General features: G+C 41.6%; 1 protein-coding gene across 1 annotated transcript; it reads left to right on the forward strand.

Moving 5' to 3' along the window:
* The first annotated feature begins 9,824 nt into the window (after window positions 1–9,824).
* On the forward strand, window positions 9,825–45,417 carry TESPA1 (thymocyte expressed, positive selection associated 1). Its single transcript, XM_025926854.2, is given in 14 exon segments — window positions 9,825–10,004; window positions 20,982–21,198; window positions 22,138–22,180; window positions 27,986–28,035; window positions 28,671–28,724; window positions 29,489–29,525; window positions 29,800–29,898; window positions 31,412–31,620; window positions 33,563–34,364; window positions 35,487–35,549; window positions 35,551–35,570; window positions 44,650–44,736; window positions 44,739–44,842; window positions 44,844–45,417. Coding segments are annotated over 13 exon segments (1,830 nt in total). The 5' UTR covers window positions 9,825–10,004; window positions 20,982–21,035; the 3' UTR covers window positions 44,943–45,417.
* Window positions 45,418–72,089: the final 26,672 nt, after the last annotated feature.

Consider the following 72,089-nt stretch of genomic DNA (forward strand, 5'->3'; position numbering starts at 1 on the left):
ACAACCTTAGCTTGACAACTGCAAGGCCTCAGGTATCTTAAGAGTCCTCTTTAGCATATCACAGTCCCTCGAGAGATCTCCTGTTTGACTTCAGTTCCCCCACCTCCAAAGTATATAACCAGCCTTTCTTCACAACCCCAGTGCCGCTCTTTCTGCCCACGGGTTCTGTCCCAGTACTTTAATAAAATCACCTTTTTGCACCAAAGACGTCTTCAAGAATTCCTTCTTGGCCGTCAGGTCCGAACCCCACCCCCATCACCCAAAAAACCTCATCACCATCCTTCCCTCTGTGTCCATGATGGAGCTGTGAGGCCTATCCACCCCAAGAAGTGACCTGAAACTTCAAAGATCCATAGAAATCTTCCTTAATTTCAAGCCTCAGCCCGTACAAATGACATTTCAGCCTGTTGTTTGAGGGAATAGGGAGAACTACAGCTGTAGCAGGGATCTCAGAGTTAACTTTTCCTGTGGCTTTTAGCCTTTTCCACTACCCTGTGAGGACCTGCAAAACTGTTCTGTCGTGTCCTAGGGTCCTCTGGTCTTATAAAGAAAATGCGGAGGGGGCACAGAGAGGCCTGGTTCTTCCTTTTCTTTTGGTTCCATTACTCTTTCAGCTCTCTTTTTTCCTAGGCAAAGACCTCCCTCCAGGGCCTTGAAAGCCACTGGGAGTAAGAAGGGAGAGCAGCCAGCTTCCTCCTCCCAAAGGAGGAAGGGAGGGAGGCTCTGCTCCCAGGGTGTCTGGACAACAGGGTTAGCCAGAGGAGATGGCCCTCCCTGCCTGCCTGTCCTGCTTGCTCAGCTGCTCAGCATCTGCCCTGCACCCAGGAGTGGGGCTTCTCTAGGGCCCCTGCCAATCTCCTGGGCTCTGGCAGAAGGAGCCGGAAAGGGCGCAGATGGGTCCTGTATCCTGAAGCCTGCGGGCGCCGTGGGGCGGCTCCATGGTCCATGTCCAAGAAGCCAGAAAAGACGTCTTGATTTCACAGATCTCCCTACCCCTGACATCCTCCACTTGTATAGCTTTTATTCCCTATGTCCCCTCTTTTACTCTCCAAAATCCTCCCCTCCCGGCCTCCTCAAAAGAGGGCACATGCTATCATTAGAAAGAGCTTTGGGCCCAAGGTCAAAAAAGCTTGGTTTTGCCCTTCGTCGTGTGGACAAATCTGCATCTATAAAATGAGACAAATGGTATCTGCTCTGTGTTTCTCCCAAAGTTGGGAGCAGGGGAGGAAAGGCCTGTGAAGACGCGGTTATGTCAGCTACTGAGACGATGACAAGGGTTGCCCTTAGTATTGCCACCACAGCGAGGGGAGTTACAGAGCAGCAGAAGTCTCTGAATGAGACCCACCAGGCATGAAATCCGGGCCTCCTACTGACACCGCTAGAGCTCATTTTCTTCATCTGTCTATTGGGGATAAGATTCTCTGCCTTGAAGGGTTGCCATGAGGTTCAGCAAGGGGATGATAGGACGGTTAGTGAGAGCTTGATACGTGGCTGTCCTCTCCCAGATTCCAATGTTTCCCACATCCAAGCCAAGGCTATAGGGCCCTGCACTAGGGCTGTGTGGGCTGGACCTTGCATAAAAGTGCCTCCCCAAGGGACCAAATACAACCAAGGTGCATGCTCTGAGACCTGGCTGTACTGGCCTGGAGGAAAGGTGTCTTTTTTTGCCTGTCCCCCAAATCTACCAAGATTGTGATGTGCTAGGTTTCCTGAAGCGGGTTAGGACTCCAGTACCAGAGTTTCAGGCAGAAGGAGTATGATGCACAGGAGTTACAGTAAAATCACACACACACACACACACACACACACACACGCGCACGCACGCATAAACACAGCTTCCAGAATGAGATTTCTAAGCATGCTTCTGCTTACATCTTGCCACACTCAATATAGTTTTGATATCTTTCTGACACTCCCCTGTTAAGAAATGAAATACTAAAGCTAGGAGGTGAGAGCTTTGATTACGAATAGGGTGTTTACGTAGTCCTCAAATAGTTAGAAGGAGTTCATAATTTTAAAACATTATAATTTTACAATTAAAAAAAACAGAAAGTAGCATCTTATGTTACCAATAATGGGAAAACTGATACCGTGTGCTTCCCGATGTGATGTGCTGAGGATACAAGGCACATACAGACTCCTGACGAAATCGTCTCACCCGAATTTAGTTGCATGAAACTGCAAGCAAACCAAATTGAGAGATGCTCTACAAAAGAGAAGGACTATCCTGTTTAAATGTCAGTGTCGTGAAAGAGAAAGGAAAGCCGAGGAACAGTTCCCAATTAAAGGAGACAAGAGACATGGAAATTAAGTGCACTTTGTGATTCTACACATTATTAGGAGAATAATGAAATCTGAACTAAGTCTGTAGATTAGATAATAATATTGTATCCATCTTAAATTTCCTGACTTTGATCATTGTGCCATGGTTGTGAGAAATCATTGTTTTCAGGTCAGGGTAAGGGGGCATAACATCTGCCAATTACTCGCAAAATGTTCAGAAAACTAGGCAGTGTGATAAAGCAAAAATATTAACCCTTGTAAATCAAAGGGACAGGTGCACCAGAGTTCTCTTTACTCTTCTTCCATAATTTTGAATTATTCCAAAAGAGTAGTTCACAAAATAAAACAAAATTCAAACCCAGAAACGTGACATTCAAGGATTTCTTACATGTCACCTAAAACTAACTGAACAGTCTTCTGTTCCATTCATTCTTTGTCATACAACTCACATGTAGCCACCTTGAGCCGCTTGATTTTTTCCAAACAAACCCTGTATTTTCTACCTTGCTATTCATGCTCGCTCAGATCTCTCTGCCAGCACAGGCTTCTTTTTACTCCATGAACGTTTGAAATCCTATCCAACCCTGGACAGCCTTAATAAAAATTACCCAGTATTAAGGAAGAAACCCTCAATAGCCCCTAAATTCATCCAGTCTGCTGGGTTAATTCCTAAGTCTGGGTTAAGTCAACCTTCCCAGCAATGGGCTAGTCTCAGATACCACGGGGGGAACCACAGGAGGAATTCAGAGACTGGGTGTAGGCTGCCACCTGGTGGTCATTAGGAATACATTCGCTTGAAGAATTCCGTCAGCCAGTTTGTAGGGAAGTCAGGACACATTCTCCATGGAGTCTCATTCAGTTCATCTGAGGGTTATAAAATCCACTTTACGGTTTGAGACTAGAGTTAAGATCTGTTTATTGTTTTTCACAGAATACTCACTCAATAAATGATAGCTATTATAATTAGAAACAAAATAGTATACTGTAGAAACCATTTATTTTCACGTTTTCATTTTGTGGTTAAGGAGCATGAAATCCAGGAAAGATGCAGAGCAAAGCCTACAAGACAGATTTGTTGACTCCTGACTTCTTTACCAAATGTAGGTCAAGAAGAAACAAGTTCATTACGAGCATGGCAAAAACTATAACAGGGAATCAAAGAACACTTTGAGTGGTCTAAATCTTTCATGCTCATCCTCTCATGTACTTCTTTTTTTTTTTAAGTTTATTTTTTATTTTTGAGAGAGAGAGAGAGCACGCAAGCAGGGGAGGGGCAGAGAGAGAGAGAGAGAGGGAGAATCCCAAGCAGGATCTGCACTGTCAGTACAGAGCCCAAGGCTGGGACTCAAACTCAAGAACCATGAGATCATGACCTGAGCCGAAACCAAGAGTTGAACAGTAGGATGCTCAACTGACTGAGCCATCCAGGTGAGGACTGAGGCCCCACCTCATGTACTTCTACCTTCTAAGGTCAGCCTGGCAAGCTGCTAGCTCCACGTGGGTAAGAGCAGGAGAGGACTCCAGAGGTGGGAGGGAAGAGAAGGACGGTCCTGTTAGGAGTTGCTGCCCCAGGGAAGGAGGCCATGTTTCCTCCTGTGAGGTAGACCACAGCATTTGGGGTGGTTATACTTCACTTTCACTTTCTCTTCAGTGTGAACCTGTTCCTTTCAGATTCTCTTCCCTCTAGTTCAGTGTCCCTTTCTTCTCCACCTCTTCCTTCTTTTCTCTAAACCTAACAAAGGGTTCTTTCCTTGGTGCCAAGACTCCTACACAGACCAGGGGCTGGCGTTAACATACATGCCATTTCCCCCTCCTGTAGCTCTCCCTCTGATCAGCAGATGACGGTTATCCCACTTCCTGTGATCAACTGACAAAACACTGATGCAAGGGTACAATGTCTTTCCAGAAATTCTGGGTTGTTCTTCCCCAGTCCATCACTGGGTTCTACTCCACACCCTCTCCTGCCCCTATGTCTGCTCCACTCTCTAGTCCACTGTGGCTGGGGAACAGTTAGACTTTGGTGGGATGGCCTCAGAGCCTCAGGGCTTCCCTTTTATAGAGATGAGAGAAGGACGCAGGCTTAAGAAAGAGCCACCCTCCCTCCGATCTATTAACCTCCTACCCCATCTCACTATAACCCAAGTGCTCATGCTCTACTTCTGCCCCTGACCCCACACTCACCCTACATTTTTTCCCCTTACACCAAATCTCCAGCAACCCCCAAATTCTACCTGCTGTTGTGGCTTTTAATGCCTATCCCTTTAAAGATTTTAGAGTGCTGGACACAAAGACCCCAGTTTTAAGTTCCTCAAATCCATGAGGTCACTAACCTCCTGGCACTTATCCCATAATTTCTTCAGGGTTCAGCCCACCTTAAATGCTATTTGACTCAAAAAACATTATATTGCTTTTCTGTCATCCCCTCTTTATTTTCCCACCACCAATGATATCATCGTCATGAGTGTCTGCTTTGTACCAGGTACCTGGTATAGACAGGAACCCTACTAGAAGCCCTCTTTTCTTCTAGAAAGGGAGACCAAGATGAAAATTATTCCACATTTTTTTCCCCTCAAGTGCATGGGTCTGACCTAGCCCCAAAAGAACCCTGACTCTCATCCTAGTACATCCCCAGATCCTTCCCCCTCCACTGCTCTTACACTCTATATTATGGGTCCCAGGATCTGTCCTTCTCAACAGGCTTGTAAAACACTGAGTATTCACTATGTGAGTCACACTTGAAACCCAGTGAGGCCCTGTGCTTCTAAATTAAACAGGCTTGATCAGAAGAAAGATAGAACGTAGCTCACCAGAGAGTCAAACAATCTTGAGCTCAAACCATCTGAGTATGATGAAACACGTGAGTGTCACTATTTAATCTAGAGAAGACAGAACTGTAGTGGCTGTAGTGGACAACTTTCCCCAAAGTAATTTCCTTGGGGTGCTCCTCAAAAAATAAACATGTATGTAATATATATATATATATATATATATATATATATATATAATATTTGGGAACTACAAACTCTCTCTCCTTCTAGGAAAGTCACATTTCCATCACTTATTAAAAACTTCAAGGAGGTGTGCCTTACAGTCAAGTTTGTCTTTTGTTAACCACGTGTTTCCCCAAATTATTAGATTAGCCTGGAAGTAAGCCCTCTAATGGATAGCATTTTATATTGTCTATTTTCATATCCTCCTGGATCTAGCTTATTTCTGGCACTACCCAGTATGAGTAGAGTTATAATTTCAGATCTCTGAAGGAATATACTCTACAGAGGCCTGTAACAGATGTGTTCTCCCATTCTGCAGGACTTATAAACAAGGAAGATAGAGCAAGACAGAAGGAAGGACTTTCCTGCAATTGAGTTGAGTGATTCAGGAGGATGGGTGTGTTAGAAAAGTTAGCAAATCCCATTTCTTGGAACCCTTAACTCCCAGAACATAGAAGCAAAGAGAAGGAGACGATGACCCTGGCCTGGTGGACCCTTTTGTGTCTGAAGAAAGTTTAGAAAACCCTTGATTAGTTGAACCATCGCTTTCTCCCCTAAGATTCCATCCACTGTCCCTACTTTTGAACCTTTGCTATGGCAAGGAGACAAACTCACTCTAACTCCCCCATCAGCAATTTGAAGGAATGGGACTCAGTGAAGAAAGGGCATTTGACTCAGTGAAGAATGGGCATTTGCAAAGCCACACATCTGAGAAAGGAGAAAGCTGAGGACTGAAATGGAAGCAGGTCACTTGCATCAGGGCCTGGGAGGAGGGGCTGTGAGCCACAGCTTCTCTGTCATGGGACAACCTCTCTGAGCAGCCTTCCTGGCTCTGTCCTGGGTCTGGCTGGGCACCCTGCCAGCTGAGCTCTCAATTCGGCAGCTTCAGAACTCACTCCCAGCTCCAGTTTGGCTGTTTGAGGGGTGCATTGGTGTTCAGAAACTGTTCTGGCTTATCACTGCTATCAGGCTACCTATCTGGAGGATAATATCATTCATGAGCAATTTTTACTTGGCTTTTGAACGGACAAGAGTTGTTTTCTAATGTATTCTCTATTACTTTTACAATAACTTCTGTTTTTTAATTTTAAAGAATTTTTTTTAACTTTTTTTTCTTTTTTGAGAGAGAGAGAGAGAGAGAGAGACAGAGCACGAGTGGGGGAGGGGCAGAGAGCGTGGGAGACACAGAATCCCAAGCAGGCTCCAGGCTCTGAGCTGTCAGCACAGAGCCTGATGCGGGGCTTGAACCCACTGACCTAGGGATCATGACCTCAGCCGAAGTCAGATGCTCAACTGACTGAGCCACCCAGACACCCCCCTTTTTTTAATTTCAGAGAGAGAGGGTATTCAAGTTGGGGAGAGGGGCAGAGGAGGAGAGAAAGAGAGAGAGAAAAGGAATTTTAAGCAGGTTCCATGCTCAGTGTAGAGCCTGACACGGGCTTGGATCATGGGCAGGGATGGTGACCTGAGCCGAAATCAAAAGTCAGACTCTCAACCAACTGAGCCACCCAGGTGCCCCTATAATGATTTCTTACCAAAAGTCTGTCATTTAATATTTTCATTTTCCACAATTAACCTCATGTGATCATATGAGAGAAAAGAACACTTGTGTGGATAGATATCGTAGATTTCTAGAGGCAAGAGAATCTTTGACATATTTCCATATTTTTCACAAGAGGAAAATTGATGTCAGTGAAACTAAGTAACAATCATACAGCTAGTGTTAAAGTTGAGGGTCCCTTCTATTCCCAGTCTCAGTGTTTATATACTGAATCCCTTAACGCAGGAGGGAGAGCATCCAGAGTGACAAACTGGCCATGCAATGAGGCGCTAATCTGCTGAATTGCATAGGCATTACGTGGTTGCTTCATTTAGTATAAGGGTTTTTATTTTTAATCAAGGGCGGAACGAGCAAAACGTCATTTAAAAAGACCCTGAAGTCCCAGACTGCATGTAGCACCCAAAGGGCAATTGGTTTTCAGGATGCACGTGTGATACATGATCAGAGCATGTTACAGTGTCAGAGATATCCGGGCACTTCATGTTTGCAAAGGACAGAGGAAGAGTAGATGAGAGAGAGAGAGAGAGAGAGAGAGAGAGAGAGAGAGAGAGGAAAGGGAATTAGCCAACAACTGAGAAAGAAGGCCATCACGTCCGCACTTCCTTCTCTTCCTAGGAATCCCGTGGCTTCCAGCCACCGCTGATGAAAAAGAAAATGTTCTTTAAAAAATCACACAAAATAGCAATTTTCTTTTTTTAATTAACAAAAAAAAAATCTCTAGAAATTGGCTTGAGAAATGGTTTATTTAAGAAATGAAGCGATGTTGATGTATACAGACATACGGCTTGCTGAATATAGTGAAAACGGTATTAAAGAGCTAGGAAAACATAGCTGGAACTTGAGCATTTGTGCTGGGTCAATACCCTATGTTCCTTTATTCCTATGGCTTTGCAACCCCTCCTTTAAGGAACTTTGTCTGCATTTTGCAGACAAGGAAGTTGAGGCCTTCATTAATGTGTGCGGGAGTGCAAAGACCCCTAGTGCCGGAGTCTGATACCAAAGCCTGCTCTCCTAACTGTGACACGACCAGTGTGTATCAGAATGCAAACATTTTTGCCGGGACAATCAATTGTTCCTTATGCGGGAAAGTCCTGTACCTTCAAAGACATTTAGCATCTTTGGCCCTCAGGCACTGAAAACCAGGAGCAGCTTGATGGTCACTCTGAAAATTAAAATGCCCTTCCATATTTATGAACTGCCTGTGGAAGTACCCCAACTGTTAAGGAAAAAATTGCATTTCAGAAACAGGGTTAAAAAGAATTTTTTTTTTAATATGAAATTTATTGTCAAATTGGTTTCCATACAACACCCAGTGCTCATCCCAACAGGTGCCCTCCTCAATACCCATCACTCACCTCCCTGAACTTCCACTGGTTTATGGGGCACCTGGGTGGCTCAGTCAGTTAAGCTTCCGACTTCGGCTCACGTCATGATCTCACAGCTCATGAGTTCGAGCCCGGCTTCGAGCTTTGTGCTGACAGCTCGGAGCCTGGAGCCTGCTTCGGATTCTGTGTCTCCCTCTCTCCCTGCCCCTCCCCTGCTCACATTCTGTCTCTCTCTCTCTCAAAAATAAATAAACATTAAAAAAATTTTTTTAAAGCTTCCACTGGTTTAGTTTTTGTAGTTAATAGTGTAGAATAGTGATAAAGAGACCAAGGGAATGCTGAGTTTGGGTTTGTTTTTTTTTTTTACTTGTTGACCTTGAAGGAATTCTCAGAAAGCACCCTACTATCATACTGGAAAATGTATTTGACATTTTCATCCCTACATGTAAAAAAAAAATGTGTTTGTGTATGTGTGTGTTTGTGTATGTGTGTATTTGAAAGAGAAACAGAGAGAATTATTATTTTACTCATATTACCCTTGAAGAAAATAATGTTTAGAGAACTTAATTTGATGATCAAGAATTTTATTTCGGCTTCTTCCCACCACACTATAGCTATACTGTGGATAGCCAAAGAGTTGTCCTCTTCGCAATTGGAAATGGAGTTTAGGAACACGGTAAAAAGAGATGAACCTGTGGTGACAGCCATAAAATTTGAAAGAAGAGAATGGGGAAATGAAAGAAAGAAAAGAACAGATATGTGAAAATCAGTCACACTTAGTACATTCAAGATATGCCTCGTACAAGGGTATTGTGATAAATATTTGTAAATAAATGCTACAACGAAGGAAACAGTTGGGTAAGAGGGATGGGAGATGGCTGGAACGGTAGACATCAAGTGAAGAGAGAGGAAGCAGTCTTGGCAGATGTTGGAGAAGTGGAGCGAGGGCTGGTCCACGATGCTGAATGCTAGTCCAGGGTGGCAGCGATTGGGGATGGAGGCAAACTTCTCAGAGTTTAAGAAAGCTTCTTGGAACTGAAAGCCAATGAACTGGAGACATCTCTAGGATGTGACAGAGTTTTAAAACTTCACCTTTAAAAATTCCTTGGGAAAGCAATCATTTCTTTATAAAAGAAAAGTAAGAAAGAAAAGAAAGAAAAACTTTAAAGGGATTTGAACATAAAAGCAAAAGGCTAAGAAGCCAACCCCAAAAGAAGTTGCCTACGATGGCATGCAGTATTTGAAAACTAGCTTCTAGAGAATTTACCAGAGTGTGAAAGAGTTATGCAAACCGATCGATTTTGGCTTAGAGCGGTCTCAAGTGTGTTATAGGGCTGTGAGCATTTTCTCTGAGATACGTATGAGCGAACTTTCAGACACTCCTCCTCCTGGGGACAGCAAGCTTTATCACAGTCATGAGATTCCAGTTACGTGGTAGGAAGACTCCCATGCACATGTTATTAAATAGGCTGTGCCTTTCCCTTAACAGGAAAAGATCTCTTGTTTTGGAAAGAGCAAGGCAGCACTCAGACAGGAAGGGCTCCTTAGTGGTGAGCTCAGTGACTTCAGATCTTTTGTTCTTCAGTCTCCAGAGCTAGAGCAAAGGATGTGGCTGGGGTAGGAGGCGGGGACTGTGTGTGTGTGTGTGTGTGTGTGTGTGTGTTTTCTCATTTCCGCTTCCCCTTTCTGAGCTGGCAACAGCAATTTCATGAGGACAGAGAGAAAGGTACAACATGCAATATGATACTTTGTCACTGTCCTCACTCAGGTCCCCATACCTGGGAAGGGCTTGGCCAGGCTTTGATAACCGCTTCGCCTCACACGCTGCTCTCTACCAGCAGACAGGTGAGTATAATTTCCACCTCAATTTTAAGATGTTACTGATTTGGGATGGTGCTGGGAGATAGGAAGCAGGTAGGAGAGAAATCACGTTGCCAAGAAAAGGGAAAAGTCAGGAGCAAATTTCCCACATTCTCAACTTCAACCTTAAAAAATTCATCACTACCTCACGGAACAAAACGGTCCCTTTTTTTTTTTTTTTTTTCCTTCCTCCTATTTCCAGAAAGGTACTCTGTGTCGGGTCACAAAACATGGGTTCTTCTGATGGCCTGAAGTAATATTTAAGAATTTTTTTACCTTTCTCACCTGGGAAGTCCCTCTCTGTGTCTTGCTGTACTCCCTTGTGCTGTAATTCCAATCTGATCCTAACTTTGAAAGGTTCTCAAGGGGAAGAGTTTCTCAACTTCCTTGTAGGTTCCATTCCAGCTCCCATAACGGTGAACAAGTGGGACTCTCTAGCTGAAATCAACGTTGCTTTTGCAGATGTGACTACTTTCCTCAGAAGCTGCAGAAGAAAGCTGGTGAAGAGATAAACTGTAGCAAGATACACGGGGATTAGATACGAGGGAGAATTCACACCATCGGACAATGCCAGGCCAATTCAATGGGAAGGTTCTAGAAAGATAACCACCTGTGAGGGTTGTTTTCCAGACTGTCCATCTCAGAGATGGATCTGTGGATATGTTGACCACTTAATGACTTACCTCATCTGGGATGGGGGGTCTGTGCTCCATGACTTGCCTCATCTGGGATGGGGGGTGGTCTGTGATCCTCCAGCACCCTTCGTCTTATAGGCAGCCAGGCTGAGCATGTCACTCCCTACATGAGTTTGGGGGAAGGTAGAGGAGTGGAAAGATCCTTGCACTGGGGTTTTCCCAGGCCCCCGCTGTGCTCCTGCACTTTCCAGTGGGTGGAGAAGAGGCAGGTCCCCAACACAGAACAAGGACAAGAGAAAAGAGCCCCACAGAAATGGTTTGATAAGATCATGAGGATTTATGAGTACTGGTGACTCTGTCTATCACAAATGACTGCCTGTCTAGGCAAGGGGACTTTTTAGACAGTAATGTGGGAGGCCGAGGATAGGAGGTTGGAGGTTGGAGGTTGGAGGCTTTCAACTTGTGTGTCCAAGCTTACAGACTTAAGGGTTGTTAGGCTTGAGTGATTGGAGCCAAAGATCTGGCATGATTATCCTGCAACAGGATGCATTATTAGGAGGAAGGTAGGCCAGGTTTATTCTCTCTCTCTCTCTCTCTACTAGAATACTATCGGGGTTAAACAGAAGGTGTAACAAGAAGGATAGAAAGAGATCTAACAAATGATTTCTTACTCATGGACACCCCAGGGAGTTTAAAGCCATCTTAATAACCTTTCATCAGAATTCCCTGGCCCCTGAAAGGGGGATGGAGCCTTGGGATTAAACATTACATAGTGGCCACAGGAATCAGAACAGTCATTTTTAGCTCAGGGTTTATGACTCGCATTCTAATGGAGAATGGAGAGGAGGTTTGGTCTCAGCTTAGATCATGACTCGTGGGCCCACTCTAGGCTACAGTAAGGAGAAAAGATCAGACATTTATTGCCACTTGATAATTGACAACTGTTTTCCACCTGCAGGGCAAAATTGAAGTGGGTATTCTGGTACCCACTGTGCTTTGTGCCCTGCCCACACCCAAGCCTAACACAGAATTGCTTAAACACAGATTTTGAGAAGAGAGGGTGTAGATATGTGAAAAATAAGAGGGGAGAATAAAAATGAGCCCATGAGGGAAAGAGCTGCATTACCATGGAAACAGGGATGAAGAATTAAAGACGTGCCAAGAAAGCTGCTCGCCCTCACTTCTGTCTCTAGACTGAGCTATCTACACACCAGGACAGATGAACAGATGTTTCTTAGTCCTGCTAGCTTTAGAGCCCATCCAGGTGAAAAAAAAATTAGTATCTCCCAACACTGAGAGCACCGAATGACTCTTTTCCAAACGTATAACTTTAATGTTTCCTGTGGTACTTGACAAGCCTTCCATGGAACTCATTCACACTGTGGAAGTGGACGTAGGGAAGAAAGGGAAGGAGAGAGAAAGTAGTCTCTGGTGGTCTTCTTTCAGTATTTATTCAGCTGAAATTATTTGGGGGAGAAAGGTGGTGAAAGAGGAGGGTAAAATAGTTATATTGATTAATTGGAATTTTTCTTGGAACTGTCAAACAACATTCCCCCTTTTCCCTGAAATAGATTGAACTGCTGCTTTAGACCACAGACGTCTCCAAATGCTCAAAGGCTATACTCAGGGTAATGTTTGCTCTGAAGATCTTCCCAACTGCGGTGGCATGGAAGAGAACTAGAAATTAGGAATGTATTTCCTATCTGTGAAGGAATGTGAGAGCATAGGGCAGGTTGGGGACGTGTTGAATGGGGTGCAGTCAACCTGGTTTGAGGTGCAGATTGTCCTATCTACAAACAGAGAAATGGCTGTCCTGGGATTTCCCACAGGCCTTTGCAATGGGGGTGATATGTGTGTATCTTGGCTGTAAATGCGAATGAGATGCAGAAGGTCTTGTGGGCCTCATCATGGAAACTCTGTTTCCTCCTTCTCTCTTCCCACGCTTGTTTTCACTCTTAGTCCCAGTTTATAGGCCCTGGTTGGGTGTAGGCACGATACAGACAGAAGAGAAGAGAGGTCTGTCTGATACATGTCCCTGGGAGGAGTCCCAGAGTGGAAACCAGAGTGGCATGAGGAAGGCTGTGTGATGTAAAGGAAAAAGCGTACACTTGGGGCTCCGAACTTGGGAACTTTGAGTCCCACTTATAACCATCATATTTTATGTGAGTTCAGATAAGCCTCTCTCTCTCTCTCTCTCCCTGTCTCATTGTCTCCTTCCATCTCCCTATCTTTCTCCCTCTCTCCCTCTCTCCCCACTCCTCTTTTTCAAAATGACTGCCTGGGATTAAATGGTCTCTCTCGTCCCTTTGGACATTAAGTAAGAAGGAAGGACCTACTTAGTGTTTATGTTTCATCTCTGCTTAACAGCAACACCCCTCTTTCACCATATGGATTTTACACACACTACTGTATCATGTTGCTCACTCTTTCTTCCTTCTTATTCCTGGAAATGTCCCAACTTTAGTGAATGGTTTAGACTGAGGGAAGATTAATAATGATAACTGCTATCCTTTATGAAGCACCTCCCTTATACATCACCTCCCTTAACATACATCACCTGATATTAGCTCCCTAGAGCTCAACTAGTTGTATGTTACCTGTTTTACTTATGAAGAAACTTAGGTTTAGAGGGGACAGGTAAGTTACCATTTACATATGCAGTAGGGAGACAGAACTGTGATTCCAAACAAGGTTTATTCTGATTCCAAGGCTCTTGCTCTTTCTACAGTTTTCCTTCTCAAAAGTTGGCCATCCTTACTGGGTCCCTTAAAAATACCCCCCTGAGATACCTGCAAACAGCTGATATTTAACAGGTACAAAATGTTAGATCCATAATGATTGTTAAAATATTCAATAGTTCCAGGGTGCCTGGATGGCTCAGTCGGTTGAGCGTTCCACTTCGGCTCAGGTCATGATTTCACAGCTGGTGAGTTCGAGCCCTGCATCAAGCTTGCTGGTATCAGCACAGAGCCCACTTCAGATATTCTGTCCCCTTCTCTCTCCGCCCCTTCCCCACTTGTGCTCTCTCTCAAAACAAAATTAAAAAAAAAATTTAAATAGGGGCACCTGTGTGGCTCAGTTGGTTGAGTGTCCGACTTCAGCTCAGGTCATGATCTCCTTGCTCGTGGGTTCGAGCCCTGTGTCGGGCTCCGTGCTGACAGCTCGGAGCCTGGAGCCTACTTCGGATTTTGTGTCTCCCCCTCTCTCTCTGCCCCTCCCGTGCTCGTGCTCTGTCTCTCTCTGTCTCTCAATAATGAATAAATGTTAAAAAATTTTTTTTAATATTTAAATAGTTCCATACCAAGTTATGATAAATATCAATTGCTTCAAGCCACTGAGCGCCCATAGCCAACCCAACTATCTCACAAGTTTCTCCAGACTGGCTCTGATTGGCCTGTGATGCTCTATAACCATCGTTAAATGTTCTGAGTGGCACAACAATCTGAAAGTAATGTGCAATTCTAGGCAGCCTTTTTCCCCTCAACTAGAACCTAGTTGGACCCTTGTTGCTAAAACACTCTGTAAGCCTGACAAAAGCAAAACTGCATCATAATCTAGTTGGAGTTCAGAAGGAAAACTATGCTAATAACCAAATGAAGCAACACTTCCTTCACGAAGACTGTCACAAAGCCAAGGATGAATTTATTTTGGTTTACACTGTCTCTTCTATACCAGGCTATAAAGTAGAGAGTTTATATAGCATGTGAAATGGATAATTTACAAAAATAGTTTCTCCTTTATTTTATCCCAAATTACATGTACCACTGATACTTGGGTGGTGATATTAGGTTATTTTCCTGTTCTGTAATTAATGGAAAGACCACACAACTAGAGTCAGACCAACCTGAGTTTAAATCTCAGCATTACAAGATCCTAAATATATGACCCTGGGTAAGTCACATATCTCCCTGAGTTTCACATAACAGTAATTAGCTCAAAGGTGATTGTCTTGATTAAGTGATAGTGTTTACAGGAAGATCTTATGGATAAATATAAGGTACTCTACACATCCCAGTTATTATTAGCACCTATCACTTTGACTTACCCATGTAGCGAATCTGACTACATCCCTTAGAAAAACATACTTGAGGTATATGATGTTCTCAGTGTAGTAATAATGACAGAACTACAAAGGTTTTCTCCTGATACTAAACTTTCTGCTTCTGCTGATGATTTTCATTAGAAGATATTCATTTCAAAGCTCTTATTCCCTGAATCTTCTTTTGTCTAATTTCCATCCTATCAGCTGAAATTTCTACTTTTAACTATAACATCCTCAGAACAAAGAGAATTCCCTCCTACTCTATTTGTTGTAGTCAGATTCCAGAACATTGGACAGGTTGTGGAGAAATATTTGGGGAGTGAACCTTTAGAGAATTGGAGAAAAGAGGAAAGGGCAAAGGGCTGGAAATGAGAGCAGAAGGGAGAAATAAGGCTTTTAAGGAGTAATTCAGGTAAATAGCAACAGAAGTAGTGTGGAATTTTTTGGGTTGAGGGGGCGGGCAGTTCGTAGGAACATCAGGGAAAAGTACCAGCAAGCTAGGACTTCCTTCCTCATAGAAGTTAGATTAAGTACAATTTTGTAATATAAACCAGCATCAAGAAAGATAACAATCAGATTCCAAAAGGAACCTCTGACCAAGGAATGGAAACTTAGAATGGAACACTCTGGAAAAATAATTTTTTAAATATAGAAGAATTTGGTAATTCAAGTGTTACAAAATTTTGGTCAAACCCATGTGACCCCTACGTTCCATCAACAAAGGATCAGCATGACTATGCCCCAAGCCTCTTTCCTCTTCTCTACAAGGTATAAAAAATATATATACATTAGGATTTGGGACCTTGTGGAAAGTCAGGAGCACCTGTCCCGTAACACCTACTAAACGAGGGTAGTTTCTCAGCACCAGTCTGATTCTCACGTCTCTGCAGGTACAGCATTTGCTGAGCTCTTCCTGTTGCAAAGGTACGATGCTGTGTCTGAGTTGGGGCTTGGGGGAGGGTTGATGAGGAGTGACACATAACGACCGATGGGTGACCATGTATCTCTTGCTGGGCGTGATAGAGGCACATGTGGCAGTTGCTAGAGGCAGGTAAGAGAAGCAATGACTTGAATCAGCCTTCAAAGTGTAGACAGAATTTGTCTGGATAGAATATGCTGTGGATGACACAGCATAAGCCAAAGAAAAAGAAGTGGAAAAGTTGAAAAAAGGGCAGTAACACCTGATGGAATCACGCTCATTTGGGTTCCTTCACAGCCTCCCTCGTTCAAAGACTCAAGACTCACCGCTTTCCTGGGTCAATGAAAGTTGGAAGTGTAGGAACCTCATAAGCCAGGGCCACCTTAAAAAGGAATCTGCCAAGTGGGAAGTAACACCAGAGGCCACTGGGCCATTTCCTAATGCGTATGGGGAAAATGATACAAAGGCATTTGCTTTTACAGATAGTAGCCATACAGGTATTTGAAACCCAACTCAAATAAATTCATATACATTGGTCTCGAAGGTAAATGTACACAACATCGAATCCCACCAATTCATTTTCAAGAGGATGAAACTGCTCCCCAAGGAAAGAATGTAATTGGCTTGCCAGAAGTCAATGGTTTGGACAAAAAGTTTGAAAGAATGTCCACGTCTCCCGATTCCTCTCAGTCAGCACTCTTTACTCTGCACCACACTCTCTGGCACATGCGGGTGTATGTGTTTGTGTAACTTGTCTGAAGGAAATAGCTCCACACCCTTCCCTCTCTTACATGAGGTCCCAAGGCCTTCAAAGGTGCCATTTCGACCTCTGCGTGCACCCATCCATCCTTCAATTCTTTCTAACGCTTGTCACTGCTGATGTGCTTCTCTGATATCATGTGCCACTTCCTCCAGATTCCCACGAAGAATACTCAGTTTCCTACCTCTCAGCAGCACAGCTTCCTCCCTGCAACTGCTAACCAGACAGTTTTATCCCTCCCTCCCTCATAACATCGCTGAGCTTCTCGCTCCCACATAACACCCGTGAACAGGTCTCTGTGGCAGAGATTGGGAAAATTGCTCAATTCTCTGAGCCCATGACCCGTTTGCCAAGGTTGAGATTAGCTTAGATACGGCTCGCATCCTTTCTTTCAGACTTGAAACCGTGTCGCTTCCCCAAGTGAAGAAAGTATTCAATTCTCGCACAAATTGTTCCAAAAATGGCTGTCGTTCTCAGTGGGTGGTAGAGACCTTAACTTGTCTAGCCTTTCTGTTGCCGTAATCATAATGGTCATTTATTTATAAGCCCTTCTTTGGAACACTTATTCATTGCAGATTGTTTCCATGGGCTTTCTCCCGTAGGTATTTACACTGAGTAAAACCTTTGTGCATAGGACAGAAGAGCAAATAGGAATAGTTAAGAAGGGGTGCCTGGCTGGCTCAGTCGGAAGAGCATGGGACCCTTAATCTCATGGTCAGGAGTTCGAGACCCACATTAGGTGTAGAGATTACTAAAAAAAAAAAAATAAATAAATAATAATAATAATAATAATAAAACAGAAAGGAATAGTTAAGAAATTACAACTTCTTTTCATAATTATTGGAGCTCCTAGAACAGAAACAAGTCTTAGACTCTCAAATTCATCTCTTTTCTCCCAACTTGAAGATGGAAACATTGTTACATGCTTAGTAGCACACAGTTATAAGTTCACTGTTAACCTTTTGGAAGCTGATCTCCCTACATAGGTCTCTTAGGTTATGATGAATCTGTAAAGCAATGGGCTCCTTTGGGGAATAGTCACCTACTGAACATTCATTCGTTTAGAGAATAAGTATTTCCTAAGCAACTACAATGAATTCCTCTCGGTTTTATGCATTAGGGATACAGCAGTGAACAACCCAGACAAAATCTCTGTCCTTGTGGAGTTTATATTCCAGTCAGAAGAGCAAACAATAAATAGGATTAACAAATAAAATATCAACTATGTTAGTGATAAGGACTAAGAAGAAAACATGGGCAGGGAAGGAAATCCGTGAAAGTGACTATTGTAGGCTATAGAAGCCGGGTCTGACTTCATGAAGAAGGTTGGTTAAGAGTGGGTTTTGCAAGTGAAGTATGTCAAAGGTTGAGGAAGAGGAAGATGGAGAGGGGAAAGAACATGAGAAAAGTGTAGGGTTTAAAAGGAGATAAGCATTTTCAGGAGACAAAGAGGAACTTAGCCTCTATGCGTGTAATATATTTTCCAAGATGTGGAGGAATGTAGAATAGAATTCCTATCACAGAAGATGTTGAAACCCAAGTAGAGGCATCTATCTACCATCTCCATTGGTGAGATTCGGACACTCTGCTGGCCTTATAGGGGTTTAACTGTAAAATGACACATCACAAATTTATGGTATGAGAAGCATCAAATTTTAGAGCATAATGTCCCAGTTGAGCAACTGAGAACAGAGAAATGGACTGAAATTTCCAAGGTCATACCACTAGCAAGTGGCAGAGTAAAGTGTGGGAGTCATATATTCTTTCTTTCCTTCTTTCCTTCCCTCCTTTTTCTCCTCCTTCCCTCTTTCCTCTCCTCCCTCCTTCTTCTCCTTCCCTCCCTCCCTCTTTCCCTCTTCCCTTCCCTCCCTCCTTCCTTCCCTCCTTCCTTTCTTTCTTCCTTTCTTCACTTCTTCCTCCCCTCCTTTTTTCCTGCCCTGCTGCTTTCCTTTTAAATCCCCCTCATCGCCAAAAAAACCTCTCTTTTGTGAGCTGAAGAATTCTTGTGTTTGAGATGAGGTCCATTTACTCTGGGAATTAAAGACAGTAGGCAAGTCAGCCTTTGATGTTTTCTTCTTTGGACCAACTAACACCAACCTATTCAATATTTTGAAGGTGAAGAACTTGGTAAATAAACCCCAGTCAAAGCTTTTTAGACTCTTTTCCTCAGTTCTTCCTAGTGGTAATTTCATCCTCCTTTTTATCACCTCACAGCATCTCTGTCTAAAGGACAAGTTTTTTTCTGCACCGCCTCTTTGTGGCTTCTCTGCGTCACAAGCTTAATTTATTCATTTAATTTGCCTTAAAAGGCACAAACAGTGGATGAAGAGCCGGGTGCTCTGGGTTAACAACTTCTCAAAGTGCCGGCTGCTGTCTCTCCTTGGAGGATATTTTTGCTGTTGGGCTGGACACGAAGTGAAAGAATTTAGCTCAGACAACAGTAACTATGTATTCTTTGTCTCTGGTTATGTTTTGTCTGTAGCAAGCAGAGGCATCCAAAACAATTTCATTGACCTAGGAAGGCATCTTATGTTCCGGATGTTCTTCTCAAAAATAGCTGTTTTAGGGCCTAAATTGTTGAATACCTCCCTAATGATCTTGTTTTTAAGTCCTTGAAGAATAAGAAGTCTAAGGAAACTGGCATTCTTCTTATTCTTTTTCTGTTGTTTTCCTTTGCTCCAACAATTAAAAAAATTTTTTTTAATGTGTATTTATTTTTTGAAAGAGAGAGAGACAGGCGGAGCATGAGCAGGGAAGGGGCAGAGAGAGAGGGAGACACAGAATCCCAAGCAGGCTCCAGGCTCTGAGCTGTCAGCACAGAGACTGACATGGGGCTGGAACTCACGGACTATGAGGTCATGACCTGAGCCAAAGTTGGACACTCAATGGACTGAACCACCCAGGCACCCCTCCCTTGCTCTAACAATTAAAAGCACAGCGATGAAGATGAAGCTGTTGATGGCAGCTCTGGGGAGTAGACGGATGAGACCCCGAAGAGCTCTGGTCCCACTTCTACTTGTTCACTGTACAGGCTGAGTGAGAGTAGCAGGAGGGAAGAGGCAGGACGGAGTATAAGCCAGTGAATGTACCTCTAGGTACATCAGCCTCAAGGCTTTGTAAGCTCTATTTGGACAGCTGAGTGATTTTTTCCCCTCCTTCTTCCTCTTTGAATAAGTGGCTAGTGCCATCAGAATGCATCTTTGGGAGGAACACAAGAGAGGTTGAGTGGGCAGTGTTAAATGACATATAAATGCATTGGGGCACCTGGATGGCTCAGTCGGTTGAGCCTCTGATTCGATTTTGGCTCAGGTCATGGTCTCAACAGTTGTGGGGCTGAGCCCCACATCAGCGTGGAGCCTGCTTAGTATTCTCTCTCCCTCTCCCTCCCCCACCCCGCCTCTCTAAAATAAAAACTAAAAACAAAGAAAAAAGAAAAAAATATATAAATGCATTGATACACCAAGGCAATAACTCATAGCTATGGAGAAACCCCGGTTGACAAATCAGAAAGTAATGATCCTGGAGGTTGTGACTGCTAATTGCATAAGGCCACATCTCCTTGTTGTTTGTATTATGGGAATTCTTTTCCAAGAGAAATCTTATGCAGATCCCTAATACATAAAACAGGAAATGAAACAAAACAAACAACAAACTCAGAATGACTGTAGTTGGAGTGACATCTTGGCTGTGGCACCTTAGAAAAAGTTGTTTAACCTTTCAGACCTGGAAATTCTTCACGCATCTCTATGAAGATCAAATAAAGTGAATTGTATACATTGCAAATGTAAAGCTATTCTAATTTTTTTAACATTTATCTATTTTTGAGAGACAGAGAGAGACAGAGTGCAAGTGGGGGAGGGGCAGAGAGAGGAGGAGACACAGAACGTGAAGCAAGCTCCAGGCTCTGAGCTGTCAGCACAGAGCCCGACGCGGGGCTCGAACTCACAAACCGTGAGATCATGACTTAAGCCAAAGTCAGATGCCCAACCGACTGAGCCACCCAGGCACCCCTAAAGATATTCTAATTTTAATGGAAGCTTCTGAGAGGCAACATCATTAAGGATTAGAGAAAGTTTATTTTGTTCTGTTTTGTTTTGTTTTGTTTTGTTTTGTTTTATACAGAGAGCATGCACTCCAGCAGGGGAGAGGGGCAGAGGGAGAGAGAGAGAGAGAGAGAGAGAGAATCTTAACCAAGCTCCTCACTCAGCACAGATCCCACAACCCTGGGATTATGACGTGAGCCAAAGTTAAGAGTCAGACACTCAACTGACTGAGCCACCTACATGCCCCCAAAAGTTGTTTTTTAATATAGTATGTCAACTTTCATGAGAAGTAGCAGTTCTTTTAAGTTAGAAGAACTTTCTCAATGTCCTTTACATCATAAGATGTTCGAAATTGCCAGATTTGCTGATTTGAAAGACTTGCCCTGGTATATTTCAGAACATTTTTTTTTTTTCTTTTGGAAGACAGAGGAAGGGCTGGATATCTCCTCCCTCTTCCTGGATGGGCACAGAGGTCATGCTCCTTGATGCAGAGCTGGGGAGTTGTGGGGCAACCCTGGGGTGGCTTCTGAACGGACGATGAGGGTGCTATCACTGTGTTTCAGCTCTCAGAAGAACAGCATTACGTGGCGGGAGGCCCTGAAGTCTGAGCCAGGGCCATGGAGGGCTCTGTGCTGAGCCCCACGTCCTGGGAGAAGCGGCGGGCCTGGCTCCGGCAGAGCCGCCACTGGCAGACCCAGGTCTTGGAAGAGGAGGCCGGGGCTGTCCTGCAAGATGTCTCAGATCCTGAGCCTTCCAGCCTGGATGACGTTTTCCAGGAAGGTAAGAGGCAGTTAGACCACAAATAGACTTCCACATCGCCTGGTGCTGGGGAAAATGTGCCCACGGGCACAGGTCTGCAGAGTGTGGGCAGTGGTTTCCTGGGTGAGGCTAGGCCTTCAGAGAGGCTCATTTTGATGGGTTTAATGAGTTTAAAGGAAGAAGAGTGAAATGATACAAGATATAGATTGTGGGAGAGAGAGAGAGATAGGCATAAGATGAGGAACAAGAAAGCACATTGTTGCATCATCCCGGGCTATAAGGGCCTGAGGTCAGGGTTCTCTTGAATGCTTTGGGGCATTTTTATTTTGTCTGTGCAACAAGGTTACACTCAAGTGGATGCTGGGACTCTGACTTCAACTCCGCTGCTAGGGAGCTGTGTGACCTTTGGCTAGTCACTTACCTCTCAAAAGCGTGTTTGTCTGATTGAAGTGGTCATACCTCAAGTCGTGGCAGTACGTTTTCTACGTGCCTGTCACAGCTTCTTAGAGGTTCAAATGAGACTGTAGACCTAAGGGTTAAAAAAAAAAAAAAAACTTTTATATAAATAAATCCATCCTTGCTTATTTGGCAGAAAACAAAAGTGTAAGCACAAAATTCTGATTTTGTGTTGTCTTTTTCTATTTATTATCATTATTTTTAAATTTTGTTAGAGAAGAATCCACCCCTGTTCCCAAACCTTGAGGAAAAGGGAGCCGTGGGCCTGCCATCCTGGGCATTTTCCACAATCCAGGCAGAAGGGGGCGGGAAGCAGAGAGAGAAGAAACACCCACTATTTTTATACATGGGAGAATTCTCTCATCTCTTACAGAAAAGCTTTGTGGGGGGAAAGGGGTCATGGTACGGCTTACATAAGGACAAACTTGCAGAACAGGCTGAGTTACAGGGAGGAAGCCTGGCCTCCTTTAGCTCTCACGGCGATCTGCTCTCTGCTATTTCCAGGGAATCCGATCAGTAAGATTGAAGACTGGCTACAGGACTGCGGGTAAGTGCCAGACGGGCGGTGACAGTGAGTGGGGTTGATGGCTAAATCTGCGAACAGGCCCTGACTCTTGGGAGCTCAGAGACAGGGAAACGGGTTTGACTGGGCTTCATGGTTAGATGTGAGGTGGAAATGGTGGGGGTGGGGGTGTGGATTGCAAGGGTTTGGGGCGAATGTGAGGAGTGGGCCATGAATGAAGCACAGCTCTGGGCTGAGACTAAGTTAGGAGCGGAGGCTTGGAAATCCAGACTGGATGCGGTCTAGAGTCCAGAATGATGGACATCTGCAGTTATGGGCACTGTCCGGGCTTTTCAGATCCCTTCTCCATTGCTTCTTCTTCAGACTGAAGTCTGACACTGTATAACAAAATAGGAGTTAGAAACCCAATTGTCCTTTTTTTTTTTTTTTTTTAACTTATTTAAAATCAAGTTAGTTCGCATGCAGTGCAGTATTGGTTTCTGGAGTAGAACCCAGTGATTCATCACTTACATATCACAGCCAGTGCTCATCACAACAAATGCCCTCCTTAATGCCCATCACCCATCTAGCCCATACCCCCACCCACCAGCCCTCCAGCAACCCTCAGTTTGTTCTCTGTATTTAAGAGTCTCATATGGTTTGACTCCCTCTCTTTTTATCTTATTTTTCCTTCCCTTCCCCTAGGTTCATCTGTTTTGTTTCCTAAATTCCACATATGAGTGAAATCGTATGATATTTCTCAGAAACCTCATTGTTCTTATCATCATAGGAATTCATCACTGTGTTAATTTCTACTACAAAACGCAGGAAGATAGGCTGTGGGTTTACCCCAGTCATTGAAACCAGAACTGGAGAAGGTACTTCAGGGCAAAATACAGTATCTCTCTCCTCAGAAACAGTAAAATACGAGACCCCACACTTCATCAGTACCTAACCCTAACCCTAACCCTACTTTTAAGTAGGCTCAGTCTACCCAGAGGGAAAGCTTCTATGCCCTACTTAATCCTGATCCTCTGTGTGATGATGCTGAGAATGCGGCTCCTTAGTTCCCCTTCAGGAATGTTTCAAACTTTATACGGCCTTCAATCTATAAAGTCTGGGGACCTGTTAACATATCAATAAACCCATCCTTGCTTATTTGGTAGGAAATGAATCATCTAAGGTTATTTATTTCAATTCTGCCCCGGAAGGTAATGCCAGGAGGGATTTATTTTGTGTTTTCGTGGTTTACAAAACATATTGTCCTTCTTGTCCTAATCTGGTTCACAATTCATTGACTTCAAAGTCAGTAAAGGGTCCTCAAAGTTCAGAAAGTTGAAGGGGTGGTGGTAATAGGAGTGCTGGCACTTTTTGGTGCATCACAACTGTCCTAGGATTTAGAACGCCTCACCTGGTACCTACCGGAGAACCAGTCAGCTCCTGGTCTTTCTATCATGAACTATTCTTGAGTCAATTTAAATTCATCAATAATTGTTGACAGCATATTTGCTGATAATGTCTGATCGTCTAAATGTCCTCCGAGGGGGCCAAGTAGTTTAAAATATGCTCCTTGAGGGGCGCCTGGGTGGCGCAGTCGGTTAAGCGTCCGGCTTCAGCCAGGTCACGATCTCGCGGTCCGGGAGTTTGAGCCCCGCGTCGGGCTCTGGGCTGATGGCTCAGAGCCTGGAGCCTGTTTCCGATTCTGTGTCTCCCTCTCTCTCTGCCCCTCGCCCGTTCATGCTCTGTCTCTCTCTGTCCCAAAAATAAATAAACGTTGAAAAAAAAAAAAATTTAAAAAAAAAAAAAAAAAAGTAAAATATGTTCCTTGACTCAAAACATACTACCTTCCAGCTGAAAAGAATAAATTCACAGAAACACAAGATTGTAAACTCCAGAAATTACGTTCCCCCCCCCCATATTTTACAAAAATAAACCCTAAACAAAACATGGGCTGAAAAAAATAGTCTGGTGAGTAAAATGGCTCCAGGATTTGAGCCAAAAGTTGTGCTATCTGTGGAACCACCTGTAAGAAAACAGTCAATGCTCCTTCTATTTCAGACTCCTTGCCTAGAAAGTAGAGACCTAGAATAATAAAGTTTCAACGTTTCTTGTGAGATTTAAATGATATAGTATATGCACAAATGCTTTATGCTCTGTAGTAATACGTGAGCAGGTGAGGTTTATAAAGGCGGGGCTTTGTGCTACTTGAAAATTTCACAAAATAGACCTGCCTATATACTTAGCATCTGTCTGTCTAAATCTCTTTATTTCTCAGAAAAGTATGTGCAGAAGGGATACATGCCAACTCGAGGATAGTGGCCACCTCTGGGAAGGAATGGGAGTAAAATGAGGCTGTAGTTATATTTTTAATATTATATTTTTATTTTTATTAAGAGAGTTCAGGAACAAATATGACAGAATGCTTACAGGTGTGAAAGTAGGGTGGCAAGTGCAAGGCTATCTGTCATTTTTTCTTTACCTTTTGATGTGTTGAAAAAAATTTAATTGTGAAACTTTAAAAAGCCCACAGGAAAGTCTCTTAATACACATTTGTCAGGGTGCCTGGGTGACTCAGTCAGTTAAGCATTCAACTCTTGATTTCGATTCAGCTCATGATCTCACGGTTTATGAGTTCAAGCCCCACACTGGGCTCTGTGCCCAGAGTGCAGAGCCTGCTTGGGGTTCTCTCTCTCTCTCTCTCTCCCCCTCAATATAAATAAATAAACTTAAAAAAAAAACTACATTTGTCTCTGAAGGGGGAATTATCAGGTTTATAAAATATTTCCAATTATGTCTATTTTTGAATCCTCCCTAATACAAACGTAATACTTTTTAGTTATATGAGATAATTAGAAAAATTAAAGGTTGATGATGATTGACGGTAGCAAGAGAACACTTGATTTTGGTAATAGACATTGAAGAAGATAGGGAAAATGCATTCCAGATATGACTTTCTGAGTCACCACAGTGTTCAATTCTTAGGCTGCCAAGACCACAGACGAGACAAGATGAACGAGGAGCCCACATTCACCGGATACCTGTCCACTCTGTTGACAGGTGCTTGGATGCACTTCTCAAATTTTATTTCAAGGCTCTATGGTTTCCATTTTCTTTCCAGTGCCAAATAAACATTCTCCGATAGCAACACGGTTTTGTTTTCGGACAGGCTCTCCAAGAAAACCTGCCAACTTCCTGGGTAATTTAGTGTCAGTGTCTCTCAGTGTATTGAATCCAATGGCAGACCATTCTGCTGCAGGTCTAGATCATGTATATCTTCACAAACTATGCCTCTCCTTTTTCTTTCTCCTCTTAAAGCTCCCAGGGGGGTTTCTAGGATATGAGTGTGTTGCTTGTGCATCATGAGAGGTAGGGTTGGGAGCCCAGAAATCATCTGTGTGGACTTGAGCTTAAATCTCACAGGCAAGATCTATGGAAATTGCTGGAAGAAGCTAAAAGGAGTCACATCCTTCTTTTCACAGTCCTATCCTCCCTCCTAATTTTGCTTAGGAACTCGCTATACAAGACAAGCAGTACCTTGGCTCTCCTATTTCAGACTTGAGATGATGCAAAGGGATCTTTCAGTGGAAGACAGAGAGGAGCAGCTACGGATCTAGTTCCTAGTCATGGGTTTTATGTCCTAAGCATTAATACATGAAAGGCCTGGTACTTGGGTGATGGCCATGAAGTTTTCAGTCATCTTCAGGTCAATCAGTAGATCCAGACTCATGTCCGTACTTCTGTAGTAGATTCCACCTACACACAGCCTACTGTCCCAAAGCTCATCCTGGGCTGGTCCTCATATAGAGAATATGAACACGCCTGCCAGGGCACAACCAGAGAAGAGACATGTAGGCTGAACACCCAACAAAACCTCGTATTTAGTGAATAGCACTGAGTTTTGCTTGGACACCCCAGAAATTTTACCTGCGGTATTTTTTAAAGTAAATTTTATTGAAGTATAGCATACATATCAATTGAATTTTTCTTTTTAATATAACTGTAGTACAGCTCAACAGGTATACGTTTCAGTTACACTAGATGAGTGAGTCTTAGAGCTCTACACAACATAGTGCCTATATTAACAGTGCGGTATTGTTAACAATGCAGTATTGTGTGCTTCAAAGTTTGTTGAGGGTAGGTCTCCTGTTAAATGTTCATTCTTTTTTGTCGTTGTGAAGCATTAATTTATCATACGATTTGTCCATTTTACAATAGAGATTTGGTGTCTCCCAGTTCTGGAGGGCTTTGATACTTGCATTACATGTAGCTACATCGCAAGCATTAAATGCAATAGTCAACCTCACTATTCTAATAGTTGACTTTACATGTTGTGGTTCTTTAGTAGTAATAGTAAATATAAATTTATACTGATATTTTTAATAGTGTATATACTAACATATATGTTCATAATATTATATTAAAATCTATTTTTGTGTCATCTGTTAGGAAGAGAAGCACATTTATAGAGTTACCCATTCTTTTTTCTTTTTTTTTAATTTTAATTCAAGTTAGTTAACATATCGTGTGGTGTAGGTTTCAGGAGTAGAATTTAGTGGTTCATCACTTACAAATAATACCCAGTTCTCATCCCAACAAGTCCCTTCCTTAATGCCCACCACCCATTTAGCCCATCCCGCCCCCCACTAGCCTTCCAGCAACCCTCAGTTTGTTCTCTGTATTTAAGAGTCTCTTACGGTTTGACTTTTATCTTATTTTTCCTTCCCTTCCCTTATGTTCATCTGTTTTGTTTCTTAAATTTCACGTATGAGTGAAATCATATGAGAGTTAACCATCCTTAATTAGCTTGTATGTTACATTATTTTATAATGTACCTTGATGTGCAGTTTTTTTTTCATGAAGACGTAAAAATACAGATTTTGGAAAACATGACTGATTTTTCACTATTGAAATGAAGGTGCCAATAAAAGATGTCTATATATGCAGTGATTTATTTTGCAAAACTTAAACACAACTTGATCTGTGGGTGTTCAGTTAGTAAACTCATTACCATTAATGAGTAATTAAACATTTCACTGAGTGATTACATACTGAGGTTAGACTCAAAGCATCATGTGCAACTTCCCGTTTAAAAACTTTCAGGAAAATGAACGCTGTAAAACTCACAACATATTAGTCCTTGGAAGCAGACATATCTAGGTATCCACATCCTCTTATGTAATATCTGAGAACAGAACAGCAGCCAGGAAGCAGGAATGCAATCACCTGTTTCAGACACAGAATTCTTCCTGGTTGGTAAAACTGAGTTGTTTCTCACTAGCAAGTATGCTGATTTCTGTCTGTTCCTCTTGTGGAGATGGTAAATGTTTGATAAGATCATACCTCAAAATGTAAAATCAGAATCTCTAACCAAAACGCAGTTTCTGCTGCTTCCTGAGAGATATGATCATGGCTCAGAGAGAAGGAAGAGGGTGTGGGGAGTCAAGTTGACCACTTCTTACAAGTCAAAAACTATCAACACTTGTATCTGTCATGTGGAAATTATGGCACCCCTAAGCACTGCTACTATAAATGTATTTCTCTGGTTTTGTTTCTCTGTTTTTTCTTTCCTGTTTTACCTAGCAACTGCAGACTTGTCGCTTTCTGAGCTGACTTTGGACGGAGTGGTCAGTACAATAGCAGCCCAATCTAAAATACAGTGCACCCTAGTCCCACTTCCCCTGACTACTTCTACGAATTTGTCAAATAGCCACTCTGTCTTAGCTTTCTTCAACATAAAGGCAGTTAAGTACTGCTGGTTCGCATTGGAAAATTATGTGAACTTGTGAGACTTATTTGAGGAAAAGCACCTTGGAAAATGTAGTGACTTCAACCCTCATTTGTGCTCCTCAGGTACTCTGAAGAAGGGTTTTTTGAGGAAACAGGACAGTCAGGCTACAGTGGTGAGTATAGGCTCTCTTCTTTCTTCTATTATTCTTCTATCTGGACAGTGATAGCTGTGTGTGTGTGTGTGTGTGTGTGTGTGTGTGTGTGTGTGTGTGAGAGAGAGAAAGAGAGAGAGAGAGTATATATACATGCACACACATATGCACATATAAGAATGATGACTGCCTTTTAACTGTCTATAAAACACCTATTAGTAGTCACAAGGCAGTCTACGAGGTCCAAAAGACTAAGCACTGGCTCAGCTGACAGGCTGACTAGTACTCAAAGATTATCTTCTGTTAGTGGTTGTTCAGCTACCAACCACCATTACAGGAAAAGAGCTTTATAAGATGTGTGTGTTTATGTGTGTGAGTGTGAGTACACACCTCCATGTGCTCACTACCTGACAGAGGATCGTGTACATGACTATGTGATATAGGAGACAGGTTAATTACAGGTGATTGTTTCAGTCTTTCTAAATCAAAATATAAATGTGATTTCTGAAGTAGTGTATGTATAGCTGGGGGGAGTTTTGCAAACATGTGGTGTCTGATGTGATTATGTGTTTATAGATGTTCATGTATATAAATGTGTGTGTGTGTGTGCATGTGTGTGTAAGCCTGTTTTCTGTGACCTTTGCCTTATTCCACAGGGTGCCTCAGCCATGGAACCAGCTTTGAAGATGATTTGACCCTAGGAGCAGAGGGTAAGTGGCACAGCTCTCTGATGTTGGAATCAAAGAAGAGGTTATACATTAGATACTTAAGAAATGAAAGGGTAGAATGCAAAGGGAGAACTGTGGAAAAAAGAAACCCATTCACTGGGGTCTTATCTGTAGGAAAAAAGCAGTCTCGTTACGACGTAAGGTAAAACTCATAAAGCATCATGTGTCCAGACATACTTCCTCACCAACCTCACATGATGCCTACCAGTCCATCATGAGGGCTTTCATTTGGCTCCTGGGAAGATTACATATAAAATCACCATAACATTGGCTGCCCAGACATCACTGAATCTGTATAGGAAGCGTAAAGCAGACTAAATACTGGGTATAAGAGAGAGATTGCCTGCAAGAAGATGACGGTTTAAATAAAGGAGGGAGGTATTGCAATGTACCTGTGTCTCCCGGGACCTGTAGAGGCTCACACTGTGGGGCAGGAACACTAGCCTAGAAGGCTGAATGATGTTACCCTCCTCAGGACAGAGAAACTCTGGCCTAGACACCAGTCATCGTTTTTATAAGTTCAGAGGCTTAGGGCCACTTGTTCTCTGCCATGTCTGCCCCCCTTCCAGGTCTATGTTTGATGATCTTTAGATACTCCCATGAAGAGCAGAGTTCATGGGGTTCAGCAAGCCTGTAGTAGTGGCAGAGAGGAATGGAGGGGGCTGAGTTTTAAGTTCAGAGAGGCAGCATAGGTGATTTTCATTTTCCCTTCTAACTTTCTTTTTGCCTTTTTGTTCCTTGCCCAGCCACACTGCTGGCCGCCCATGGCAAAGTCTTCTCCAGGTAAGTGTTAGGGTCACCCAGACTGAATGATGTCTCTGTCAGGAGCTACTGAACTAGGGTAGGTGTCAGAGTCAAAGAGATCAAACACAAAGAGCTAAAGGGTCACCATAGAGAGTGAGATTTTCCAACTAGGAATGAGGCCCTAGACTGAGTTTGTGCAGTAGACGGTAGAAGGTACACAGCAGGGGGGTAAATATGCCCAGCAGAGCACGTCTTGGAACCAGGATGTAGACTGCTGACAAGAGTCATGTGACATCAGCTCTTATCCCTGCAGGAGTCTCCTGGAGACACCCCGGCCCTTCCAGCTACTGGATCTTGGCTGCAGTTTGGCTTCCAGCAGCATGACCAGTGGGACCAACAAGACTAGTTCAAGGTAGATACCAGGTGTGGCAGGGTTGTACGAGTGGGGAAGAGGAGAGGCAGAAGAGAATGGAACCAAGAACCCTTGCCCATTTTTTCTTGGATACCTTACTGGAGATTTTATGCAGTCACGTACTTGAGAAGTATGTCCACATTTGCTTCAAGAACAACGGGCAGGGGGCAGTGCAGAGGAATCCATGGCTCAGAGCTGGAATGCTGTGTCAAACAGAGGTGAACTTGTACCCCAGGAGGTGTAGTATGGGTATCACCACAGTTCCTAGACTTATAGCAATTCTTTACAGTAAATGCATTGATTGATTGATTTGTTGATTGAATGAAGCAATTAAATATTGATTCACTCAGGCAATTTTGTATCTCCTTATGCAGATGGGGCAATGACTATGTGAAATTTGAAAAAGTGAAGCAAAGTGCTTGCCCCCAGGAGCTCCAGTCAAGTAGGGTGAACAAAAGACAAACACAAACAACTTTAAGGTGGAAAGTTATGAAAAACAAAGCAGTGTGATAACAAGTGTTTGGAATTTGGTGTCAAGGTTTGAACTTGAGACCCAGTTCTCAGATTTATTAGCCATGTGCCTATCTTTAGTGATTTGTCCTCACTAAGCCTCTACCCTGGCCACATCCCACTTCAGTTGAGTCAGAATCTCTGGAGACTCAGATATCTGTACTTTTTTACTGAAATATGCTTGACATACAATATTATATTAGTTTCATGTGTGTAACATAGTGATTCAACACTTCTACACATTACACTGTATAAGATAGGATAAGTGTGGTAACCATCTGTCACCATAACAATGTTGTTACAATATTACCGACTATATCCCCTATCCTGTACTTTCATCCCCATGACTTATTCATGTGGAATGCATAGTTATTGAGCTCTAGTGTCACCAGCTTGGTGGTACACAGCTTTGGATGTAGAGACATGTTAGTGCCACACTGAGAGAGACAGAGAGAGCTTGATCTTCTGTAATGCAGGGTTTCTGTCCTGAAAAAAATAGTGCTACAAAATCAGGTTTTGAACATTGGTTAATTTTTACCTCAGGGTAAGAATAAAATGAGTTTTGTGTTTCTTACACACTCAGTGCCTCGTTGTCCCACACAACCATCAGGGTAAGTTGAGTAGCAAGCCACAAAGCATTTGGCAAAAGCCAGCGAAATCATAGTATGTGCAGGTGGGAACTGACTGATTAATAACCCATAACCATAAGATTTCTTTAAATCTATGATGTTTTCAATTTTTTATATCCCTCTCATAGCAAATTTTCATTCATCTGTGATGTTTAAAGTACTATGATAGAGTCTAATTGGATTTTTAAACCAGGGCTGGATTGTAATTCCCATGTTTAGACCAAAAATGTAGGTTCACGGAAGGGAAAGCTTTTCTCAAAGTCAAAATGGAAGCTAGAGAAAGGATCAGAAAGATATGTAAGTCTTTTATTAGATACTCTGGATGACCTTGAAACTCAGAGTTGCCCCTATTTACCGAACCTCCCTCCTTTCAGCATCTCTGAGATTCTGGACAAGGTGCAAGAAGATGCAGAAGACATCCTCTTCAGTCTGGGCTTTGGCCAAGAGGACCACAAGGACAGTTCTCGGATTCCTGCCCGATTTTTCACTACCCCTTCTCAGGCCAAAGGCATTGATTTCCAACTCTTCCTGAAGGCCCAGGTGCGGAGGGTTGAGACGGAGGACCCTTGCCTCATGCTGGCCAGTGAGTGTTACCATAGGCCCGCTCTACTTCGCCGCCATTCACAACAGTGGCTCTAGATGCTACTTCCTCTTGGTCAGTTTCACCGACCCTTTGTTTCTTGTGTCTGTTTCCTTGCTGCTGTTTTCAATGTGGAGAATTTTGATGTATGCCTCTCCCTCTTAAAGAAATAGTCTTGAAGACACTTCATATCACTACTACTTTCTTAGGCCTTCTCTCCTTTAGCTGAATCAAATGAGAACAATGTTTTTACCTCTTATCCCCATTTTTATTTCTCAGTTGGAATGATAGAATGTTCCTCATTTATAGCCACTGGATTAAAATCACTTCCCTTTAGGGCAATTGTTCTCATCAGTTGGAACAATAGAACGTTCCTCATTTATAGCCACTGTATTAAAATCACTTCCCTTTAGGGCAATTGTTCTCAAAGTTAAATATGTTAGATTGTCCAGAGACTTTATAAAACATTCATATTCATAGGCTTTTTTTTTTTTTTCCACAGAGGGAGAGGCTCAGGAGTATTTATTTTAAACAAGCACACAGGATTCTTATGTGTAATCCTTAGACCACATCCAGGGTAACAATTATTTAAATTGTCCTGATTCCATACTAAGGAAAGATATGAGAGGACTTCTCTAGCTGGATGAGGGATAAAAGACTCTATTTGATTCTTTTTTTAATGTTTATTTATTTATTTTGAGAGAGAGAGAGAGAGATACAGCAAGCACAAGCAGGGATGGGGCAGAGAGAGAGGAGAGAGAGAGATAGAATCCCAAGCAGGCTCTGTTCTGTCAGAAAGGAGCCTGGCATGGAACTCAGTCTCACAAACCATGAAATCATGACCTGATCCAAAATCAAGAGTCAGACGCTTAACCAGCTAAGCCACCCAGGTGCCCCTCTATTTGACTCTATATGTTAGATTATGTTTCAAATTATATTCTGTGACATCCTCAACATGATTGTGTTTCTGACAGTGTTGTTTCAGAGTCTTTGCATCAGATTCAACTTGAAATAATCTTGGTAAAATTACGTTCCTGAGTTCGACCTGCTGCAACAATGATTTTGAGTTGGAGTATTTTCACAACCTTAGATGATTCTTATGCACACTAAAATTAGAGGATAATTTATTGAATTTATTTTAAGTGCCAAGTACATAATTAGATGTTAAATTCTGGAAGAACAGACTAGAGAAGAGGAACATGATTCTTGCCTTTTGGAAGTTTTACACCGTAATAGACGTATGGTTTATCACAGTGCTTTTCAAACACGGATATGCGCATGAATTACCAAAGGAGATTATTAAAATGCTTGAGATACAGTCTGAGATTCTACATTTATAACGGGTTCCTAAGCAGTGCCCATGCTTCTGGACCAGGGACCACACTTTGTGAAGCAAGGTCTAATAAAATGGTATAGTCCATGAATAGGAGCCCCACATTGGGTGTAGCGTTTACTTTGAAAAAAATGATACAGTCCATCTAAATTTCTGTACCCTAGTCCACTGGCTAATAATTGCCATTCTTCAAATTTGTCGCTGTCCAGAAGCCTTCTAGAACCCTAAAGTTTTGTTACTAAGAAAATGATGTTGATTTTGTCCTTTTTTGTTATGTTTGTCATCTAATGCAAACAGTACTAGAAGCCATTGTTTAGAATATACTGACATCAGAAAGGATATGTTAAATCAGGATGCAGAAAAGCTCCTCATCCCATACAGAATTAATTTTTGGGCTGAAGGAAATCATCTATTCAGGATGGTGAATCAAGAAGTCAAGAAAGTGAAGAAGGGGGATCCTGGGTGTGAGAAATCTAAATGGGAGAAACACTGCTGGGAAATATGGCATCTTCTTTCTGAATTTTGAGCCTTGGGAAGGTTATTGAAGGAAGATATACCAGGGATAATTTACTGATGACCCCCAGATTCACCATCTTTAACCCTTGTGCCCAGGCAGGTTTAAGCAGGTGCAAACACTGGCCGTCACTGCTGATGCCTTCTTCTGTCTCTACTCCTATGTGTCTAAGACACCTGTCCAAAAGTTCACACCATCCCACATGTTCTGGAACTGCAACCCTGATGTGCCATCCATCAAGATTCTGGCTCCACAACCTGAACCTCTCTCACCCAGAGACCGCCTCCGGAAAGCCATCTCCAAGATGTGCCTGTATACATGTCCCCGAGATCGGCTATCAGCACCCCATAATATCACAAAAAAGAACAGTTTGGACCAAGTGGTATGGGAAGTGATGGACAGAGTGAGAGGAGATAAACTGGTCTTCCAACAAGACCTTGGGTTTGGGCCAGGCTCAGAGGAAGATCCTGTTCCTCCCACCAGGGACACAAAGCTGCCCACTTCTTCTGGTCCATGTGCCCTTTGCCATAAAGAGGAAACACAGCAGGGGATATCCACAATGCAAACACCATCACAAACTCTGGATTCGAACCCAGAGGCAACCTGTTGCACACATTCTTTGCCCAAAGCAGATCTACAGTGGAGCACAGACCCTGCACAGGTGAAGAGAGAGCTGTGGGGTCTACAGGCCACCAGTAAGGAAGTCCATTTAGCCAAGGATGCAACTTTCTGGAAAAGAAAGAGCAGAGCAAGAAAGAGCCTGTTTCAGGAGAATCCCATGAGCAGGATGGTTAAGTCATTGGACTTGTCCATCATCCAGCAGAGCCAAGAACGCCCAGCACTGCACCCATCTCTAACCCAGCAGCTGCAGGACACTTGTGACTTGGAGGACATGAGAGGGTTGGGGGCAGGAGGGAGGCCGGCAGAGAAAGGCTTTGTATTCTTGCCATTGGGTAAAGGGAATCCAGGCTCCCTGTCCTCGCCAGATATCCCAATTCTTGAACTACATTCGGAAACTTTTGGGAGTAGGTTAATGGAGAAGGATTAATAGGTGTGATTTCTTAAGAGCATCCAGGTTTCCAGAACTTTTCTAATTCCTCATCTGATCTGACCTTCACTGAAGTTTCTCATCAAGCACACCTGTCTATCATTTGTGGGATCAGCACAAGAGTATAAATAGAGGTCGATTATACACTAAGCTAAACACTATGAAATAAAGTATGTTCTCTTCTACATCAATAAATATGTAACCATAAAGACCTGGAAGTCCAGGTTCAAATTTAAATTCTCAGACTCTTCGGACTTCTGTGCTAGAACACAGCAGTGTGGGCAGAGCCACTCCCTAGTCCTTGGACTGTCACCTTCTCTTCCCACGCCCAGATCTGTCCTAAACCACAAAGACTTTGCTTATAGATGTGTGAGCACCCCAGCCTGCATATCCAAAAGCTACACACCCTCTACTCACAAAAATAGCCATCCGCTGGTCATCACTCATGCCTAGGAGTGCATACGTTAGTCCAGAGGTTAACCTTTTAAGACAACAGATATCAGGCAAAACCAGTGCAATTCCCTGAAGAAGCCTTGAAGCCATCTGAGCACAATATCTGGGCATCCTTTGTAACCGGAACATGTTCTAGAAGGGGTAGTGCAAGATCCAGGTGGGCATATCATGTAGGTCCACCAACTCTTCATCCTGTGGACTCTCAAAAACCTAAGACCTCTCTTGCCTGGGACTATAGACAGTACTGCCATCAAATGCTGAGCTCTCTTGGGAAAGTTCTCAGACCCTTGCCACAAAGAGAAACTGTGATGATTTGTAATATCGTTTGCATGTATGTCACCTCTCACTGGACATAGAGCTGCACCTCAGCTCCTGCGTTCCTCACTACCACATTCCTGCCAAGACAGAAGAATCCAAGTCTCTCAAGTACACTCAGCCTCTTTCCCCTATGGCCACCTGCCATCCAACACCTTTCCCCACTGGCTCTGGGTTCTGCTGGGATCTTGGTTACAGGTGCAAAGCCATAGTGAGGACGAAGAGAGCTGCCGGCCCAACAGTCCCAGACACCCCCACCTGTACCAGATGTGCCGGCAAAGACTCAGGCAGTAAGTGGGTCTCTCCCTCCTCTCTCTCTCTCTCTTTCCCTCCCGCCCTCCCTCAGGCAGTGATTCTCAGACCTGGCTGCATATTGTGATTGCCCAGGAAAATTTTTTTAAATACCCATGACGAAGGGTCTCACATCCTGTGATTCTGATTTAATTAACGTGGCATGGAAACCAGTGCCTGACCTTTTGTTTTTAAGCCCCTCAGGTGATTCTACTATGGCTGGTTAGATACTTCTTTAGTTCAGTGGTTCTCAGACTTCAGCATCAGAATCACCTGGAGGGCTTATTGAACTACAGATGTCTGGGCCCAAATCCCAGAGTTTCTGATTGAGTAGCCCTGGACAGGGCCCAAGAATTTGCATTTCTAACAAGTTCCCAGGTGATGCTGATGCCACTGGTCTTATAATCACAGTCTAAGAACTGTTCTGGGGTAAATTCTGTATAACCTTCATATTCCAAACGTAGCCTGCAGACTGGCAGCCCTATAGCATCACTTGGGATTTTGTTAGAAATGTAGAATCTCAGACCCCACCCCAGATCTCAGGAATCACAGTTTTATCAAGACCCTTAGGTGGTTTATTTGCATGCTGAAGTTTGAGAAGCATTGCCGGAGTTTTTAACCATAAAGAGCTACGTCCTGGCTCCTGCTTAGGGCTACATTCTAATCAGCCCACATCACCACATGGGGAAGACCCCATGTATCTCACAGCTATGTTCCCCTAAACTCTGAGCTCCTTCCAGTAGGTCTGATGTCCATAGTTCTCCTTCCCTTGTCAAAGAAGGATAACAAATCTCACATAGGTGGTTATTGCAGCTAAAATGTCTTTCCTTTCAATGCGAGTTTGAGTATTAACTGTGTCAGAGGTATCCCTTTGAACGCTTTGGCTAAAGATTCATTATTTAAACTAAGTATATGTGAGGCTCCTGTAGTCTTTACCACCTATCCCCTAGGACCATAGAGAAGATGGCATCAGGAAAAAATTTTCTAAGATAGCAGGACTTGAAATCCTTCTTGAATTAAGTCAATGAGTCTTGCTTAGAGTTCCTTCCATTTTGAATCTCTTAGTACTATTGACTGCACTTCCTTGCCCAATAGTCATTTTGGGTCAGTACTCTAAATTTACTGTGTTACTTGTCCAGAATCACAGAGATCTTTACAATTCTAGCTCTTCTAACTTTCTGTGATTGTAGAGCCCTAGTTGCTTTTCTTTCTCTCTTACTCATTACTTTCATCTCCAGATATATAAATTGTATGTATACAGTAGTCACTCACAAAAGAAGTAAATATCAGAAGGCAGCAATATATTATATATAGTTGGGAGAAGTTTAGGATATGGAGTCAAATGACCTTTCTATACTTACTCAATGGTCTTGTAAAAATCACTTAATTTTATCCTACATAAGAGGAGACTAATAATAATTGTGTGTGTGTGTGTATGGACTGGACATTTATGTAGAGTTTCAACCCCTTATAGAGAGTTCGTGAAGGCAGTGTAACATATTAGAACAACAATGGTGTTGCTGATTTTAGAAAAGGTAATCATGGGCATAAAATATTTAGATCAGTGATTCTCAGTCCTACAAGGTTTTTTTTAATTGCTATTTCCTGGACTCCAACCAATAGAGTTAAATGCAAATCTCTAAGGTTTGGACTTGGGCATCGTTTATTCTTCTTTTAAAGCTTTCCTATTGCTGCATAGCAAACCATCTAAAAGGTAGTGGCTTAAAGAAAATGTTTCTTATTTCTCACTATTTTGTGGGTTTACTGGAAGATTCCCATGTTTGTCTCACCTGGGCTCATTTATGCAGCTGTTTTGGACTATTTGGCTGGGCTGGATTGGAAGGTCAAAAATGGACTCCCCCACATGTCTGGAACCTTAGTGTTGACTGTCAAAGGGAGCCCTCTCCATGTGGTGTGTCTTTCTTTGATAGTCTAGCTTGTCTTTCCTATTTTGCTGAATTCCTAAATTCATCAAAAACTGAAATTCCAATGCTTCTATTTACGGGTATGTTGCAAGTTTCACAACGTCCCCTTTACCACATGTTATTGGTCAAATCAAGTCACAAGATCAAACTGAATTCAAAGGGAAGGAAAAACAGACTTTTTTTTTTTTTTACATTTTTATTCATTTTTGAGAGACAGAGGGAGACAGAGTGTGAGTGGGTAGGACGGAGAGAGAGAGGGAGACACAGAATCCAAAGCAGGCTCCAGACTCTGAGCTGTCAGCACAGAGCTCAACATAGGTCTCAAACTCATGAACCACAAGATCATGACATGAGCCGAAGTCAGACGCTTAACCGACTGAGCCACCCAGGCATTCCCAGACTCTATTTTTTAATAGGAGCGGCAAGATCACATTGCAAAAAACCATGTGGATGGGAGGGTTGTCATGCCATCTTTACAAACGGTCCATCACGATGATCTCAGTGCACCGTGAGGATTAAGAATAACTGCTTTCATGGGGCGCCTGGGTGGCTCAGTCGGTTGAGCGCCTGACTTCGGCTCAGGTCATGATCTCACGGTCTGTGAGCTCAAGCCTCCCTGTCGGGCTCTGTGCTGACAGCTCAGAGCCTGGAGCCTGCTTCGAAATCTGTGTCTCCCTCTCTCTCTGCCCTGACCCTGCTCACACTCTGTCTCTGTCTCTCAAAAAGTGAATAAACATTAAAAAAAATATTAAAACAAACAAAAAAAAAGAATAACTGCTTTCATTAAAGGGCTTAATCCTCACATATTAAAGATACACTGGGGGTAAGTTTTCATTCTATAGCTAACTCAGACTCAGCCACAGCATACAAATTTGAAAAGGAAATTAATTGCTAGACTTACCACATTAAAATAGAAACTGTGGAGTCTGTGCTCCACAGCTAGGTTTCTTTGCCACTGACTTAATTTACTCTGAAATACAAAGCTTTGTGCAAGTGTTATTTGTCCAGCAGATGTCAGCCTCACACAAGAAAATGCCAAGATGTCCGGCAAAGCAGGCCGTATGCAGGTTCTATAATGTTATACTTTCTGGGCAGTACCTACAACACCCAGGACACCGGTTCCTCTCCCAAAACTGTCCTACAGGGAAAAAGTATTGTTAGGAGTTGTAAATTTTAGATAAGGAATCAGATTCTGTTTTCTGCCAGGGATATGTGGTTAGAAATGATGTATTTCCCTTATTCTAAGGCCTGCATTTTTCCACATTTTAATATCTCTGAAATAGAATGGGTCTTACAACTGACAGTGCCAATGTCTATTTTTTATTCCTCCTTAGTGAAATATAAAATAAAGGAGTCTTGCAAAAGATGGTTTCTCAGATTCAGTGAAACACAGCAACTTTAGGAATTAAATGTACTTAACTCTCTCGAGTAGTTGAGGAAATGATTTTGCAGGTTGCCCTTCTATGATTTCCTAGAAGACTCCGAGATCTCTGCTCCACTGACACAGTCTTTGGCAAGCGGGCCACGGTGGTTCCCAAATCTTTTGGACGTTCCATAAATTTGTTTCATCATCTTTCCACAAAGCTATGAATTATCTCTCTCTATTCACTCTTCTATCATCCTTTAAGACATCACAAGAAGGGGGCAATACCTGTGAAAGCACCTCAGGAGTGCCAAGATTAAAGACTGTGTGATAAATATGGAAGGGGGAAGTTCACTCACCACCTTCTAAGGCAGAGCTAGTCTGCCTCCAGGACCTGTAATTATCTCTCCCAAGGACAAATGATCTCCCAGGAGCTCCGTATCAAGCTTCGCGTTCACCTACTACTCGTCATCAGGCATGAGAGGGGTGTGAGCCTGGGTAGGAAAGGATAGCAGCCCCCAGCCAGACATTGAGTCCAGCTGTACAGTCCTCACAATGCACAAAAATACTCAAAGAGGCAAGCAGGGGTGGAAATCCAGCTCTCCTGTGCTTACCATCCAAAATCTCAAAGGTCTTTATCTTCTAAGCCGAGTTCTTTTTTTTTTTTTTTTTTTTTTTTTTCTAATTCATCTACATAAGGTGAGTGCTTTTCTGTAGTTAGCCCAAGGACACCTTAAAAAAGGATCTTGTCCCCAGCTATCAGCTTTCACTTAGTCTCTGTCAGAGAAGAAGTCTTAATCTTCCTCCCAGATCCTAGGAAAGGATGACCCTCATCATGCCTCATAATTTGCACCACACTCAAGACTTCCGAATGCATAACACTTTCCATTTGTGCCCTGTTGCAGGAATTTAAGCTGTTGACCTCTATCACATTTATAAAAGGCAGAACCAGATCTGGGGGGGGGTGGGGCACAGGCTCAAATATATTCTATCTGCAAAGGGATCATACCTGGAGGTGGGGGTTGCACTTTATGGGCAGCTCTCCTGGTGGCAGTGGGAGAAGACAGGCAGGATTGGGTGGGGAGACCATGCAGAGCATCAGATAAAGAAGGAAACTAGTCTTAGATCATCCCAAATGTCAGGTAATCCAAAGCTGTCTGTTGATATTTAGGGGACCGATATGAGACAGGTAGCTACAGACTTGCACTTTGATGTAAGATTTTCCCATGTGACAATATTAACAACAAATGTTTACATATAGTGCTTACTACATGTCAGGCCTAAGCCTTAGCACTATGTGGGAGTTAAATCACTTAATCCTATGACATAGCCGTTTTATTGTTCCCCATTTTATAGATGGTCACACCGGGCATGGTTACTTTTATACCAAAATAAATTTTGAAGAGCCGCTATCAGACAGGTGGTGTAGGGAGGGATGGGGAGAGGCAGAGAGGAAAGCAACAGGGCACCAGGAGCACGTGACGATTATTTTTCTGCCTCACTTACAGTTCTTACCAAGGTTTTTTTGCATCTATTGGGGAAATATAATTAAAGACAAAATCTTCTGCCATCCCAGAAAACCTCTCCAGAAAAGTATAAGAAAAAGAAAATAGTTTTATTTTTGAATATGATGTCTGTGTGTCAGAGGCCATCCACTAAAGAGATTGCAGAGACAGGAAGAAATCCCACCCTCTTCCAAAGGCAGGCAGATAAAGGCCCTTACATACATACAATACACCTTGGAACTGGTGTGGCCAGCTCTGTCAGCTAATTGCCTTTATCCAAAGGACTAATAAAACCTCTCGTATCTTTACGACAGAGGTAGTTGCGCAGGTGGGAGCCGGGCATCTACGGTAGACTCCTGGTCTCTCACGGGGACCCAGAGATAGGGCGAGAGTCTTGGATGATTATTACATTTCAAAGCAAAGGCTTCCGTCATCCTTGAGAAAGACATTTCAGGGTCACAAATGTGGCAAGAGGCTTATTTAGAGATTTACATACATTTCAAAGGCAGAAAGAACTTACAAGTTTTCTAAAGAAAACTTCCACTTTCAGAAAAGGGGAGGGGGCTTCCACAAGAGGGAAAATTAAGCCTTTTATTTTTAATTCGTATTTGCCATTATACCTGTGTTCATATCTTTCCTCTCCTTTGGCCTTTCCTTCACCTGGACTGGATCATCTCCCCTTGTGTTGCTTAATGTCCATTTTCTGAGTTAGGTTTCCAATGTTTCGGTGGATTTCCAAGGCTGTAGCCAAAGCTGTTGAGCCACACAACTTCAGGTGTCAACATTCACGTGGCCTGCCATGCAAACATTGTTCCTAGAGACGTGCTGAGCAGAGGCCTGATCTTCATCCACAGCGCCTTACCCAGCTCTTCAGGTAGAAAGGGACTTTCATGACAAATACAGTGCTTTCAGAGATATTACCTCATGTAAGTCTTGTAATCATTTAGGCTAGATGAGAAAAAAAAAATTGCTTAGCAAGATCACATAACTCGTTAGTTAAAAAACTCAGGTCTCCTGACTCCCAAACCAGTGCTCTTCTCATCAGAACACACTGCCCTGAGTGTGCAGGAGTTTGGACTACCAAGGTGGATCAGAGCAAGCCTCACTGCATGTACTTGAATCTGATTATCATTAACTACGTGCCCTAATCCTTTGCACTAAGCACCAATGCCCTCACCACCTTTGTGACTACTGGAGTTTGCCTGCCTTTTTATAAACTCACCGGCAAGGGAATGCCATTCAGATTAAGCGGGAATGCTCACAGTTCAGCAAAAGACATGACAGGAAAATCAAGAAGCACATTTATATAACTTCATTAAATGCCGCAGAGGCATAGAAACATGAACTTCGCAGAGGATGACATATCCAGGTGAATCTAGACACATGAGTAAAAGGTCAAACAAGGCAAGAATAGTGGGGGGAAGTAGAAGAAGAAGCGACAGGACATTGATATACCAGGTAGAGAGATACATATATTCAAAGGCAGAGAGAAATGGAATATCATAACATCGTCAGAAACTACACCTTGTGCAAATTGAGAGAAAGGGGTATGTGGGAGATCAAAATAAAGAATAAGAAAGATAAGTAGAAATTACATTATGAAATGAAGGTCTTCAATATTATTTTAAGTGTTTTGATTTCATCTAGAAAGATGAGGAGCCACTTAAAAATTTACAAAAGAAGTGACACAATTAGATTTATCTTTTAGAAAGATCATTCTGGCAGAGGCATGGGAGATGGGTGGAATAGGGAGCCAACGGAGAAAGAAAAATCATTTGCAAGCTTACCACAAAAGACTGAGGGGAAATGGGACAACCAGAAATTAGATGAGCATACAAGGAATGGAGGGGAATAAGAGTGGGACTTCAGATATTTAATATGCCCAATGGCTAAACTGAGAACCAGTCAGACTTGTGTTTGGGGGGAAGGGGAAGGAAAAGAAAAAAAAAATAGGGAAATTTCCAAGTTTCTTCTTGAGGGATTAAGTGAATATTAATGTACTTTTATTAAGAACAAAATACAGTAGGGGCGCCTGGGTGGCTCAGTCGGTTAAGCATCCGACTTCGGCTCAGGTCATGATCTCACACTCTGTGAGTTCGAGCCCCTTGTCGCGCTCTGTGCTCACAGCTCAGAACCTGGAGCCTGCTTCAGATTCTGTGTCTCCCCCTCTCTCTGCCCCTCCCCTGCTCATGCTCTGTCTCTCTCTGTCTCAAAAATAAAAATAAAAACATTTTTAAAAAGAGAACAAATACAGTAGAAGGAGCAAGATGGAAGGCAAATATTTTAAAGGATAATTTTCAAAAACACAAAATAATGGTTTTCGTGTTAATATAAATAAGGTAAACACATTCAAAGATTTTATTCAACTCATTAATTGATAAGAATTCCTATTAATAATGTGTTTGAACTGGTCCAAAGACTATTTGAGAAGCTAGTTCTTTTAAAACTAGGTAACCCAAGTTAGCTGCACAACTGGTTAATACACAACCAGACCATAAATTCTCATCTTTGAGGTTATTGGTTACACTCGAAAGCAATTATGTGCATCTCTACTTGGCATACATTTGTGAGATAACCTCTGCCCCCACAGAGTAGTGAAATAGCCGATAAAACAAAACAAAACAAAACAAAACTCAAGGATAACACTGTACTGAAAGTACGTCTGGTAATCTTGTTTGTCTATTTTCAAGTCTAGAATAATTCGATGAGTTAAGATCTGGATATGATGAGTTGGCAGTAGTTCTGAAATACTAAAATAGAGAAGTCCATAAGGCAGCTGGATATATGAATTTGAGGATAACATTTTTTTTGGAATTCGAGGCTTACTTATAATAGGTGAAGGAAGGCATGAGAAATAATAGTTCACCTAGGGAAAGTTTGCAGAGTCAGAAGTTGAAGTGAAAAAGGAACCTTTAGAAACATTAGTATTTAAAAATTGATCAAGGGGCGCCTGGGTGGCGCAGTCGGTTAAGCGTCCGACTTCAGCCAGGTCACGATCTCGCGGTCCGTGAGTTCGAGCCCCGCGTCAGGCTCTGGGCTGATGGCTCAGAACCTGGAGCCTGTTTCCGATTCTGTGTCTCCCTCTCTCTCTGCCCCTCCCCCGTTCATGCTCTGTCTCTCTCTGTCCCAAAAATAAATAAACGTTGAAAAAAAATTTTTTTTAAATAATAATAATAAAATAAATAAATAAAAATTGATCAAATGGTGTGTAAGTGGCTCAGTCAGTTAAGCGACCGACTCTTGATTTCAGTTCAGATCATGATCTCAGAGTCGTTGGATCTAGTCCTGAGACGGGCTCCACGCTTAAGATTCTCTCTCTCTCCCTCTTCCCTTCCCCCACTTGTGAACTCATGCAACCATGCATGCTGTGTCTAAAAAAAAAAAAAGAAAAAGAAAAGGAAAAATTGATCAAACAGCGGATGTTCATAAAGGAATAGCCACATGGATTGAAAAAAGAAAGTGTCAGATAGTAGCCAAGGGAAGTTTGTTTCAGGAAGGAGGGTGTAGTCTTCAGTAACATACATCATAAAATATCCAAAAGGAAGGAGAATGCAAAGATATCATTGGATTTGCAACCACATAATGACTGATGTATTTTTATTCGTGTGGCAGGGCTTTAAAGTATGATTGTGAAAAGTGAATAGGAAATTATGCAAATAAAGTAGGTAAAGGGGTCCAGAGATTCTAAGGAATGTCTTGTTTTTTCTAGGATGGGGAAGGTTTAAGCATATATATTTGCAAAGGAAAAGAATCAATAGGGTGGGAGAGGCTCTGGTTCAGGAAGGAAGAGAGATTGACAATGTGGGGTCACTGGAAATTTGGAATCAGTTGAGATCCAAAGTGCTTTTGAAAACTTAACTTTAAAAAACAAAAATAAAGCGGCGTGCCTGGGTGGCTCGGTCGGTTAAACATCTGACTTTGGCTCAGGTCATGATCTCCGGGTCCATGAGTTTGAGACCCGCGTCGGGCTCTGTGCTGACAGCCCAGAGCCTGGAGCCTGCTTCGGATTCTGTGTCTCCCACTCTCTCTCTGTCTCTCTGTCTCTCAAAAATAAATAAACATTTAAAAAAAAAAGTGAACACTTCTAGGAATCTCACTTCATGAGGGGCACACAAGAAAATCCCAGTTACATGAGGGTTTCTTTGCTGCTGCTGCTAATGACTTTAAATATGACTTGCAGTAGTGAGAAACATTTCAACAGGTGGGATAGAAAAGCTTCTACCAACCCCAGCACCCAGGGCTGACTCAAAAATGCGTGATGTCTTTCTTTTTAGTCCCACTGCAGGCTTTTTCCACCACCACAACCATACATGTTCTGATAGCAGTGACCTCATAGAAGAGCCTAATTCCCACCTCTTCTCACAAGAGGTTGTACTACCCCAATGTCCAGCTCCTGCTCCCTGACCCTACAAACCCCTGAACTCGGTAGGAGAAAAGCATCGTGGTCCACTGGAAAGATCAGACCTCGAGACTTGGAATCTATGCCCTGATGTTGTCATAAACTGCACACACAGAGAAGGACCTGAGGCACATCACTTCATTTCTCTGTGCATTGGTTTCTCTACCATGTGGGCATGAGAAAACACAAGACAGGCAGTGGTAAACTGGACAAAAATGTAATTTTCCCCCATGCTTTGACACTGCCTAAGGCAGTTAGAGGATTTAACAGTGGTCGAGTTTAGGACACAAGGATTGCTACGGGAATGCTCTCAAAGGACTCAACGTGATGAAAACGGAGAAATCCCACCTTTCAGCTCTGAAGCCTTGGTGCACCCAGCAGTAAGGTTCCCTCTGAGCCTCTACACATCCCCATGTGTTCCCAATTAAGTTCCAGAAAATCTTCCACAACACCAGAGTCCTGTTTTTTTTTTCCCTTGAAGTCTCACCTGAAGAACATCGTCTTATCCCAAATTCCTCCCTCTATCTCTAGTTTCATATCTTCATAAGAAAAAAAAACATGGGTGGGATTCAGGGTTCCTCCTCTTGGTCATTGCAAAACCATCACAGTATTTTCTGCTGGCAGAAAACAAAAGACCAATAAAAATATTTTTTTAAACTTTGGCATATTTTTAAAGAGAATTAACAGTTGTGGTTTGTGTTGGAAGGAAAATATTTTGTCAACAAACAGGACTTGAAGACCTACAGTGCTCTTTGAGGTGGTGTGTGGTACAGAGCATTTTAGGCCTGTTCCTCCCCCAAGAAAATTCTAGTAGAGTAGAAGTGGTAACACACACACACACACACACACACACACACACACACACACACTTCCAATAATGTATTACTCAGTTGCCTAATAAACTGCAAGTCAGCAAAGACCAGAAGGGAGAGATTTGAGGGAAAGTATAACCATGAGTGTCAAAGTAGAAAAAAATCGTACTGGATGCGATGAGTCAACAGAGGTTGATTTTGAGAACGCACAGAGCATTGACCAAGTCTGATTGTCGAGCTAGGTGGAAACAAGGGACCAGAGAGTTTAAGAGCTGGGATGGAGGGTTTTTAGAACACCTTTATTTGCTGGTTGGCCTTATATAATAGAAAAGTAAACTTTCTGGCATCTTTGTGACAATTTGGAGCTAGGGCCCCTGCTGAAGTTAGGTTCCAGCCTTCCACAGAACTTGGGAGAAAGGGGCACTATCTTCCTTGAAGTATCTCAGGTCCTAAGAAAGACTTTACTGGGTTGTAAAATTGAAATGAGGCTGGGAGAAGATTTATATCTCGAAGGGTCAGAGAAGGATTTACAGTAACAAGCTTTCTAAAGTAAATGCTATAAGAAAACAGAAGTGAGGGCCTAGAGTCAGAGGGAAAAAACTCTCCAAACTGCAGTTACACTGAGGAGAATGTTAAGGCCATCTTGGTCATGAGAGATAACAGAAGGATCTGAGATTACTTCATTTAAAAAAGCCTAAGAGACAGTATATCTGACCACATCTTATTGAGGAAATGGACTGGGGCTGCAGAAAGAGGCCATCCCCACACTCAGCTTTGCCGGATTCCCTATAGGAATTGTGTAACAGAAAGATTCTAGAAAGTGCAGTCGGTGGGAGGTGCTTACCATCTGGGCTGGGTATGGACAAGATAACCTCCTCAGGTCTGTAACTGATGGATCTGCATAGGCAACAACAAAGGAAAGAAAAAAAAAACCATGCATTTGCCTCCTGGTCCCCTCCAAGGCAGATTCCAAAGAACTTGGACAGTAATTGGAATTATCTGGGTAGAACTCTATCATTAGCCTGAGGAACAAAGGCTTCCCCTGCTTCTCTCTCTCCTTAGCTCTCTCCAGCATCTGCCCCGCTCCACCTCTTCTCATTTGCTACCAAGGACAGCCAACCTCCTCTGCCCACAGGCCCCAGCTGCAAACTGTCCCTGAGGTGCCAGTGACAGGGGTGGATAGGACAGAGCTCCAGGGCATTCGCAGCTGGACAACTGCTCACAGGCTCCAAGCCAGTTTGCAGTTCCCATCTCTCAGGTGTGGGTGGAAGGGGAAGGATGGGTGACAGAGTGGGTGCCCAGTTTAGGAAACATGGATTGGAGGGGTGGCAGTTCATAGCTCAGCAGTTGCAGTGGGAGGGAAGGTGCCATAATCTCAGTAATGCTCCCAGATTCCTGTACCCCTCCTTACTGGCAGTCCCCATCAGGACAATCCAGCCATTATACGCAGTGAGCCCAACAGGGAAGGGGTTAATATTGCATTTCCACTGGGAATATCGAGGCCCGACCATCCTTGAATGTCACAGTTTGAAAGGACTAGCTTAGTTGTCTGTGAACAAAAAAGACCCAGAGAAAGGAAATAAATGTAACCAAGACCACATGTGGAGCAATGGACAGATTATCTAAGCAGAACCAACAAGGAAACAATGGTCTTGAATGACACACTGGACTGGATGGACTTAACAGGTATATTCAGAACATTTCATCCTAAAGCAGCAGAATACACATTCATCCTACACAAGCAGCACATAGAACATTCTCCAGAATAGATCACATACTGGGTCACAAATTAGCCCTCAACAAGTACAAAAAGATTGAGATCATTCCATGCATATTTTCCAACTGCAACGCTATGAAGCTTGAAGTCAACCACAAGAAAAAAATTGGAAAGCCCTCAAATGCATGGAGGTAAAAGAACATCCTACTAAAGAATGAATGGGTTAACCAAGAAATTAAAGAGGAAATTAACAAGTACGTGGAAGTCAATGAAAATGAAAACATGACAGTCCAAAAACCCTGGGACGCAGCAAAGGCAGTCATCAGAGGGAAGTATATAGCAATCCAGGCCTTCCTAAAGAAGGAAGAAAGGTCTCAAATACACAACCTAAACTTACACGTAAAAGAGTTGGGAAAATAACAGGAAATAAAGCCCAAAACCAGCAGAAGAAGGGAAATAATGAAGATTAGAGCAAAAATCAATGATATTGATATTAAAACAACAAAACAAAACACTAGAGCAGATCAACAAAACTAGGAGCCATTTCTTTGAAAGACTTAACAAAATTGACAAACCCTAGCCAGATTTAACAAAAAGAAAAAGGAAAGGGCCCAAATAAATAAAATCATGAATGAAAGAGGAGAGATCACCACCAACACCATGAAATACAAACAATAATAAGAGAATATTATGAGCAATTATATGACAACAAATTGGACAATCTAGAAGAAATGGATAAATTTCTAGAAACATATAAACTGCCAAAACTGAAACAGGAAAAAATAGAATGTATGAATAGACCATAACTAGCAAAGGCATTCTATCAGTAATCAAAATTCTCCCAAAAAACAAGAGTCCAGGGCTGGATGGCTTTCCAGCGGAATTCTGCCAAACATACAGAGCAGAGTTAATACCTATTCTTTTGAAAGTGTTCCAAATGAAAGAAATGGAAGGAAACCCTCCAAACTCATTCTATGAGGCTGGAATTACCTTGATTCCAAAATCAGACAAACTTCACTAAAAAGGAGAATTACAGACCAATTTCCCCAGTGAACATGGATGCAAAAATTCTCAACAAGGTATTAGCAAATGAATCCAACAATACATTAAAAGAAATATTCATCACGATTAAGTGGGATTTATTCTTGGGCTTCAAGGTCAAATCAATCAATGTGATACACCACTTTAATAAGAGAAAAGATAAGAACCATATGATCCTCTCAATTGATGCAGAAACAGCCTCTGACAAAATACAGCATCCTTTCTTGATAAAGACCCTGAAGTAGGAATAGAAGGAACATACCTCAACATCATAAAAGCCATATAAGAAAGACCCACAGCTAATATCATCTTCAATAGGGAAAAACTGAAAGCTTTCCCCCTAAGGTGAGGAATATGACAGGGATGTCTACTCTCACTGTAGGAGGATTCTCACACAGAGAGTCGTGACACTGAGACTTTTTTTTTTCCAGGAAGCAACTTTATTCCTGCCAGCACCACTCAGTTGGGTTCATACCCAAAGAACTGAGCCCCAAATGACACGTGGCATAGTTTTTTAAATATATTTTTTACATCTTTGTCTCCCATATATGGTAACACACAAACATGTAGTCTGATTAAATGGTCTCATGTTACAAGGTCGTGAAGCATGTTGTCACCTATGCATATAGCCAGGTTGCCTTGAGGGTTGTTTTTCTTTCCTTAGGAAGGGGACCCTACCACATCATCACTGTTTTTCAACATATTACTGGAAGTCCTAGTCTCAGCAATCAGACAACAAAATGAAATGAAAGGCATCCAATTGGCAAAGAAGAGGTCAAACTTTCGCTCTTCGCCAACAACATGATACTCTCCATGCAAAACCCAAAAGACTCGACCAAAAAAATGCTAGAACTAATACCTGAATTCAGCAAAGTCGCAGGATATAAAATCAATGTACAGAAATCAGTTGCATTTTTCTACACCAATAATGAGGCAAGAAAGAGAGAAATCAAGGAGGAGCCCCTGGCTGGCTCAGTCAGTTAAGTGTTGGACTCTTGATTTCAGCTCAGGTCATGATCGCACGGCTTGTCAGTTCAAGCCCCACAACAGGTTTTGCACTGACATTGGAGAGACTGTTGGGATTCTCTCTCCTTCTCTTTCTGCTCCTACCTCATTCTCTCTTTCTCTCTCCAAATAAATAAATAAACTTTTAAAAGAGAGAGGAGTGGAGTGCCTGGGTGGCTTAGTCGGTTAAGCATCTGACTTTGGCTCATGTTATGATCTTGTAATCTGTGAGTTTAAGCCCACATCAGGCTCTGTGCTGACAGCTCAGAGCCTGGAAACTGCTTCAGATTCTGTGTCTCCCTCTCTCTTTGCCCCTCCCCCACTCACATTTTTTTTTCTCTCTCTCTCTCTAAAATAAACAAACATTAAAAAAGAGAGAGAGAGAAATCAAGGAATCAGTCTCACTTACAATTGCACCAAAACCCTAAGATACTTAGGAAGAAACCTAACCAACAAGGTAAAAGATCTGTACACTGAAAACTATAGAAGGCTTATCAAAGAAATTGAAGAAGACACAAAGAAATGGAAAAAACATTCCATGCTCATGGATTGGTAGAATTAATATTGTTAAAACATCTATACAACCCAAAACAAATTACAAATTCAATGCAATCCCTATCAAAATAGCACCAGCATTCTTCACAGAGCTAGAACAAACAATTCTAAAATTTGTATGGAACCACAAAAGACCCTGAATAGCCAAAGTAATGTTGAAAAAGAACACCAAAGCTGGAAGACCACAATTCCAGACTTCAAACTGTATTACAAAACTGAAGTCATCAAGACAGTATGGTACTGGCACAAAAACAAACTCATAGATCAGTGAGATAGAATAGAGAACCCAGAAATGGACCCACAAATGTATGGCCAACTAATCTTCAACAAAGCAGGAAAGAATAACCAATGGAAAAAAGACAGTCTCTGCAAATGGTGTTGGGAAAACTGGTCAGTGTCGTGCAGAAGAAAGAACCTGGACCACTTTCTTACAGAATACACAAAAATAAATTCAAAATGTATGAAAGACCTAAATTTAAGACAGGAAACCATCAAAATCCTAGAGGAGAAAACAGGCAACAACCTCTTTGACCTTGGCCGAAGTAACTTCTTGCTGGACATGTCTCTGGAGACAAGAAAAACAAAAGCAAAAATGAACTATTGGGATCTCATCAAGATGGAAAGTTTCCGTATAGCAAAGGAAACAATCAACAAAACTAAAAGGCAACTGACGGAATAGGAGAGGATATTTCCAAATGACATATTGGATAAAAGGTTAGTACTCCAAATCTATAAAGAACTTACCAAACTCAATCCCCAAAAAACAAATAATCAAGGTAGGAAATGGGCAAAAGACATGAATAGACACTTTTCCAAAGAAGACATCCAGATGTCATCCAGATGGCATCATCATCAGGGAAATACAAATCAAAACCACAATGAGATACCACCTCACACCTGTCAGAATGGCTATAATTAACAACTCAGGAAACAAAAGATGCTGGTGGAGATGCAGAGAAAGGGAATGCTGGTGGGAATGCAAGCTGGTGCAGCCACTCTGGAAAACAGAATGGAGGTCCCTCAAAAAATAAAAAATAGAATTGCCCTATGACCCAGCAATTGCACTACTAGGTGTTTATCCAAAAGATACAAAAGTGTTGATTCGAAGGGGCACATGCACCCCAATATTTAGAGTAGCACTATCAAAAACAGCCAGATTCAATAAAAAAGAATGAAATCTTGCCATTCGCAACTATGTGGATGGAACTAGAGGGTATTATGCTAAGCGAAATTAGTCAGTCAGAGAACGATAAATATCATATGGCTTCACTCATATGAGGACTGTAAGATACAGAACAGATGAACACAAGGGAAGGGAAACAAAATAATATAAAAACAGGGAGGAGGACAAAACATAAGAGACTCTTAAGTATGGAGAATAAACATAAGGTTACTAGAAGGATTGTGAGAGAGGGGATGGGCTAAATGGGTAAGGGGCATTAAGGAATGTACTCCTGAAATCATTGTTGCACTATATGCTAACTAACTTGAATGTAAATTAAAAAAAATTTTTTAAAAACCAGCCAGATTATAGAAAGAACTCAAATGTCGATGGACTGACAAATGTATAAAGTAGATGTTGTATATACGTGTGTGTGTGTGTGTGTGTACACACACACAATGGAATATATACATTGTATATATACAATATACGTTGTATATGTATATACGGTGGAATATTACTTGGCAATCAAAAAGAATGAATTCTTGCCATTTGCAACAATGTGAATGGAACTAGAGTGTATTATGCTAAGTGAAATAAGTCAATCAGAGAAAGACAAATATCATATGATTTCACTCTATGTGGAATTTAAGAAACAAAACAGATGAACATAGTGGAAGGGAAGGAATGAACAAGAATTCTCCATAGAATCCAAAGGGCTATGAATTCATAACTTGAGGGATTCATGGCAACTGAGAAATGTTCTCAAAGTAACATATACTTGACATATACAAGGCGGACTGGGAGTGGAAAGGGGGATCAATCCCAGACAACCAATTTTCCAGGTCTTATCTAAGGAAGAAAATTATTTGAAACCCCTTCCTCCCTCAGAAAGGCTATACTCCTTCAGAGTTCAGGTGAAGGAGCCCAAATAGGAGAGAGGGTTTTAGTGACAAACAAGAGAAATGTCGGATGTCCCAATTTCAAAGAGGACCAAGTCAAGAGAAGGGGTCCTCTGTTCAGACATGAACTGTGTATTTCTAGGTGTTGATGAAGAAGAAGAAACACTGAGGCAGCAGGAGAGAGAAAGGTCAACAAGGTCCTTTTAGAACCCAGGCTCAGGGGTGCCTGGTTGGCTCGGTTGGTTAAGCATCCAGCTTCAGCTCAGGTCATGATCTCCAGGTTCCTGAGTTTGAACCCTGCATCAAACTCTCTGCTACGGGGCGCCTGGGTGGCGCAGTCGGTTAAGCGTCCGACTTCAGCCAGGTCACGATCTCCCGGTCCGTGAGTTCGAGCCCCGCGTCAGGCTCCGGGCTGATGGCTCGGAGCCTGGAGCCTGTTTCCGATTCTGTGTCTCCCTCTCTCTCTGCCCCTCCCCCGTTCATGCTCTGTCTCTCTCTGTCCCAAAAATAAATTAAAAAACGTTGAAAAAAATTAAAAAAAAAAAACTCTCTGCTATCAGCACAGAGCCTGCTTCTGAACCGCATTCCTCCCCCACCTTCTCTCTCTGTCCCTCACCTCCTTGCACTCTCTCTCTCAAAAATAAACATTTTTTAGAAATTATTTTTTAATTAAAAAATTTTTAATGTTTATTTTATTTATTTTTTGAAATGTTCATTTATTTATTTATTTTTTATTTACCTTTATTTTTTATTTTTTTAAAATTTACATCCAAATTAGTTAGTATATAGTGAAGCAATGATTTCAGTAGATTCCTTAGTGCCCCTTACCCATTTAGCCCATCCCCCCTCGCACAACCCCTCCAGCAACCCTCAGTTTGTTCTCCATATTTATGAGTCTCTTTTGTTTTGTCCCCCTCTCTGTTTTTATATTATTTTTGTTTCCCTTCCCTTATGTTCATCTGTTTTGTCTCTTAACGTCCTCATATGAGTGAAGTCATACAATTTTTATCTTTCTCTGACTGACTAATTTCACTTAGCATAATACCCTCCAGTTCCATCCATGTGGTTGCAAATGGCAAGACTTCATTCTTCTTGATTGCTGAGTAATACTCCATTGTATATATATATATACCACATTTTCTTTATCCATACATCCGTTGATGGACATTTGGGCTCTTTCCATACTTTGGCTATTGTTGACAGTGTTGCTATAAACACGGGGGTGCTTGTGTCCCTTCAAAATAGCACACCTGTATCCCTTGGATAAATGTCTAGAAGTGCAATTGCTGGGTCGTACGGTAGTTCTATTTTTAGTTTTTTGAGAAACCTCCATACTGTTTTCCAGAGTGACTGCACCAGCTTGCATTCCCACCAAAATGCAAAAGAGATCCTCTTTCTCTGCATCTTCACCAACGCCTGTTGTTGCCTGAGTTGTTAATGTTAGCCATTCTGACAGGTGTAAGGTGGCATCTCATTGTGGTTTTGATTTGTATTTCCCTGATGATGAGTGATGTTGAGCATTTTTTCATGTGTTGGTTGGCCATCTGGATGTCTTCTTTGGAGAAGTGTCTATTCATGTCTTTTTCCCATTTCTTCACTGGATTCTTTGTTTTTTGGGTGTTGAGTTTGATAAGTTCTTTGTAGATTTTGGATACTAACCCTTTATCCGATACGTCATCTGCAAATATCTTCTCCCATTCTGTCGGTTGCCTTTTAGTTTTGCTGATTGTTTCCTTCGCTGTGCAGAAGCTTTTTGTTTTGATGAGGTCCCAGTAGTTCATTTTTGCTTTTGTTTCCCTTGCCTCCAGAGACGTGTTGAGTAAGAAATTGCTGTGGGCAAGATCAAAGAGGTTTTTGCCTGCTTTCCCCTCGAGGATTTTGATGGCTTCTTGTCATACATTGAGGTCTTTCATCCATTTGAGTTTATTTTTGTGTATGGTGTAAGAAAGTGGTCCAGATTCATTCTTCTCCATGTTGCTGTCCAGTTTTCCCAGCACCACTTGCTGAAGAGACTGTCTTTATTCCATTGAATATTCTTTCCTGCTTTGTCAAAGATTAGTTGCCCAAATGTTTGTGGGTCCATTTCTGGGTTCTCTATTCTATTCCATTGATCGGAGTGTCTCTTCTTGTGCCAGTACCATACTGTCTTGATGATTACAGCTTTGTAGTATAGTTTGAAGTCTGGGATTGTGATGCCTCCTGCTTTGGTTTTCTTTTTCAAGATTGCTTTGGCTATTCGGGATCTTTTCTGGTTCCATACAAATTTTAGGATTATTTGTTCTAGCTCTGTGAAGAACTTTGATAGGGATTGCGTTGAATATGTAGATTGCTTTGGGTAGATCAACATTTTAATAATATTTGTTCTTCCTACCTAGCAGCATGGAATCTTTTTCCATTTCTTTGTGTCTTCTTCAATTTCTTTCATCAGCTTTCTATCGTTTTCAGCATATAGATTTTTCACCTCTTTGGTTAGATTTATTCCTAGGTATTTTATGGCTTTTGGTGCAATCATAAATGGTATCAATTCCTTGATTTCTCTTTCTGTCGCTTCATTGTTGGTGTATAGGAATGCAACCGATTTCTGTGCATTGATTTTATATCCTGCAACTTGGCTGAATTCATGAATCAGTTCTAGCAGTTTTTTGGGAATCTTTTGGGTTTTCCATATACAGTATCATGTCATCTGTGAGGAGTGAAAGTTTGACCTCCTCCTGGATGATGTGGATGCCTTTTATTTCTTTGTTTTGTCTGACTGCAGAGGCTAAGACATCCAATACTATGTTGACTAACACTGGAGAGAGTGGACATCCCTGTCTTCTTCCTGACCTTAGGGGGAAAGCTCTCAGTTTTTCTCCATTGAGGATGATATTAGCGTTGGGTCGTTCATATATAGCTTTTATGATCTCGAGGTATGATCCTTCCAGCCCTGCTTTCTTAAGGGTTTTTATCAAGAAAGGATGCTGTATTTTGTCAAATGTTTTCTCTGCATCTATTGAGAGGATCATGTGGTTCTTGTCCTTTCTTTTATTGATGTGATGAATCACGTTAATTGTTTTGCCGATATTGAAACAGCCCTGCATCGTAGGTATAAATCCCACTTGGTAGTGGTGAATAATTTTTTCAATGTATTGTTGGAGCCAGTTGGCTAATATCTTGTTGAGGATTTTTGCATCCATGTTCATCAGGGAAATTCGTTTATAGTTTTCCTTTTTAGTGGGGTCACTGTCTGGTTTTGGAATCAGGGTAATGTTGGCTTCATAGAAAGAGTTTGGAAGTTTTCCTTCCATTTCTATTTTTTGGAACAGTTTCAAGAGAATAGGTGTTAACTCTTCCTTAAATGTTTGGTAGAATTCCCCTGGAAAGCAATGTGGCCCTGGACTCTTGTTTTTTGGCATATTTTTGGCTACTAATTCGATTTCCTTACTGGTTATGGATATGTTCAAATTTTCTATTTCTCCCTGTTTCAGTTTTGGTAGTTTATATGTTTCTAGGAATATGTCCATTTCTTCCAGATTGCCCATTTTGTTGGCATATAATTGCTCATAATATTCTCTTATTATTGTTTTTATTTCTGTTGTGTTGGTTGTGATTTATCCTCTTTCATTCTTGATTTCACTTATTTGGGTCCTTTCCTTTTTCTTCTTGATCAAACTGGCTAGTGGTTTATCAACTTTGTTAATTCTTTCAAAGAACCAGCTTCTGGTTTCATTGATCTGTTCTACTGGGTTTTTTTGGTTTCGATAGCATTAATTTCTGCTCTGATCTTTATTATTTCCTGTCTTCTGCTGGTTTTGGGTTTTATTTGCTGTTCTTTTTCCAGCTCCTTAAGGTGTAAGGTTAGGTTTTGTATCTGAGATCTTTCTTCTTTAGGAAGGCCTCGATTGCTATATACTTTCCTCTTATGACCACCTTTGCTGTGTCCCATACATTTTGGGTTGTGGTGTTAGAATTTTCATTGGCTTCCATATACTTTTTAATCTCCTCTTTAACTTCTTGGTTGGTCCATTCATTCTTTAGTAGGATGTTCTTCAGTCTCCAAGTATTTGTTACCTTTCCAAATTTTTTCTTGTGGTAGATTTCAAGTTTCATAGCCCTGTGGTCTGAAAATATGCATGGTATGATTTCAATCTTTTTGTACTTACTTAGGGCTGATTTGTGTCCCAGTATATGGCCTATTCTGGAGAACGTTCCATGTGCACTGAGAAGAATGTATATTCTGTTGCTTTAGGATGAAATGTTCTGAATATATCTGTTAAGTCCATCTGTCCAATGTGTCATTCAAAGCCATTGTTTCCTTATTAATTTTTTGATTAGATGATCTGTCCATTGCTGTGAGTGGGGTGTTGATGTCTCTTTCTATTATGGTATTACTATCGATGAGTTTCTTTATGTTTGAGATTAATTGATTTATATATTTGGGGGTCCCACATTTGGCACATAAATGTTTACAATTGTTAGGTCTTCTTGGTCTATAGACCCCTTGATTATGATATAATGCCCTTCTGCATCTCTCGATGCAGTCTTTATTTTAAAGTCTAGATTGTCTGATACAAGAATGGCTACTCCGGCTTTCTTTTGTTGACCATTAGCATGATAGATGGTTCTCCATCCTCTTATTCTTAATCTGTAGGTGTCTTTAGGTCTAAAGTGGGTCTCTTGTAAACAGCCTATAGATGGGTCTTGTTTTCTTATCCATTCGGTTATCCTATGTCTTTTGATTGGAGCATTGAGTTCATTGATGTTTAGAGTGAGTACTGAAAAATATGAATTTATTGCCATTATGATGCTTGTATAGTTGGAGTTTCTGGTGGTGTTCTCTGGTCCTTTCTAATCTTTTGTTGCTTTTGGTATATATATGTGTATATATATATATATGTGTATATATATATATATACACATATATATATATATATTCACCTTTGTCCCCTCAGAGAGTCCCCCTTAATATTTCTTCCAGGGCTAGTTTAGTGGTCACAAACTCCTTTAATTTTTGTTTGTCTGGCAAACTTTTTATCTCTCCTTCTATTTTGAATGACAGCCTTGCTGGATAAAGAATTTTTGGCTGCATGTTTTTCTGGTTCAGCACACTGAATATATCCCACCAGGATATATCTGGCCTGCCAGGTTTCTGTGGATAGGTCTACTGCAAACCTGATCTGTCTTCCCTTGTAGGTTAGGGACTTTTTTTCCCTTGCTGCTTTCATGTTTCTCTCCTTGCTTGAGTATTTTGTGAATTTGACTATGATATGCCTTTTGATGGTCAGTTTCTGTTGAATCTAATGGGGGTCCTCTGTGCTTTCTGGATTTTTGATGTCTGTGTCTTTCCCCAGGTTAGGAACGTTTTCCGCTATGATTTGCTCACATAACCCTTCTACCCCTATTTCTCTCTCTTCCTCCTCTGGGAACCCTATGATTCTGATGTTGTTCCTTTTTAATGAGTTACTGCTTTCTCTAATTCTTAAATCGTGCTCTTTTGCCTTAATCTCCCTCTTTTCCTCTACTTCGTTATTCTCTATAAGTTTGTCCTCCATATCGCTGATTCTCTATTCTGCCTCAGCCATCCTTGCCGCCGCTGCATCCATCCGTGATTGCAGCTCAGTTATAGCATTTTTAATTTCATTCTGGCTATTTTTTACTTCTTTTATCTCTGCAGAAAGGGATTCTAATCTATTTTCGACTCCAGCTAGTATTCTTATTATCGTGATTCTAAATTCTGGTTCAGATTTTGCTTGTGTCTGTGTTGGTTAAATCCCTGGCTGTCGTTTCTTCGTGCTCTTTCTTTTGGGGTGAATTCCTTTGTTTTGTCATTTTGAAGGGTGAAAAGGAATTAATGAGGTAGAAAAATTGAAATTAAAAAAATTAAAATTAAAAAAATATTAAAATTAAAAACTAAAAACACACCCACACAAAAATCGAATAGATGATGCTAGATCCTAGGTGTGTTTTGGTCCGGGTGTAGAAAGTGATTCGACAGATTAGAGAAACAAAAAAAAAAAAAAAACAAAAACAAAAAAGGGGGGGAGGAGCGAAAAACGAAAAACACAAGGAAATCGTTTGAGAATTTGAAAAAATGAATACACTAAAGGAGACTAAAATACACAAAAGTAGAGAATATAGTAGAAAAAAATTATGGAAAAATATTTTTAATAAAAATTAAAAAGAAATATGAATTTTTTTCATTTTCTGTATTTAAGAAAAAAGAAAAACAAAAAAGAGAAAAAAGATAAAAATGAAAAGACAAAAAAAATAAATCGTTTGAAAATTTGAAATAGTGACTACACTGTAGTAGACTGAAATAAAATGGTGGGAGTAAGATAGAATTTGAAAAAATTTACATAAAAGCAAAAAATATAGTAATAAAAGGTAAATGAAAATATTTTTAAAAGAAATTGAAAGTAAAAATGAAATTTTTCTCTTTCTGCATTCAAGAAAAAGAAAATAAATGAAAAAGAGAAAAAAAGAAAAAGAAAAAAAGGAAATTGTTTGAAAATTTGAAAAGGGGAGTACACTGAAGTAGACTAAAATAAAATGATGGAAGTAAAGTAGAATTTGAAAAAATTTACACAAAAGTAAAAAATATAGTAATAAAAATTAAAGACAGATATTTTTAATAAAAATTGAAAATAAAAATGAGGTTTTTTCTTTACATATTCAAGAAAAAGAAAAGAATTGTAAAAGAGAAAAAGGAAAAAGAGAGAAAAAAAATTGAATAGATGAACTTGCTAACAGATTGAAGTAGGACTGAAGTACTTCGTTTTCCCCTAGAAGTCAGTCTTTGTAGCTCTTTATAGTCTATAGATTAAGCTGGCAGTGAGGTTCGTGTTCTTGCAGAGCAAAGTTGGCCCAGTGGGTAGGGCTCAGTGTAACAGCTCCGCTGTCCACTAGATGGCGCTACTAGCCTACTGGGGTGGATTGTTGCGGGGCTGGTAGGTGCGTATGCGCATGCAGCGGAGTGGTGAAAAATGGCACCACCCAGCCACCTGGTCTGTTCTCCCAGATCAGTAGTCACGCACCGCTCTTCCGTCTTCAGCTCTCGTCCACTCCCCGCTTTTCCACTCTCCGTGACCAGGCTCCAGGCAGTACCTCTATCCCAAGTTTTGTCTCACATGCGGCTGTTTCCCCCGGCCCCTGACTTCCGAAGGACTGCGGCTTTGACCCGCTTCGCCCCTTTGTGAGAGGGTCTCACCAAGCGATGGCCGAATGAGCAATGGCTGAATGTCGGCTGCACCCAGGAACACCCGCTGGATCCTGCTGTTGCCGGTTTCCCTCGAGACTGCAGCCAGGTGCCAGCCGGCCCCCCCAAAAAATCACGAGACAGTGTAGCCTCAGCGTTTCAGGGACCATGGAAAATCGCAACACACATCTGGCACCAGGCTTCACCCTCAACAACCTTGCCCCAACACCAGCGAATGTGGCTGCCTTCCGGGGTCTGCTGGGCCCAGGTGGCTTCAACAGGCTCTACCAAATGTCGTTCCAGCAGTGGAACCGCTTTTCCCCGTGTGGCCCAAGAAGCTCCTGGACCCCACTCTGTTCCTGGGGATTCACCTTTCCCACCCGAGCACCTCCAGGTATCGAGCTGCGTGCGGACTTGCAGCCTTTGTGCTCCCCTTGTTTACAGTCTTAATGCAATTTAAACCCTCTCCTTTCTCCTTTCTCCCTTTTTAGTCTAGTCCCTGTGGCTGTTTCCAATTTTCCACTTTCTCTCCAGCTGCTTTTGGGGAGGGGTGCTTTTCCTGTATGCTCCCCTCCTCCCCAGTCTCCGTCCTCTTTCCACCCGCAAAAGGGGTTCCCTACCTTTCGGGGCTTCTTGCTCCCCAGGTTCAGCTCTTCATGTTGTGTACCTGCTGAATTCTGTGGTTCAGGTTGTGCAGATTGTTGTGTTAATCCTCCAATCAGTTTTCTAGATGTGTAGGATGGTTTAGTGTTGGTCTGGCTGTATTTCGTGGACGCAAGACACACAAAAAGCTAGAAATTATTTTTAAAAAACATAGCCCAAGCTCAGGTCCCATGGTCAGGCCCACATTCATTGTGAGTAATTCCAGTTGAGTAACTGGAAGATATAAATGATCATTCATTTTATTGCTGACTTTTACTATTGTTACACATAATGATGATTAACTATTATTACTGATAAAAAACAAAAAAACAACTGTAAGACAAATGTGCCTATCACGTTCCAGTCACTATTCCACATCCCGGTTAGCAATTTTATAAATGTCTAAAGTTTCTACAACATTGTACTAAGGAGAACGTTTTTAATTGGATATGTAGGGGGAAAATATCTCAAACTGTCTACAATATTAATGGAAATGATTGTCTCATGGCCTGGGAAGGTTAGAGAGAGAGTTGTCTTTACATATAGCTAGAACTTATAGTCCCAATGGTGGGACCAGAGGACTTTATTCTTTCCATTTCTTGCCTCTGATTCTTTGATGATTGGTTCTATTTTCAGTGAGTTTTGCCCTTCATCCTCCTAGAATTGGCTTCCACTCAGTCCTGGCCTCAAATCTTTCCCACTATGTACAACATGAAGCATGAATCTCTTTCCCCTATTTCAATACAAAAGCTTTTGGCTTCAGTCTGATTGGATCAACCTAAGTCACTGGCCTCTCACGAATCCCTCCATTCCTGAACAATCAACTGTGACTGAAGATTGAAGATTCACTCACTGGTTTGCTTAGGTTTCAGCCACAGGTTCCACCCTAAAGACATGGGTAGATTCAGCTTCCCCAGAAGCACATGGAGCTACCTGAGAGACACGTGGATAATTCATATGTAAAGCAGGCTAGAGTCACACAGGAGAAAGGAAATTCATCCTATAGAGCTAAACTACCATCTATAGACAGAAGACATTTTATGTATTTCACAGTGCATTCCTAACGTTTAAAAAATAACTTTCTCCTGATAAAAATGCGAGATAAGTCTCATTGGCTGCACGTTTGTCAAAAAGAGGAAAACAAAATTAGAAGTATTACGTGACATGTCTAAGACCTAACAGAAGGGGCCAAGGGCCCTCATCTTCAAATAGCCAACCTATGAGTGGTTCACAGAAGTGACCATCCAACTGGATGCCTGGGGGGCTCAGTCAGTAAGCATCCAACTTCAGCGCAGGTCATGATCTCACAGTCTGTGAGTTCGAGTCCCGCGTCAGGCTCTGTGCTGACAGCTCAGAGCCTGGGGCCTGTTTCAGATTCTGTGTCTCCCCCTTTCTCTGTCCCTTCCCTACTCGCACTCTGTCTCTCTAAAAAGTACAATAAAAAACATAAGATATTTTTTTTAAAAAGGGACCATCCAAAGTGAATTTTCCAGGAGGTATGTCTAGTGTTGTTTATTAGTACAGTTTTATTGAGAAATAAATAACATAACACTGTGTACGTTTAAGGTATACAACATAATGGGTTGATATATGTGTACATTGCTAAATGATTACCACAATAGGGGTGGTGGAAATCCATCATCTCACATAGTTACAATTTTTTTTCTTGTAATGAGAACTTTTAAGGCCTACTCGTTTGGCAACTGGTGGATACATATGGTGAACACATAGAGTATGGTGAACTATAGTCACCATGTTGTACATTATTCTCCAGAACTTCTTTATCTTATAGCTTGAAGTTTGTGCCTTTTAACCACCTTCACCCATTATATCCTTGCCTCTGGCATCACCAATCTGTTCTCTGTATCTTTGAGCTTGATATTTCATTTTATGATTCCACATACAAGGGAGATCATACAGTATTTATCTTTCTCTCTCTGACTTATTTCATTTAGTGTGAGGCTGTCAAAGTCCATACATGTGACAAATAGCAGGATCTCCTTCTCTTTTATGGCTGAATAATATATCATTTGTGTATATCTCCCATTTCCTTTACCCATTCATCGCCAGTGGACACTTACGTTGTTTCCATGTCTTGTCTGTTCTACATAGGCTCCCAGTGAACATGGGAGTGAAAATACCTTTTCAAGATAGTGATTTTTTTTCCTTCCAAAAAATACCCAGATGTGGATTTCCCAGATAATATGATAGTTCTATTTTTAGTATTTTGAGAAAACGTCACACTGTTTTTACATAGCGGCTGCACCAATTTACATTCCGCCACTGCTACACAAGTTTTCTTTTTTCCAAGAACTCAGTAAACACTTATGTTTTCTCTTTTGATAATCTTCACAATAGGTCTTCATATCTGGTCATAAGCCTTGAAAGGTTTGAAAATTTCTTCTTCTTCCAAGACTTCTTTTGCTATACATGTAAATTATAAAATAAATTTGTCATTTCCACAACAATACTTTATAGGATTTTTTATAAAGTTGTTTTGAAAGTACATACAATTTTTTTTTATTTTTTTTTTGTTAATTTATTTTTGAGACAGAGAGACACAGAGCATGAACAGGGGAGGGTCAGGGAGAGGGAGACACAGAATCTGAAACAGGCTCCAGGCTCTGAGCTGTCAGCACAGAGCCGACGCGGGGTTCGAACTCACGGACCGTGAGATCTTGACCTGAGCCGAAGTCGGCCGCTTAACCGACTGAGCCACCCAGGCGCCCCCGTACAATTTTAAAATAACCGGCTTATTCACATTATGGAGTCCTCAATTCATAAACATGATCTATTTCTTGGATTTGATGTTTTCTTTAATTTATGTCAATAATATTTTCTATTTCTTAATGGAGATGTCTGGGAAAGTTTTATTAGATTTCTTCCTGGATATTTCATCCATTTGAACTGATAATAATTTCATATCAAAAATTAATTTGGGGACACCTGGGTGGTTCAGTCAGTGAGGATCCAACTTTGGCTCAGGTCATGATTTCAAGTTTTGTGAGTTCGACCCCTGCATCAGGTTCTCCGCTGTCAGTGCATAGCCTGCTTTGGATCCTCTGTTTGTGCCCCTTTCTCTGTCCCTTCCATGCTTGCTCTATCTCTGTCTCTCTCAAAAATAAATAAATGTTTTTTAAAAATTAATTTTTACTTTGTTATTTCTGGTAAAACCAAGAAAGAAAGAATGAGAAATGCTTTGATACATTTACTTCATATACAGTTATGTTGCTAAATTTTATTACTAATCCCAAGTAATTATCTTCAATTTTCTATATGTTAAATGTTCTTTATAAATGATGTTAATTTTATTTCTTCTTTTCCAAGCCTTAAACCTCTTCTATTTTTTTTTTTCCTGCTTTATTGAACTGGCTTAGACCTTCAGTACAATGTTGAATAAGACTGGTGACAGTGGGCAACATTCACCATACTCAATCTCAGGTAAAAAGGGAAATGTTATTCCAAAGCTAACAAAACTCTTCGCACATATGCTCAAATGATCTTTCATTTGAACACACTTAGGACTCTGAAATCAATCATATTACTTCTCTATTGCTGCATCACTAATTATCACAAATTTAGTGTGTCTTTAAATATTATACATTTATTTTCTCATAGTTTCCATGGGTCAGAGGTTTAGGCACGAAAACACCAGGTCCTCGCCACAGACTCCCACAAGGCCGCCAGCAAGGTTTCAGCCAAAACTTGTTCCTTTCTGAAGCTCTGGACCTTATTCTAACATCACGTGGTCGTTGACAGAATTCATTTCCTTGCAGTTATATGACTGAGAGCACAGCTTCTTACTGCCCCTCAGCTGAGGCCACCCTCAAGTCTGAGAGGTCAACTGTAGTTCCAAGTCACCTTGTTCTCCCATAAGCACTTTATATCATGAATGTTTGGTTTTTCCAAGCCAGCAGGAAATTTTGTCCCTGCAATGTATGAACAAAGCATAACCAAAGGAGTGACATCATACGAGCCTTCTCATGCCCTATTAGTTAGAGTCAAGTCACACATGCCATCCACTCCAAGGGAAGGGATTACACAAGGGCAGGCGTGGATCAGTGGGGTTCAGTCTACAATGTGGACACCACACGATGAAATCTCCTAATGGTGAACTATGTTTTCATTTTCATGCCACCTTGGAGTATTTCAGGGAGAGTCTGGAGAGCTATACCTGAACACTAGAGGAAGAATTCCATCAACAAAAGATGTGAGTCTAAGAGACCTTTTTTCATAGTTGTCAGTGAATAGGCTTGAATCCCCTCAAGGAAGGACCCCCAATTAGATAGAGAAGGCATGACCAGACAGTTTCACTTCAGTGGGTCAAGGAAGAATGTCACTGTATGACCCCACACCCTGGTACTGAGCAGGCATTCAGGTGAGAGACTGAATGGTAGGTGTCGACAGAAAGAATGATCCAGAGAAGGGATCAACAGAATCCGAAAACAAGACTGAAATGGTCCAAATTGAGGATCAAGCTCTGAGACAGAGCAGAAACTTGACCGTCACCTGCCATGAAAGGAGAACGTGAGTAGTTCAAGAAAGGCACAGTGCAGTTGTCAGTTCACTGGAGGGGCTGATGGGCAGGCTACCAACAAATTGACTGGACCAAATCCACAAAGGTTTGGCCACAGCTATTTAAAAACGACTAACCTGGGGCACCTGAGTGGCTCAGTTGGTAAGCATCCGACTTTGGCTCAAGTCATGATCTCACACTTCATGAGTTCAAGCCCCGTGTCAGGCTCTGTGCTGATAGCTCAGAGCCTGGAGCCCACTTCAGATTCTGTGTCTCCCTCTCTCTCTGTGTTCCTCTCCCACTCACACTCTGTCTCTCCCTCTCAAAAATAAAGATTTTTAAAAATGTTTTCAATGACTTATCTGGGTATGTCAGTCGGTAAGTATCTGACTTCGGCTCAGGTCATGACCTCGCAGTTTATAAGTTCAAACCCGCATCAGGGTCTTTGCTGACAGCTCAGAGCCCGGAGCCCACTTCGGATTCTGTGTCTCCCTCTCTCTCTGCCCCTCTCCCAATCATGCTCTGTGTCTCTTTCTCTCCTTCAAAAATACATAAACATTAAAAAAATTAATAAAAGATAAAAACGACTTGCTTTTTGCCAGAACAGAATAACCTTTCTTGTGATTAGGTCCATTTCCCCAGCTCTGTAGGCAATAAGTAGGAAGCAAACAGAGCCTGAAATAGGAAATAAAAATGCCTGGGGAAAACCTCACAGCCCCAAAGGACACTTTGCTAAGGGTTGTTTGCAATACTTGCTTCTGAGTTTCCTCATATGATAGTTTTTCATTGCTGCAGTAACAAATAACCACAAAATTATCATCTTAAAACAGTATGCATCTTATCATTTCTGCGGATCAGAATTCAGAGCACTACTTGGCTCAATTGGATTCTGCTTAAGGTCTTACAAGGCAAAAGTAATTATGTTCCTTTCTGGAGATCCTGGGGAAGAACCAGCTTCCAAGTTTATTCAGGTTGTTAAAGAATTCACTTCCCACTCAAGTGGTCCCCTTCCTGTCAAATTTACAAAGACACGTTGACCCATTTATGTTACTCAAATATTTCTACCTTTTACCTCTGCCTTCCTCTTTTGCTTTTTGGGGCTCACATGATTACATTGGGCTCAACTGGACAATCCAGGACAATCTTCCCATTTTAAGATCAACTATAGTAACCGTCATTACTGAAATTTCCCTTTTGTCCTATAACACAACATATTCATCAATGTGTTATCTCTTTATATATACAGTCCTGGGGATTAGGACCTCTGATCATTTTGGAGGTCGTTCTTCTGCCTACCTCACCTTCTACATATATAAAATATCTGTGTGTGTGTGTGTGTGTGTGTGTGTGTGTGTGTGTATCTCTGAGAAGACCGTCCGCCTTCATTAATGGCATTGCTATTGTTCCAGTTGCTCAAGTACAAACCTTCAAACTATGCCTCACTCTTCTTTTCTTTCACAACCCATACCCAACTAGAGAGCAATTCTTTTTTTTTTTTTTTTCAACGTTTATTTATTTTTGGGACAGAGAGAGACAGAGCATGAACGGGGAGGGGCAGAGAGAGAGGGAGACACAGAATCGGAAACAGGCTCCAGGCTCTGAGCCATCAGCCCAGAGCCTGACGCGGGGCTCGAACTCACGGACCGCGAGATCGTGACCTGGCTGAAGTCGGACGCTTAACTGACTTCGCCACCCAGGCGCCCCTAGAGAGCAATTCTTAAGCTCAACCTTCAAAACACCCAGAAACAAACAACTTCACATCACCTCAATTGTTGTCCTGGGCACGGTCAGCAGCATAGGTGGCCTGAAATAGCTTTCTATCCTTTGTCTTTGCACACACACTGTCTCCCCATGTTCCATCTTTAACAAATTAGCCATAAGTGTCATGTGAAAATGTTACTTCCTGTCATGTAATTCCTCTGCTTTCAGTCCTCTAAGGTTTAAAATCTCTCAGCAAAATCTGACATCTTCATGGTTGCCAACAAGCTCTACCTGACCAGGCCTTCTACACAAGACAGACTCATAGGTGGTTGCAGTCAGAGTACGTGTGGCTACAAAGCAGGGGCAGGAAGAGGAAAGAATGGAGTCAGCTAAAAACACTAATAGTGAGGCATCAGCATTTTATTTCTGACACTAGGAAAATTTTCTTAAAAATTTAATCCTCACAACTGATAACTGGTAACTAGCAATGAACTGTAGTTGCTCTGTGACTGTGTGGCATAAGACATAAGTGAGACCACTCTGGAATCCTGGATGGACCCACTGCCACAGGACACGGTTCCACAAATGTAATCAACCATCCCCCTTTAGTGGTGAGCATGTGTGGTTACAACTGCTCTGTCAATAACAAATATTACGCCAAATTGATTCCTCTCCTTCCTTAGATGAAAAATTTGAGACACCTGCAGCTGTAGGGTCCATTCAGGAGACATAAAGCGTACGAAATTAGAATAAGAAACGTTGACCTGTTATTATGTGAAGAACATATAGAAATAGAACATGTAAAGATATGCAACATTTGGAATATATAAAAAAGAACTCAATGGAAATTCAGAAGTAGCAGATACAGAGAGCAGCCACCACTGCTGGAACTGGAGCTGAGTCCCAAATTCAGAAGAAGGATTCTGAGGTTTAGAATTCACATCTTGGTGGAGAAAATATGGACGTGGCCCACTGCATAGCAGAGACATGCTGAACTGCTACGGGAAGCTACCCATAGGCAGGAAAGAACTCACTGGGGCTTATGGAACTGACTGGGAGGCTACCAGTGGAGAGAGGGAGAGAAGGAGCTTCTGGGAAGCTACCACAGTGGGGACAGCAAGACCTGCTGACACAACTGCTAGGGCACCACATCTTACTCCAGAAACGGAATTTGTAATTAGGAACCTCTCACAAGGAAAACCTCCAGCCTCAGAAGTCGTCCCTAGTACCTTTCAACAAGCACCCAGGGAAGAATTTATACTAGTTCTGTATTTAGAAACAAACAAACACCCCTCCTAGAAAATGTGAAAGGAGAAACTTCCCAGGTTGTTTTCATGAGGCTACCATAACGTTGATCCCAAACCTGACAAAAAGACTAAAATACATAAAATCACATACCAATAGTCTCATGAATACAGCCTCTTATAGTCACACACTAGGTAGACAAAACAAATAGCTTGAACGAAATATAGACAAAAGAACAAACAGCAGGTAGAGTGTATCCAAGGAATGCAAGGTGCAGTAACATTTGAATGTCAACTAGTGTAATCCAACAATTCAAAAGAATAAATGAGAAAACACATGTAATCTTCTCAATTGGTACACGTAAATTATTTTAAAGAATCAAAACAGGGGCGCCTGGGTGGCTCAGTCGGTTAAGCGGCCGACTTCGGCTCAGGGCATGATCTCGCGGTCCGTGAGTTCGAGGCCCATGTCGGGCTCTGTGCTGACAGCTCAGAGCCTGGAGCCTGTTTCAGATTCTGTGTCTCCCTCTCCCTGACCCTCCCCTGTTCATGCTCTGTCTCTCCCTGTCTCAAAAATAAATAAAACGTTAAAAATTTTTTTTAAAAAAAGAATCAAAACATTGTCATGTTAAAAAGAGAGAGAGAAGAAAATAACTCTCAGTAAACTAGGAATAGAAGAAATTTCTTCATCTGCTAAATAGCATCTATAAAATGTTACAACTAATAATATATACAGTGGAGAAGCCCTGAATGCTTTCCCCTAATATCAGCGATCAGAATTTGGTAAAGATCTCTGCTCTTATCACCTCTATATAATCTTTATAAAGGTTCTAACCAGTTCAAAAGACAAGAAAAAGGTTCTAACCAGTTCAAAAGACAGGAAGAGACATATAAAAAGCTCAGAAATAATGAAGCAAACTGACTTTCCTTGCAGATAACATGATGGCACACATATATAACCATATGCACCCATGCACGCGAAAAAAGTTTACAAGAAAAAATAAATAACTTCAAGTAACGTCATAAGACCGAAAGTCAAATATAGGAAGATCAATTATTATATCCACATGTCAGCAATGATCAACTGGAAAATGAACGCATTTATGAAAAATAAGCATTTATTTATGGATAAATTTATCCAAATATGTGCCCAAACTCTACAGTGAAAGCAACAAAACATTGATAACAGAAATCAAATCACCATAAATAAATGTAGGTATATTATGTTCATGTTTTAGAAAAACCAATGACCAAAAGGTATGAATCTATCTATATCTTCAATTCAATCCCAATCAACTTTTCTGTAGGATTTTTTTTTTAATTCACAGTTGCCAAAATGTATATGACAAACTAAAAACTGACAGGTAGAAGAAAGTAAATGAGGAGGAGTCAACATGGCAGAGAAGCAGGAGGACCTGAAGTTCCCTCCTCCCTCAAACACAGCAATATTGAAGCCAGAAGACTTGGAATTCCAGGTATCCAGGCTACTGAGTGACAGAAACCTCTCCAGGGGCTCATGGGGACAACTTGGCAGGTCATAGTTGCATGATTGTGAATTGGGAGAGATAAAACAGGTGGCATAGGCATGGAGGGGAGGAATCCTCTTCTGTGGAGAGACAAAAGGAAGAGAAAGAGAGTCTGTGGGAGTGTAGGATTGTATTTGGATAAAAGAAAAACCACGGACTGGGGAATGAAAAAACCGAGAAAGAACCAATTTTTAACAAGATCCAGGGTAGGTCTTTATCCAGACTGGGGCCTGCCACCCTGTACATGCGTGCAGGGAGGAAGGGAGTCAACCACAGGCTCGGTAGCAAGCTCAGAGGTGAAATCAGAGAGAGCAGTCCCCTCCACCGAGTGCTCCAGTAAGAAGGTATAAAGACGCTCCAAGGATAAAAGACCCTACAGGCCAGCCAGAGGCCTTTGTCAGCTGACTGAGTGGAATGGCACTACCCCAGACCCAGGGCCAGCAGAGAGGCATCCTTTAAATCCGGGGCTGGTTTGAATCCCAGCTGAGCACCTGGAAGGTGCAGGAGACTGTGGAGCAGGACAAACAGACCCACTCATGCCCACGTGGCACTATGAGGATGGCTAGAAGAGAGTCGTTTTGGTCACCCAGTCCAGGGAGGACAGACCAAGGTGTTGCCATTTTTCTCCTTATCACCAACAAGGTGGGGCTTCAGGGAATGGACAGTTCTCCCACAGTGGAGGCGGGACCTGCCTACACCAAACCATGGCCCTCCGTGCCTGGTAACTGCATGTCTACAGAGCAATATTGATACTGACCAAACCAGATGGCCCCTCCTCCAGACCAGCACAGCCACCGATTCCAAGACACCATCAGATATTAGTCTACTGGTTTTCCATTTTCAGATTTAATGCTTAGTGAATTCTTATTATGTATATATTGTATATTATGTATTATATACAATATATAATATATATTACATAAAATATATAAAACTATATTATATAACTATACATATATATGTCATAATATAATATAATATAATACATATATTGGGGTTTTTTCTTCTATTTCTTCCTCTTAGTCTCTCTTATTAACCCATATAGTTTCTCTGATCCACTACCTGGTCTTTTTTTTTTTTTTTATTCCTTTCCTCCACACCTGTCACTTCACTCTTTGTATGAGATAAGGCTTCATCCCCCACCCCCCCCTTTTAAAATTTTTTCCAGGGTTACTACCATGAACAAATGAAAGCACCCCTGGTGGAAGGTCCAAACCACCACTACAAGTAGGGAGATAAAGCAACCAGAGTCACAACAACAGAGTGCACACAACACACACACCAAACACACCTTCTGAAGGGCCAAGCCCTGGAGAGTGTATGAATTCTTTTTTAAGCTGATAGTGCTTGCAGGTGCAGGACACATAACAAGCTATTAAAACACATAAAGGACAGAAAACTAGCCAAAATGATGAAGTAGAAGAATTCTCTTCAAAAGAAATTCCAGGAATAAATGACAACTAGAGAACTCCTCAAAACATATATACACAATATATCTGATCAAGAATTTAGAGTAATAGTCCATAAGCTGGGCTTGAAAAAAACCATAGAAGAAAACAGAGACTCTATTGCTGCAGAGAGCAAGGAACTAAGAAATAGTCATGACAAATTAAGAAAGGCAATAATGAGGTGCAAAATGAAGTAGACACAGTGATAACAAGGACAGAGAAAGCAGAGGGGAGAATAAGTGAAAGAGAAGATAAAATTATGGAAAATGATGAAGCTGAGAAAAAGAGAGATAAGAAACTCCTAGACCGCGAGGGGAGAATTAGCCTCCACTTACAGCAAAGAACGGATTATCTAGTCAGGAAATCAGTAACAAAACAATGGCCTTGAATGATACTCTGGACCTGACGGATTTGACAGATATATTCAGAACTTTTCATCCAAAAGCAACAGAATACACATTCTTCTGGAGGGCACATGGAACATTCTGCAAGATAAATCACATACTGGGTCACAAAACAGCCCTCAATAAATATAAAAGAATTGAGATCATACCATGCATATTTTCAGATCACAACGCTATGAAACAAAATCAACCACAAGAAAAAGTTTTGAAAGTCTCCGAAAGCATGGAGGTTAAAGAACATCGTACTAAAGAATGAACGGGTCAACCAGGCAATTAAAGAAGAAATTTAAAAGTATATGGAAGCAAATGGAATGAAAACATGACAGTCTAAACCCTTTGAATGGCAGCAAAGGCAGTCCTAAGAGGAAAATACATTGCAATGCAGGCCTATCTCAAGAAACAAGAAAAATCCCAAATACAGAACCTAACGTCATACCTAAAGGAACTAGAAGCAGAACAGCAAAGACACCCCAAAATCAGCAGAAGAAGAGAAATGTAAAGATTAGAGCAGAAGTAAACAATAGAGAATTAAAAAGAAACAAAAACCAATAGAACAGATTGGTGAATCTAAGGGCTGGTATTTTGAAAGAATAAACAAAATTGATAAGCCACTAGCCAGACTTCTCAAAAAGAGAGAGAACCCAAATTTATAAAACCATGAATGAAAGAGGAGAGATCACAACCAACACCACAGAAATACAAACAATTATTAGAGAATACTTTGAAAAATTATATGCCAACAAACTGGGCAACCTGGAGGAAATGGACAAATTCCTAGGTATGCATACACTAACGAAACTCAAATGGGAAGAAATAGAAAATTTGAACAGACCCATAAACAGCAAGGAAATTGAGTCAGTTATCAAAAATCTCCCAACAATTAAGAGTTCTGGGCCAGATGGCTTCCCAGGGGAATTCTACAAGACATTTAAAGCAAAGTTAATACTATACTTCTCAAGGTGTTCCAAAAAATAGACAAATGAAGGAAAGTTTCCATACTCATTCTATGAAGCCGGCATTACTTGACTCCCATCCCGGAGACCCCACTAAAAAGGAGAATTACAGGCCAATATCCCTGATGAACATGGATAAAAAATTTTCAGCAAGATACTAGCAAATCAAATTAAACAGTATATCCAAAGAATTATTCACCACAATCATGAGGGATTCATTCCTGGGCTGCAGGGCTGGTTCAATATTCACAAATCAATCAGTGTGATATGTCACATTAATAGAAGAAAGGAACAGAACCATATCATTCTGTCAATAGATGCAGAAAAAGCATTTGACAAAATACAGCATCCTTTCTTAAAAAAAAAACTCAAGAAAGTCATGATAGAAGGAACACACCTTAACATCATAAAAGCCATATATGAAACCCACAGATAATATCAGCTTCAATGGGCAAAACCTCTGAGATCAGGAATACGACAGGGATGTCCACTCTCACCACTGTTGTTTAACATAGTGTTGGAAG

The sequence above is a fragment of the Puma concolor genome, chromosome B4 (genome assembly GCF_028749965.1).
Source record: "Puma concolor isolate L17-30 chromosome B4, mPumCon1.1.hap2, whole genome shotgun sequence".
In the NCBI taxonomy this organism is placed as follows: domain Eukaryota; kingdom Metazoa; phylum Chordata; class Mammalia; order Carnivora; family Felidae; genus Puma; species Puma concolor.